At 35.2% G+C, this 68742-nt stretch overlaps 1 protein-coding gene across 1 annotated transcript; it reads left to right on the forward strand.

Annotated features, from left to right (window-relative positions):
* Positions 1–30038: 30038 nt before the first annotated feature.
* On the forward strand, positions 30039–58771 carry LOC127838089 (U4/U6 small nuclear ribonucleoprotein Prp4-like). Its single transcript, XM_052365664.1, has 16 exons — positions 30039–30182; positions 32326–32502; positions 33901–33977; positions 35993–36065; positions 39858–39982; positions 40983–41062; positions 41844–41934; positions 43024–43118; positions 45118–45176; positions 47728–47851; positions 50431–50523; positions 51507–51629; positions 53869–53976; positions 54846–54964; positions 55908–55957; positions 56684–58771. The coding sequence occupies exons 1-16, from the start codon at positions 30179–30181 to the stop codon at positions 56840–56842; spliced, it is 1557 nt and encodes a 518-aa protein (XP_052221624.1). The 5' UTR covers positions 30039–30178; the 3' UTR covers positions 56843–58771.
* The last annotated feature ends 9971 nt before the right edge of the window (positions 58772–68742 follow it).

Here is a 68742-nt window from a genome sequence, read left to right on the forward strand (position 1 = left end):
CTTATTCAAGAACACACACTCCGTAATCCATTTATTATTTTCATAAGCATCTAAATGATGTGTGAGTCCAAGCTGCCTCGATCATATCCTTTTTTGACTCTTTTTTATTCAAGTTTGTCAAATTGCCCATGTTGTGTGTTTAGTTCAACATTATATTGAACTGCAAGGGTAGCTACATTTTAAAGTTATCTCAATACATACCATATATATACACATGCACACACTTGGCGAGCGGCGGCCCATTGTTTGAGTTCAGAATGTATTTTAATACAGAACCGTGTGTTGGAATATGAAAACTGATGATAGATGTAACTCGTATCGCAATCATGAGGCATAGGGGTGAATATCGTGGTCGTGCCTGTATCATAATATGTTTCCACATTTTTTACGATGCTGCGAAGCAGGTCGTCTAAGTTATCATACCATAGAAAATTTATTCACAATGGCGACCTATGTAAAAGACCGAGCCAGTCCGATTGAGATAGCTCGATTTTTCTTATCGGCACATCTCGCTGATTATCATTGATAAAGGTAAGGAAGCTCAGCTATAAATAGGACAGCATATTCTGGGGAAAAGATTTAATAATAGTTTGGAAACATTAATTTTAAATCAGTTATATTCAATCCATTAAATGTTCATAGATCAATGAAACAGCTACGCATTTTCTGTATTGTATTTGACATTTGTCGTGATTCTGTAAATAAATTGCGAATTAAAACGTGTATAATTAACGTTCAATGCGATCATGAGTGTAAAGAAAACGAATTATTTCGAACCTGACATTTGTAAACGTTAAAGCGAGTATGGTATATAAACAGCATAATAGCCGTAGGACATATATGAAACTCGCGCTTATGCGTGCTCTCTCATTTTGCATATTTAATAAACTTTTCAAACGGAAATTAAAGAGCCACATCCCCGGGCCACATCAGTGCACACACTATGTTTGATAATTCAATCGTTTGTTGGATATTGTTTTCTGTTTTAAACACATATTAGGTCATATTGCGGAGATTTAGTTAACCTTACCATGTGTTCATGGGCGAACTCACGTATTCAAGTCGTATTCGACTATGTGCTCAAAACCTTCTTTCGGGAAACATCATGAAATTATTTCCGTACTTAACGAACAAAATGCCCTTAGCTTATTGAATTAGAGAAACAACAATAATCAAAAGAGAAATATTATATGTTCATGCACATGGGCATGTGAAATCACGTCCGTACACATAACATCATTAACTTAGCAAAGGAAACAACGAAATATAAAGTTTGGTATGATATACATGTGAAATTAAAGAGCATGGTGTAATTAAAGAGCATGCCAAGTTTAGAATATATCTGCTACATAACGTAATGTTATAACCCACAAACATTTTACTGAAACATAACGTTTTTTAAGATAAGTGGTACAGAAAAGACACGTCGAAAATCCTTTTAAAGATATTTCTTGTTATATTTGATCGAGAATGTAACCCGCCTCCCAGTTTCGCTGAATGGGTCAAGTATTCACGGGTACTACTTCCCCGTACCTCCCCCCCCAAAAAAAAAAAATTAGATCCCATTTTTTTCGTACCCAATTTGTATTTCGTGCCCAAATTTTTTTTCGTACCCATTTTTTTTTCGTACCTATTTTTCGTAACCAAATTTTTGTTTCGTACCCATTTTTTGGCATAATTTTTGTACCCAAAATTTTCGTACCCATTTTTTTTCGTAGCCAAAATTTTCGTACCCACATACACAATTATGGTGATGTAGATTAACTTATATTGATGCTTTTATATCCATCCTCTTCAAAAGCATCGTCACACCAGTACTGTCAGTACTTTGATTTTGTTTTAGACAGAACATGTCCTCTGTGTTTTTCAGGCAAAGTGAAGTTTACGTTATATGTGTAAATGCTATACAACAAAAATGAGATTATTGTTAATATACAATAATTAATATTATTTTGTATCCAATGAATTCATCCAATTGACATTCTTCGTATGTACTAGGTGACCATCCACTATATTCCGGTATTGGATCCAAAGAGTTTGTATTTTTATTTATTTAATAAATTGGTCTATATGGTGGAATATGTATAATGAAATTAATCAAAACTGGAACTTATCATGCAATTGTTGAAAACACATTAAAAATTGCTGATTGACCTTCCATTATAATACCGTCGAATGTCTTTATTTTTTTTTAAATCAAAATAAGCTTCAAATTCCCATAGTTAACGCGACAGCGTTTACATAACGATTTCTGTTGCTGACCGCGAACTGACCTCGAAACCTTGCGGGTTGGAATGCAATGCAGTAAAGCAAGGTAATTCCATTGCTGGAACGACAGCTTGTTTAAAGCTTTATACATCTACATGATTAGCGGTCAATTTCTAAAACAATTTAAAATAGTTTCGTCAAAGCGTATATCGGGTTAATGAACAACAATACTTAAAGATCTAAAATATACGAGTGCACATAATGCAATATCGTAGTAATTACTAAATATGAGAACACAGCCTTTTACTACAAACGCTCTGGTGCTTACAATCTTCTAAATACAAAGGGACACACACACACACACGCGCGCGCACGCACGCACGCACGCACGCGCACACACACACACAAACACACACACACACACACACACACACACACACACACACACACACACACACACACACACACACACACACACACACCACACACACACACTGTATTGATGTCGAGAGTTATGTATAAAACTGCTCTATCTCTTAAGCCTTATCATTAGACATAAAATTGTTTCATGCTGAAAATGCAGTTAACATCGTTGCTTAACAAACTGTATTATCCCTTTTCATAACCTATACTTCCTAAAAACAGAAAGCCGATTGACTAATATATTCATGAAAATGGGAAAACTGTTTGTATATTGCAGGTTTTCTACTTTGGAAAGTTACAGGCCTACCGGCGGGAAATTTTATATTCAAACTGATTGGTCGCTTACAAAGGTCAGCTAAGGTGTAATTCTGGGTTAGACAGCTATGCCGAAAAAGCTTATTAGACGTTTAAACTGTACAATACGTGATATATTTGGACTCGCATACAGTTTGAAGTTATATTGCGCGCTCGACCAAATATATCGCCGTATTGTACAGTGAAACGTCTACTAACCTATAAATATGTTACCACAGTTTACGACTTGTTTTGTTGTTTCTGTTTTTAATAAAACATGCCGTTGTTTTTGTTTTTTAGGCAAAATATGGTTAATGTTTTCTGTCTAAATGTTATAAAAACCGGGTGTGTAGAAATACCAAAATCCCCCGAAATCCCCAATAATATTTATTAATTATCAAAATACTGCGGATATTAAGATAGAATATTGCAAAATACAATCAATTCACTGATGAAAAATTGTTTTTATCCATGTTTGGTAGTGAAAAACTAAAATATATACATAATTATTGGGATTCCGAGTATGAATCCATAGTGCATGTTTTCACAAGCACGATCAGGAACAGAAATCCCCGCTGTAAAGCTCTTCAAGTGTCAAAAAATCATCTGGGTGGCTTTTTGATATTAGAAAGAAGAGGTACAGACAAAAACTTAACAACAATATCTCACTTCTTTTGAAAAATATTGACTTGTAGCGGGGATTTCGGTAATTCTACATTCGCCCACCGAGTATCGAAATCCCCCATATTTACATCTGAAAGTGTCAAAAATATCATTTGTATTCTTGGTTTTTGGCTTTGCTTGAATGTTTACGTGCAAAAAATAATATTAATGTTAATTATTAAGCACACTTGACAGCATAAGTTGCCGCTTAGGGGGGATTTCGTTAATTCTGCATTTGCCCGCCGAGTACCGAAATCCCCCATATTCACGCCTTACAGGGTCACTATGTCATCGGTATGATTGTTTCTTGCCATCGCATAACTGTTAATGTACAAATAATGATATTAATATTAATTTTTAAGCACTCTTGACACCGTACGCTGCCTCTTAGCGGGGATTTCGGTAATTCTACACAAGAGCATAGACACGCGCCGGTACCGAAATCCCCGCTGTACAAACCTGCAAGAGTCAAAAGAATCATTATATTGCTTACTTATTGTAGAAATCAGTCAGAAAGACAAAAAAAACTATCAACAATATCCCCTTTGGTGACCTAGGTTGAAAAATTATCACTTAGGCCAGGGATTTCGGTAATTCTACATTCGCCCGCCGAGTACCGAAATCCCCCATATTCACACCTTATATGGTCAATATGTCATTGGTATGATTGTTTCTTGGCATCGCATAACTGTTGATGTACAAATAATGATATTAATATTAATTTTTAAGCACTCTTGACACCATACGCTGCCTCTTAGCGGGGATTTCGGTAATTCTACACAAGAGCATAGACGCGCGCCGGTACCGAAATCCCCACTGTACAAACCTGCAAGAGTAAAAAAAAATCATTATAGTACTTACTTATTGTAAAAATCAGTCAGACAGACAAAAAACTATCATCAGTATCCCCTGGTGACTTCTGTTGAAAAATTATCACTTATGCCAGGGATTTCGGTAATTCTACATTCGCCCGCCGAGTACCGAAATCCCCCATATTTGCGCCTTATAGGGTCAATATGTCATCGGTATGATTGTTTCTTGGCATCGCATAACTGTTAATGTACAATTTAACAAATAATGATATTAGTATTGTTTTTAAGCACTCTTGACACCATACGCTGCCTCTTAGCGGGGATTTCGATAATTCTACACAAGAGCATAGACGAGCGCCGGTACCGAAATCCCCACTGTACAAGAGTAAAAAAACATTATAGTGCTTACTTATTGTAAAAATCAGTCAGACAGACAAAAAACTATCAACAATATCCCTGGTGACTTCTGTTGAAAAATTATCACTTATGCCAGGGATTTCGGTAATTCTAGATGTTGTTTTGAAATAAAACTGCACAGCTTTAGACAAGCTTGTCTGTCAATGAATGTGTTATCCTCAATTCCTAATCAGAATATAGTAGAATGTAATAATATTTATAAAAAATCCAGGACATACACCGGCATTTTTGCCGGAATGTGAATATAAAAAATATAATACATAATAAGTGGTACATATCACAAAAACATACAGTACAAATATTGAAAATATATATATACAACTATGTTACATATACATATGCAAAGAAGGTAGTATAGTTAGAATAAAAGATAGAAAGATAGAAGAAAAAAATAAGAAAAAAATATATATACAACTATGTTACATATACATGTGCAAAGAAGGTAGTATAGATAGAATAAAAGATAGAAAGATAGAATTAAAAAACGAAATAAATGTATACACAACTATGTTACATATGCAATGAAGGTAGTAAAATTAGAATAAAAGATAGAAAGACAGAATTTAAAACGAAAGAAAAATATATACAACTGTGTTACATATACATGTGCAAAGAAGGTTGTAAAGTTAGAATAAAAAAGAACAATGTAATGAAAAAATAGAAAAAATGTATATACAACAGTTGTACATACACATATGCTAAGAAGGTGTTACATAATTCAAGATCATGCTTGTAATAACAAAGGTGAACAATGATAAAAAAAAAACAGGTATGATTACCATTAAAATTTATAAAGTAATATAAAAGATGGGGCATTTAACTTGTGTTTCATATAATTCATGATAGAAATATCAACGGAATACACAGGTAAACTATCAGCGGGGTTTTAATTAAATCACAACTTATAGAAGCTGTTAATCCTGCTATCTAATTAGCGGGGTGTTATTTAATTGCCTCCGATTGAAGGTGAAAATCTGAATACCGCAGCGGGGAATCTGATTACCCGCTGCGCACATGCGTCAATATGATATAAATGCTTTTGCTACATGTGTCATACCTGGTTTTGTCAAGTGGATAAACATTGAGAACATTAAAAAATAATACTTATACAAAATTATGAATAAATTAATCGCACATACATACAAATATATGAATGTGTTATCAATGAATCAATGTAACATTTCTTATTTCTATGTACAACTGCAAATGTGTAATTTAATATTTTTTTATTGTTTTCTTTTTGTACTTTTTGGTAATTACGAGATGAAAATATATTCAAATATTGAGCAAATATACAATTATATAAAAGCATTGTGTTTGTATGTTTATACTAGACGAGACTGGCACACAATATTCATGTTATTTATCCCCGAATCCGACCTCAATCCGAACTACAATATACGATCTGATGAAATTCGATGCGTGCGTGAATAACGATACGTGTCCTATAATTTTAACGAGTTAGTTTTAATGCATTTTGTTGTAATTTTTGTGTCGTATATAATTATTTACAAATACTAACAAACGCGATCTATTCTTTGATCGTGTATTATCGTATAGTGAGCAATTGCGGAGTATTTTTTTTCACGTGATGTGATGTAACTAGTGTACAGAAGTCTACAAAGTGTTATGAAACACTGCACTGCTTGTACAACCAAAAATAGGTTCTCGGCGTGCACAATACATGCAGTGTTTCCAAAGCACACTCGGCTGGCTGGCTGGCTGCTGGCTGGCTGGCTGGCGCTGCTGACTGACTGACTGACTGACTGACTGACTGACTGACTGACTGACTGACTGACTGACTGACTGACTGACTGACTGACTGACTGACTGACTGACTGACTGACTGACTGACTGACCTGACTGACTGACTGACTGACCTGACTGACTGACTGACTGACTGACTGACTGACTGACTGACTGACTGACTGACTGACTGACTGACTGACTGACTGACTGACTGACTGACTGACTGACTGACTGACTGACTGACTGACTGACTGACTGACTGACTGACTGACTGACTGACTGACTGACTGACTGACTGACTGACTGACTGACTGACTGACTGACTGACTGACTGACTGACTGACTGACTGACTGACTGACTGACTGACTGACTGACTGACTGACTGACTGACTGACTGACTGACTGACTGACTGACTGACTGACTGACTGACTGACTGACTGACTGACTGACTGACTGACTGACTGACTGACTGACTGACTGAACAAAGTAATGGCGTAACATACGAATCAAAAAGATTCAACATTATTTTTACGAGAACATGCATAAAGTAAAATACCCAACAGCGGTCGAGCGCAGATTCATGCACTTGGCCGCTAGATGAATAATGTTATGCAGTTATTCAGGGCAAATTTATAATTTCAAAACATTTTTAGTTGATGATTTTTTTCACGTTCAATAAATACATAAGTTCTTTTATCAGCCTGCTACTGTTTCTTATCATAATAGTATATATTACAATAACTCATCAGCGGCCGATCGTATTACACAAAACTGCTCTTTTATAAATATGTCAAGCACGTCCACTTAACAAAAAAATGCGATATTTCTTTATTAAAAGTAGCATTTTGCAAAAGTAAAGCGCTTTATATATAACAAATAATATATTTTTGGTTGGGTAAAAAACAATAACAATTTATAACATGTATAATTGTACATAATTTATAAAAAGAAAAAGAATTAAACATTGTTTTATAATTGTGTTAAATGTGCGTGCCATTGAACGTTGAGTGAAGCGAGAGATCCGAATTAAATTAAACATAATTAAAAACTGATACTATTCTGTCAGCTTGTTCCATCGCGCCAATACATTCATTGTTTCATAAATTGTGTATAAAACAAAACGATTGAAATTATGTCAGAAACCCTATTTTCACATTAAATGACCTTTATAATATCACCAGCAGAGCCGAATAAATACACTATACAAATACAATAATAAAATAGGGGAAGTCTACAGTGTGTATTAGCAACCTGTTGGGGCGATCCATATTTTATTAGTTCATATTGCTCAACTACCGAAAAAAATAGTGGGAGTCTACGTTGTGTATTAGCAACCTGCTGTGATGATCTCTATCCTATCAGTCAATACACGGGCAACTAAAAATGTACGCGAAAAATAGGATTACTACCTAAATGACTGATTGCTATATTGTTGTGTCCATTAATAATTAGCAACCTGATACAGAATTATTTTTATTCATGAATAGCAATAGCCATCACCGAAACTACATAAAAAACGAGCCGATATTTCTTTATTTCCGTTTCGCATCTCCCGCTTCCGTCAGTTTCGAAATGATGTTATTAAGGTGTTACTAAACAGTAAAATACCCAACAGCGGTCGGACGCAGATTAATGCACTTGGCCGCAAGATGAATAATGTTATACAATTATTCTGGGCAAATGTATAACTTCAAAACAGTCTTAGTTGGTGATGTTATTCACCTTCAATAAATACATCAGTTCTCTTATCAAACTGATACATATTTCTGCTAGCCTGTTTTTCAATGGTATATATTACAATACACCATCAGCGGCCGAGCGCAGAATACTGAATTTTGTCGCCCAAAAAATTGGATTGCATGAAGTATAAGGTCAAAATCCTATTGTATTAAAAAAAAAAGCCAAGCACGTCCACTTAACAAAAAAAACCTATTTCTTTATTTAATGTAGCATTTTGCAACAGTAAAGCGCTTTATATGTAACAAAGTTTTATTATTTCTATCTGGTTGATTAAAAAACAAACGAACAATGTATAACATAATATTTGTACATAATTTATATTAAAAACTAAATGAATCATTGTTTTATACTTTTGATAAGTGCGCGTGCCATTGAACGTTGAGTTAAGCGAGAGATGCGAATTAAATTACACATTATTAAAATATGATACTATTATGTCAGCTTGATTTATAAATCATGTTCCAGCGCGCCAATATATTCATTGTTTCATAAACTGTGCATAAAAAACGCTTATAATTATGTCAGAAACCCAGCTTTTCACATCAAGTGAGCTTTATCATAACGCCAGCAGACCCGAATGAATACACTGTATTTATTCCAAACAGGTAAATAACAAATACAATAATAAAACATAATCAAAGTGTGAATGTGGATATTAAGAAATAAAACCTAAATTTACCAAATGTTTGCCTTAGACACTTATCATTTTATTTTTAAGAGGGGCATTATGGAATATTAAATACAGATTATTTATTATTATTTAATTATTATTAATTATTATTATTTATTATACAGATTATTCGGAACTGCTGATTACCCGGAACTGGTTTACAAACTGTAGTAATTATAGCTAGCATTAGTGGCAATAATTTGGTTATGTCCGCGTGCCAGTGAACGTTGCGAGAGGTTCGATATACATTACACATAATTAAATTCTGATACGAATCTGTCAGCTTGATTGTGCTAACATCATTATTTCTAATAGTGTCAAATAATATAAAATGCGCGTGCCATTACACGTTGAGTGAATACTGCATAAGCGAGAGGTGTGAATTAAAACTCATATTATTACACTATTATTAGTATAAATGTCAGTTTGAAGTGTGCTGACATCTTTATCACTATTGTATCAACTATAGTAATTAAGCACAGCTCGATCTTACTGGCAAAATATTATTCTACAATGGCTAAAGTAATATCGTTAGGTGATAGCTATATCCAACGTCTACGTTTCTTTGTGAAGATACAATGTCAAAACCAAAACAGAGTGTGGGAATAATAATACATTGGCAATGAAATACATCGCATTGGCTGTTAGCACGTGTACGAAGTAACTGACTTGAAATCGAATGATTTCACGCAAATATTTTTCGCGCAATGTCAGTCAAACTCTTTTAATGATGAGCGTTTTAAATGTTCTTGATTATTAAAAGTTTACTGTATGTCACCACATCTAAGACCACTATCGCCATAACTTTATTTATATGTCTTTTTCTGACAAAATTGGGCTTAATGCATGTGCGTAAAGTGTCTTCCCAGATTGAACTGTGCAGTCCGCACAGGCTAATCAGGGACGACACTTTCCGCTTTTATGGTATTTTTGGTTTCAAGGAAGGGATCCTTACCAATAAGTTTGCGCGGAAAGTGTCGTCCCTGATTAGCCTGTGCGGACTGCACAGTTCAATCTGGGACGACACTTTATGCAAATGCATCATATAATCGCTCATGAATATAATTATATATATGACAAGGCTCATATATTCGCCGAGAAAAACAAAAAAGGGGTGGATTACATTGACATTGTAATAATAAACACCATTTTAAAACTAACATAACTAGGAATTTTCGTTGATACATGTATAAAGTTTTCGTCTTTTCCATATCAATGTGAAAATCATACCGGCCCTACTGAACAACGAACGAACGCGTGTGTAATAGAACTGAAAAAGATTCGATTTCCAGCAGATTACCACACCGATATGGTGCACATGAATGAAGTTGGCAATACTAAACTCTTTATGCACATCAGAGGCTTTTTATTTGGACTTTAAATATTTCACTGTATTGTCATTTTTGTTTGTTTTGTATTTTGGTATTAAGTATAATTATTGCTTGTTTTGATTTTGAAATAAACGCTTTCTGGCAAATAATCATCGTCTTAATTGTAATACAAATAAGGCACATTTGACATACAATATGTCCAATAACATATAATACAATAGTTCTTTTTTTCAAGTAATATCAGCCTCGCTATTTTGCGATTTCAATTGACGTTTTCGAAAAAAGTGACGAAAGCTAACCCTGAAGCGAATTAATAAACACCCAATTCTGTCATTTCCTGAGGTATTGTATTCTCACAGTTCACTTGTTGCTTACCGGTGCATTGATGCAATTGATAACGAGCACCTCGCCGGGACTACACTGGGGTGCTAATACACACGTGTACCGTGTGCAATACCTGATCCAAGCAACAACGTGTCAGAACAGGGATTTCGGTAATTCAACCTGTTTTAAATGCGCTCGCTCGGATATCGATCACCGTTACTCCGATAAACGATCATAATTTATCATGCTTATGTACAAAGTAATAACAGTTCAATGTTTCCGATTTTTGAACAAGAAGTAAATTGCTGCATCGAATCCATTTAAGTATGAGTAAGAAACGGGATCTAGGAAATCTAGGTTATTCTACATTTTAGAATTACCGAAATCCCCGCTAAGAGGCAGCGTATGGTGTCAAGAGTGCTTAAAAAATAATATTAATATCATTATTTGTACATCAACAGTTATGCGATGCCAAGAAACAATCATACCGATGACATATTGACCCTGTAAGGCGTGAATATGGGGGATTTCGGTACTCGGCAGGCGAATGTAGAATTACCGAAATCCCCGCTAAGAGGCAACTTATGCTGTCAAGTGTGCTTAATAATTAACATTAATATTATTTTTTACACGTAAGCATTCAAGCAAATCCAAAAACCAAGAATACAAATGATATTGTTTACACTTTCAGATGTAAATATGGGGGATTTCGGTACAATAAATTGTATTGTGCTCTATTGTTACTCATCTGCTTTGAGCCAACTAAAATGTCTTTATTCATTTACGTACAATGATGTATGTTTCTAAGCAAAAAATCTATTTAAGTATCTGGCTGGAATAGTTGCTACCAAGATATTTTTTTTAAGCAGAAGACAAGTCTCAAAGACAAGACAAGACATATTTATTCAGACTTGCACAGTGTACATCGTCTAAACACTATAAATTTCACAATCAAGTATGTCACAGAAATAAACATAGTAAAAATATAAACATAAGCAGCATCGTATACGGTTACGAAAATTCAAGGTAAAACATTCGTTTAAATATGAGGGATAACTTTTGATGTTAGGTAACAACATTAGAAATATTATTTCTTAAAATCATAGCATCTTTTACAAATTTTGCTAATTTAATTAGTTCAAATTTATTCGTTGTATTCAACAATTGGTGGAATTTATAAACAGAAGGCCTTACATAGTAACATTTCTTAAGGCAATTTCTTCTAATATCAATGTACAAAGGGCATTTACATACAAAATGAAACTCATCTTCGACATCTAATTCGTTACAACTAAGGCAATAACGTTCGTTTCGAGGTATATTTTGACCAGAATATCTTCCAATTTGAATTCTAAGTGGCAGACTCGAAGTTTCGAAGCTTTGTGACGTAGTGTCTTAGTGATTTAGGTAGTAAATCTAAATAATTTTCGTAAACAAAAATACACGGTACATATCTAAGACAGAGCTATATTCAACAGATCTAAACCACTCTTGTTTATAGTTATCAATAACAACATTTTTAAAATGTGGTATAAATATTTTAACATCAACAGAGCTTGGATTATTAAACACGTATGACAAACCGTAGATGTCTAACATTTTTTTTATATTAGATACCCAATTAGAACGACCATTTTGGCAATCATTTAGAGCTTGACTATAAATTGATTTTAAAATTATGTTATCTGTTTCAATAAGTTTAAACCAGTATTTAACCATCCTAACATATCTATGAATAAATAGTGGGTATCTTCCTAATTCGCCGTACACTACAGCATTACATACATTTTGCTTAACATTTAAAACTCGTTTGCAGAACTTTAAGTGTACCCTTTCCAATTCAATTGTCTTTGTTTTACCCCATATCTCACAAGCGTAATTCAGTATGGATCCAACAAAAGCATCAAATAGCTGACATTGTGTTTTAGGTTTTAAGTCAAATTCTTTACATTTATTGAATAATATATTCATAGCTTTAAGTGCTTTTCCACATAAATGTTCTTGATTTAGCTGAAAATTTCCAGTATAATTAAAAACAGTTCCCAAATAATTAAAATCATTTACTACTTCTATTTTCTGACCTTCAAACGTCCATGTTTCAGATGGTAATAAATTACCCCGCTTGCGAAACACCATAATTTTAGTTTTGTTAGTGTTAACCTTTAATCCCCAGCATTTACAGTAATTTGATAAAAGATCCAAGTTTTTCTGTACTTCCCCGGGCGATTTACCGATAATGGCCATATCATCTGCGAAAAGCAACAATATCAATACAATGTCATCAATACTTAGACCGGAAGAGGGATCATTCTGTAAAAATAATTCTAAGTCTTCTACAAAAAGGGAAAACAACAAAGGGGACATAACTTCACCTTGCCGTAATCCTACAGCATAGTTAAAATATTCAGAGTATGAAGCACAATGCTTAACACATGACTTAACATTTTCATACATATTTTTTATTATTCTAAGTAATTTACCTTCTATGCCGGCTTTGTATATTTTAAGCCACAATGCATTACGATAAACAGTATCAAAGCATTTCACTATATCAACAAATATAACATAAAGTCTTTTATTTTCATTAACATATTTTTGAACTAATGACATTAGGATGTATATAGCGTCAATTGTTGAGCGCCCTTTTCGGAATCCGAATTGGGCGTCCGCAATTATATTAAAGTTACTACAAAAATTTTCTAATCTAGTGTTAACAACTGATGTAAATAGCTTAGATAAACAACTTAGAAGAGTAATCCCTCTATAATTGTTCACATCAGATTTATCGCCTTTCTTATGTAAAGGGATTATAATACCTTCCGTCCATTTCATTGGAAAACAACCCGAGTTCAACACAGCATTAAACAAATCACATATATGCAATGCTAAAATGTCAATACATTCAATTAAATATTCGTTCAAAATATAGTCCCTTCCATATGCTTTGTTGCGCTTCAATCGTTTTACAGACAATTTAATCTCTTCAACGGTAAATGGCTGATCTAGTTCGGGGAAACGCGAATTGGGCAAATTAAAATTATGAGTACTGCAAAATTGTTCAGCCTCTTCATTTACACAATCAAACAAACCATGACTTATATCAGAGAAAAAGTTTTGAAAGTCTTCCAAAGAAATATTTTCGTTTTTTGTTCGATTATTTGATTTAAAATATTTCCAAAATTCCTTAGGTCTACGATGTTTTAGGCTTTCTATCTCATTGGCCTTATTCCTTAAGTAGTTTTTTTCTTTCTATTGATAATTCGTTTGTATTCGTTTTTATATTGCAACAATTGGAGTCTATTTTCTTCGGACTTATTACAATTAAATTGTTTTAATAGAGAAACATAGCGACCGTGTGCTGTTTTACATTCAGCATGAAACCAATTGGCATGTCTAACAGCGCTACACTGTTCAAATTTGGGTGCATTTGTTATTAAATATTCTTTCGAAAATAAAGGATCAGCAACATTACGTATAACATCAGTAAATTCATTTAAAGCACTATTTAGAGTCACAGCTTGAACAATCTAAATCTTCTACAATTCTGTTAAACATAGGTAGGTTGCTTATAATACCCAATCTAAATTGGTTACGCAATGAATCATCCCATTTAAACTTCGTTTCAGTATATGACAATCGATCAACTGTTTTGTTGTTACAATATAATGAAAACGATAACGGTGCATGATCACTGAATTCATTAAAAACGTGCACCAAAAACTCTTTTATAAGTGCAAAGTTTCGTTCATGACAAATCAAATAATCGATTGTGGATAAACCATTGTGAGAGAAGTAAGTGAACTGACTCGTATCTCCTATTCTTCCATTGACAACACGATAATTAGTGGATTTACATAGATCAAGCAATTTGATTCCGTGATTGTTATGAGATCTATCAACGGAGGCCCTAACAGAGTACATATCTGGATCATAATCAACATCATCTATAAAACTATTTACAACATCATGAATAACAAAATCCGATTTGGACCCAATCCTACTATTAAAGTCACCACAAAGTAAAACGCGTCCTTTATTTTCATAAATAGAAATATCATTTTCGAGTAAATCAAAAAAGTCTACACTTATGATATTGTATGCAGGTGAATCTTCGCACCACATAACATCCGCAAAGATAAATATCTTCATTCAACCCAAAAAAATATCGATCTAATTTTACCCATATAATTGAGTCATGATGATTTTGTATTATGTCAATGCCATCTTTTAAATGTTCTTTAAGATACAAAACTACCCCACCACTACATCTACGAGCATTCTTGTTCTGGAATTTCCTATAAAAATTGTGAGAAATATATCCGTTTAAAGAAATGTTACGTGAAACATTGGTCCAAGTTTCGAACAAAAAGCAAATATCATATTTTAACAAAACATCAACAAATAAAGTATTGTCAATCTTGGATTGTGATAGACCATTCACATTCCACGACAGGATTGCAAGTTCTCCCCCATCGTACCCCTATTCCTTGACCGGACGACCGTCAACGTAGAGGGTGTCGTAGGCGATCCAGGATCGTTTGCCTTGCCCCTTCGCCTCTTTCATTTTTGGTACCAGTCGTCTTCGTTTGGCTACCACTTCCGGTGGGAACTGCTCAAAAACGTTAAAGTTAGTATCAAATCCTTATTTGTTTTACAAATTCTCTTAAGTTCGCCCTTGCACAATGGATCCGTTTAACTCATGAAAATGTAAATTGTAGCACAATCCTCAAAATGTTATATCGCATCTTTACACAAAAAAAAACAACAATTCGCGAAATCTAAAAAAAAAACACAGAAAAACCTACCAAACACGTTGTGACAAATCTCAAATCTAATAACGAAAGTGTTTAATAACCTGTTTTATATCATCAATAGTTATTACGCATTTTTGAACTGTTGATTTGAAATTACCCGTTCAATCCATGTTTAGCAAATCAAACCAGATTAGACTCGCAAGGATCACAAAATCCCGCGAGTGTATGAGCCCATGAAATGCCAAATACAATTGGCGATCCACCCGCATAGCCATTGGTCGAGTAGGAAAAAGAGGACCAACAAAAGGATCCTGCTCTAGTGGAGCTAGGGAAGCTGAAGCAGATGGCCGATCAGCGAAACGATTGAAAACAAAACGTACATTCAACGAATTATAGGGATTTTATTTCTATCTTTTTTTGACAGCTCTAGTCTCGGCCTTGTCGATTTTCTTTTCATCGTCGCTTTCAGCCCCGGGGAAAGAATCAGCCAACCTGACAAATTTATTACTGTAAGTTTTTTTAAATAACTTTTGTTGCCTTTTCACTAATCATAGCCAAGGCTATCGCTGTGAAATATCCATTTAAGAAAAGAGCAAAGGTAAGTTTTTAATAAGAACTGATGTTTACACGACCAATCCCGCGATGGCCAACCTTCTTAACCGCTACCACCACGTGGTTGCTCCGTGTGTCCATTAACTGTATCAGCCCTGTCCCCGCCGGCAACGCGATCACGTCGCTCATCCTGACTGTAAATAATTCACAAATTGCAAATACCAAGCCGGCACAATCATATTTCAAATTTCACAATTAAATGTGACATGGCATAAATAAATAAATAGATTTCAACTACGTCAACGCTCTAAACTGCTTGCCTGTCGAATGACCAAACCTACAAATCTGTGTGCAAGGAAATCTCGATTTCCACACCATTGAACATGTAAAACCTTCAAAACATGTATAACCATTTTATACTTTCACACAACGATAATAAATACATTTGAGTCGCGTTCTGAGAAAACTGGGCATAATGCATGTGCGTAAAGTGTCGTCCCAGATTAGCCTGCGCAGTCCGCACAGGCTAATCAGGGACGACTATTTCCACTTTAATGGTATTTTTTTGTTTAAAGGAAGTCCCTTTTTACCGAAAATCTCGTTTAAGCGGAAAATGTCGTCCCTGATTAGCCTGTACGGACTCATTTAATCCACATTTCGGACATCGCCTTTATTGAACGAATGCGGCTGTGCCTGTCTCGCAGATGTTTTTCCAAGAGAATCTGATAATCCGTTTTTAATGAACATAAACATAACGCATTTTTTCGTGCTTTTATTTGTCTTTCGTTAATTTAAACTGCATTATGAAAATTTAATAATGACATGGTTGAAATGTAGGGGACATCATCAGAGCTATTTAAGTTTATTTAAGACTCCAGTTTTCTTGTTGAATATTGTTGTCGTAAATTTAGATTTTATTAAGAAATAAGTTGAGTCCTAATTGAGATATTTTTATAAGCTTGAGAGCGATAAATACAAAATATTAATAAAATACTTACGTTTTAGACTTAATTACATAAATACTTTTTATAAAAAAAAGTATGTTTTTACTTTAAATCTTAGAAAGAGTTTCACTAATAAATATTTCAGGACCAGTTTTAGTTACGATAAAAAGCTTTATTTCTTCTATAGATTTTTATTTGATCTTTACAATAACACTCATAAAGGTAAATATCAATAACGAAATATAACATGTTACGACAAACACAGATATGTACCACTAAATAAAATAAGTCTTGAATCTTACAATAATTCTTACCGAGTGTCTCCGGAACTGTATAAGTACGGCATTTATAAAGAAACGATACAGGTTTAAACAAAGGCATATATATACTTTTTAATAAAATTGTCTTCTTCGGCCTTCAATCGGTCAAAGTTTTTCATTTATGTACCTGGTTCTATTTGCGTTGAAATTAAAAAGTTAACTTCAGACTTAAGATATTGATATAAACTTTATAATATCCTTGAATAATAACATTCCATTACGAAACAAAAAATAGGCAAATGCATAAGTGCTTTATTCTTATACCTTAAGATATCAGCACAAACTGCAAGGAAAACTGTATTTTATGCACTAAAGATTTTCGCAAATGTTTTTTTAATAACTTGAGATATTTGCAAAAATAAAGCTCTTAGCGGTGCGTTAACATTCTGTCCAACCCGTGCGTAAAACCCGGGAAACCCCGTTGATTCTGCACCCTGTATACGTATGAAGTCCGTAGGTGGCATTGATTCGTTTGCGGAAGTGGAAGATGAAATACATTGATCAGCCTCGTGACGTTTAGACGTTTTAAAAATCCACTGACCTTTAAACGACGTCGTTTTGACCGGTGGTTGTTTTTAGTGCGTTGAGGGCAACGTTCAGAGAATCAAATCACAAACTGAAACAATTTTCAACGTTTTATTGCTCGTCAAACCTCAGACATTCACGCTCTAGCATCACGCTTGTTACTGGACTTGATTCGGACTTCAAAATGGTAAACATTATACATATGATCCTTGTTCTGAGAAAACTGGGCTTAATGCATCTGCGTAAAGTGTCGTCCCAGATTAGCCTGTGCAGTTCGCATAGGCTAATCAGGGACGACACTTTCCGCCTAAACTTGATTTTTCGTAAGGAAGGACTTCATTGAAACTAAAAAAAAACATAAAAGCGGAAAGTGTCGTCCCTGATAGGCCTGTGCGGACTACACAGGCTAATCTGGGACGACACTTTTCGCACATGCATTAAGCCCAGTTTTCTCTTTAAACATTTATTTACTTTATAGTTGTGGTAATATCGTGTGATTATGTACAAGAAAATAATAGTTATAATACGAGATAGCATTTTTATGAGCTCAGCGACCTAATGCCGAAATACAATCAGAAATGATGTTTTGTTTGCACCAAGCACGCTCATATCATATGCTTACATAAGTTGTTAATTGTAGAATCACACAAATGCTCGATTTTTTTCCCGAAATTCAATTCTTAAAGTTTCGTATTGTGGTGTAGTTATCGTCAGTTATAATTAAACTGTTTTCTTCTTTTTTTAATAGTATGATCGGCATTTCTAAACAATGTAACATTATCATTAAATGTAAACATCATTAAACGACAGTCATACATTGTAGCAAATTGTTCTCCTGGAATACTTTTTCTTTTATTGTTATATCAAACGATATTTGTGATTCAGACATGTCATATTTGCTTTGAAACCAATAGTTATGCCACCACTGATGTGGTAAGCGTGTGGTTGTGATATTAATTAGTGAAAACATCATTTTGAATGATGGTCGAAATAATTCAGGCCAACCGTGATCTTGTATTAGTGTTGGCAGTAACTAATAAATTTTACCGCGGTAGGAAAGGCATCTTTTATTATTAGTAGTAGTAGGCTAAAAAGTCTAATAAGTTTCTACTTGTAGTAGCTAATAAAACAGGATCGGGTGACAAATTCTGGGTCAAATTTTAAGAAATAACAAGATACAACACTCGCGTGAATGTATACCATTTTCAAATCCGAAAAGTGGTCTTGACTAGTGAGCGATGAAGTGTCTAGGTGTATAAATACCGAAATTCACGTTACAGAACGTGAATTTAGTTTAGAAGATACACTAACTTATATGCTGTTACGCACGTTAAATTATAATGATTGATAAACGCACCATTTTTAATATTATTTATATCACCAACATTTGCTATTTCAGTACTACATGTATTTCAGTATCAGAAAATGCATATAACTTACCCAATTATAAAAAGCTATTTCGTATCACAAATATATTAAAGCAATGTTTTTGTTGTAAATACCATCGGTAAAAATCAATGCATAAGTGTTATTTAGTAATGACACAACTATTATAAGTAGTTACATGTGGGATTTTGGTACGCGCTTAGATGTTTGAGAGCGTGATTAACCGAAATAACCGTTATAGATAGGCAATGCCATTTAAAAAGTAAACTGATTTCGCATTTGAATAATAAATAAATGACACAACACCCATTTACCAGTGTTACAAGGGATGAAACAAATGTCGCGTAATCTATGGACTTGGACGCCATTTTGATGTTAGCTTGCCTGGATTTGCTAATCGCTTGGCGTCGTGATTACGTTAGCGGAACGATCGATTTTCAGACGAGATGTTAACTGTTTCATATTTACGTTGCAACCAAATTCTTTGTCGGCATTCAATCATCTAAGATATTTATTGAAACCCAAGTGTGTGTCGCCATTCAATGCGATCATGATCTCTTTGAAACCATAATGTTGTGACTTTATTGTCGTCGTACATTCATTTCAGATTTGTATAAAAAACAAACTCTGGATCTACCTGCTCGTGATGTGTGTGATTCTCGTGTTGACCTCCGCTCAATTGGGGTTCAACGGAGGGATGGGCATGTGGTTAGGTATACACACGCATTATTTTTTAGCTTCATCCAGACGGGTTCTACTGCAGAGTGTTTGTTTAGTGAAGATGACGTAGGTAAATGTAAAAAAAATCAGCGATACAATACTGATAAATAACAATGAACAGAAGGAAACTGTTCAAGCATATCGAGCTTAGCAAACTCATCATATTTTCTTTTGGGCTCAAAGCCATACTTTCACGATGTATTACTCTGGATTTCAAAATGCACTTAAACGATATGAACTCCGTTCTTCAAAATATAGTAGTATGTTTTACTCCTACCCCAAACTTCAATACGATCTTTTACGCTGATTTGTTTGCGGTCTCCAAAACTCCCTTAAACACTGTCTTACTCCTGGCTACAAAACCTAATGAAACAATGTTTTTCTCCAGAGTTCAAACATTTTTACCGAAATTTCATGTATTTTTGTGTATGTAACCTTCAAATAAATCTTCTTTTGCACGCAAAATGTCAGCTGACATTTTTAATCAAAAGAAGGTATTATTGTTCTAGATATATTGGTTTTGGTATCATTGTTCTAAATAAATTGTGTTTTTGTATAACCATTGGTCGGTGATCTTAATTTAGTACGCACTCATTGTATTTTAAATACATGTCAACCTCTATAGACAGATGCAAAGTTAAACAGAAAATGAAATACACAAAAGCACTCAAAACTATTTTCAGGGTTGCCAATTATTTTGCTGCTTTTCCTTATACCCTTGCTGGCATCAGGCAGAGGGGGGCGGACTACCTATGTGTATGGAAATTTTTCCGCACCGTAAGTGGAACGTTGTGTGATAACCCGATCATAAAATGAGCGTCCACAGTCAAGAAAGATCGCATGTTAACTATTTTCAATAACTATGTGATCTATACAACGTACTTCTATAAAATATAAACTGTGCAATTTTTTGGAGTAATGTGACCGGTTTTTAAAATTCAGCCAAGAGTTAAAATAAATGTCAACTAAAAAATGGCGCAACAGATGCCGACACGTATCCCCACGCCGCATAGATGTTATATTAAAAGGCAATTTTGGGTGGGCAAGGCCTAAGTTGGTGGGGCCCCGAGGTTGGTAATGTGGACATGGGTGGTCGAGATAGACCGTGTTGTCATAAGAGATGTTGAGTCATTATTTGAATTCAATTGGTTAACAAGGGCTGTTTGTAAAACATGCATGCCCCCATATGGGCTGTCCGTTGTAGTGGCAGCCATTGTGTGAATACGATTTTTGTCACTGTGACCTTGACCTTTGACCTAGTGACCTGAAAATCAATAGGGGTCATCTGCGAGTCACGATCAATGTACCTATGAAGTGTCATGATCCTAAGCAAAAGCGTTCTTGAGTTATCATCCGAAAATCATTTTACTATTTCGGGTCACCGTGACCTTGACCTTTGACCTTGTGACCTCAAAATCAATAGGGGTCATCTGCGAGTCATGATCAATCTACCTATGAAGTTTCATGATCCTAGGCGTATGCGTTCTTGAGTTATCATCCGAAAACCATTTTACTATATCGGGTCACCGTGACCTTGACCTTTGACCTTGTGACCTCAAAATCAATAGGGGTCATCTGCCAATCATGATCAATCTACCCATGAAGTTTCATGATCCTAGGCGTATGCGTTCTTGAGTTATCATCCGGAAACCATTTTACTATTTTGGGTCACCGTGACCTTGACCTTTGACCTAGTGACCTCAAAATCAATAGGGGTCATCTGCAAGTCATGATCAATCTACCCACGAAGTTTCATGATCCTAGGCATATGCGTTCTTGAGTAATCATCCGGAAACCATTTTACTATTTCGGGTCACTGTGACCTTGACCTTTGACCTAGTGACCTCAAAATCAATAGGGGTCATCTGCAAGTCATGATCAATGTACCTATATGAAGTTTCATGATCCTAGCCCCAAGCGTTCTTGAGTTATCATCCGGAAACCACCTGGTGGACGGACCGACCGACAGACCGACCGACCGACCGACATGTGCAAAGCAATATACCCCCTCTTCTTCGAAGGGGGGCATAAAAATAGAAGTAGTAGTAGTAGAAGTGGTAGTAGTAGTAGTAGAAGTAGTAGTAGTAGTAGTAGTAGTAGTAGTAGTAGTAGTAGTAGTAGTAGTAGTAGTAGTAGTAGTAGTAGTAGTAGTAGTAGTAGTAGTAGAAGTAGTAGTTGTAGTAGTAGTAGTAGTAGTAGTAGTAGTATGCATTACAAAAATGCTGTTAGCCTTACATTTGGTAAAATTTAATTAGATTACAAGGGAGGCAAATCTGTAACAATAAATTTAAACTTATTGCATTTGTTTCCCCTGTAGTGTATTACCTCCCCTGTCCTGCTTATATTTATATTAATAAACAAAATTAAACATTAACACAATATTTAATATACAAAATATACAAAAAATCTCATATTCTGATAATATTTTTACTGATCCACTGTATTTTACTCAAAGGATGATGTTTCATTGGACTGATAATTATAGATTTAGGATTACAGACCAGTTGCTTCAGTAATATTGTTCAGAGTGTGCCCTGTTGGCCGCGTATGCATTGTTGAATTATCATTCAAAAACCATTTTACTATTTCGAGTCACCGTGACCTTGACCTTTGACCTAGTGACCTCAAAATCAATAGGGGTCATCTGCGAGTCATGATCAATGTACCTATGAAGTTTCATGATCCTAGGCCCAAGCGTTCTTGAGTTATCATCCGGAAACCACCTGGTGGACGGACGTACCGACACCTGGTGGACGTACCGACCTACCGACATGAGCAAAGCAATATACCCACTCTTCTTCGAAGGGGGGCATAATAAACGAAGAAGTAAAAACTAAATTTTGGGCCCCATCCCAACCCCCATTCTCCACTATCTCCTCCTACACTATTAGCACTAGAACCTTGAAACTTACACATGGTAGCTATGAGCATATGTGCGACGGTGCACTATTTGGAATTTTGACCCCTGTGTCAAAAGTTATTATCATGTGTTTCGCATGTTGTTAGTAAAATGAATTTTTTTACCCAGTTTACCCATTTACAATGTATTTACCCATTGCTTTTGACCCAGGGGCCAGATCAAAATTCCAAATAGCTCACCGTCGCACTTATGCTCATAGCTACCATGTGTGTAAGTTTCCTGGTTCTAGTGCTTATATTGTAGGAGGAGATAGTGGCCAGGACAGACGGACAGACAGCGAAAATCAATACAATATCCGCACGCTTTAAATCCGTGGGGATAACTATATGTTTTTATGTGGTGTTTGTTCAACGATTTAATTTATTATATCATTTTCTTTCAGGTCTGGCGGAAAGTAAACAAAATACTTTGAACCGGACAAAGAAACATAATTGTTTGTTTTCATTTAAATACAAATAAAAACACATGTTCATGTTGTTTCTTTATGTCATAACTGGAAAAGTTTGATGACCTTATATTGCATTTGTATTATTCGCGGAAACCTGTAGATTATGACCTTTGTTTTGTTTAAAATGTGTAATGAAAGTACTGAATATTAATATGCATCACTAGGTTGAATATGCATAAAAGCAAAATCATAAAATATACAAATGATTATGTTTATTATGGAATCCGCGCAGGTTAATCTAGGACGATACTTAACTCAAATGAAATAAGCTCGGTTTTCCCAGAACGAGCCTCATTTGGTTTCGTATTGTCAAATCTCATTTTTAGTGAAACCTAAGTATTTACATCTATAAAAACACCATGATTAAGGACGCTACTGTTTATTACCATAAGGACGTAGAGCTATTTGCTAGCGAACTTCATACATACTCGAAAGTTGTTCACCCGGTTGTGTGTGGGCAGGAGGTCTGAATCTTGGGCACAACTGCGCGTCTATGCTCTTGTGTAGAATTACCGAAATCCCCGCTAAGAGGCAGCGTATGGTGTCAAGAGTGCTTAAAAATAATTTTTGCACGTAAACATTCAAGCAAAGCCAAAAACCAAGAATACAAATGATATTTTTGATACTTTCAGATGTAAATATGGGGGATTTCGATACTCGGTGGGCGAATGTAGAATTACCGAAATCCCCGCTACAAGTCAATATTTTTTAAAAGAAGTGGGATATTGTTGTTAAGTTTTTGTCTGCACCTCTTCTTTCTAATATCAAAAAGCCACCCAGATGATTTTTTGACACTTGAAGAGCTTTACAGCGGGGATTTCTGTTCCTGATCGTGCTTGTGAAAACATGCACTATGGATTCATGCTCGGAATCCCAATAATTATGTATATATTTTAGTTTTTCACTACCAAACATGGATAAAAACAATTTTTCATCAGTGAATTGATTGTATTTTGCAATATTATATCTTAAAATCCGCAGTATTTTGATAAATAATAAATATTATTGGGGATTTCGGGGGATTTCGGTAATTACGGGGATTTCGGTATTTCTACACACCGATAAAAACCGAAATGTGCCAAGTATCAATATGTATACACATATTTAAGGTACGTGATACAAATATCCCACTTATCGACGTGGTGGTGGTGGTGGTAGTGGTCGCTGCGTTACATAAATCAGAGGAGCAACAATGGATGGCAACGTTTCTAGTGTTGATGTTTCGACGACCAAAAGCAACCTGCAGCGATTCTTGTCCCATACAAACCTGTTTAAAGGCGATAACTTTAACATTTTGTTTAATTGAACTGGAAGTATTTTACGTAAAGTAAAATAGTAGGTATTGATACTATAAGGAATATTAATTTTAATAAATCCGGTAATACTGTTTACACAAGTTGTAAGTAAAAATGAACAACTCGTTATTCCCAGTTTTAGTTCTACTTGAGAACGTGTACCACATTTATAGAGTGAATGACCGGTTGCGTAGAAACATACCGTCAACCCATCAGCTATTTGTGCACAAATAAAGGATGAAATAATATTACTAGTCAAACATTTTCTTTGTTAGTGTTTTTTTTTAAACAAAGACTAATATGCTTGAGTTATAACCAAAAAGCCTTCTAAAGTGTAAATGCATAAGGCTCGAGCCTTGGAATTCAGACGATGCCTCTATAAAATAGCGATAATACGCTTCAAACCTTGTTACTGGCACACGTTGATATTTGTTCTATGGCCGCCCCCGTGAGTGTGTCTACAATATCCATGTATACGCAATGCTAAGAATTGAAAGTGCCATAGAGCTTTACTTTTTTTGTTAATTGTCCAGGAAATAATATTTTATTTCTTGATACTATTTTGATTTTTATTGCACATTTTATTAAAGTGTTTAAAGCGATTCACAGTTTCTTCCAACGGTATTCTGGTTGTAAAACATCAATTACATGGCCTAACAAAAACTATTAAATTTAATTCTATAATAAGCATTTGCATAACCCTAAAAAGTATAAGAAATGAATGGAATTATGAATTTCATTCACAGACGATTACTAAATTTGCACGCGACTATGCGACATATGTACTTATTGTGCATATGTAGATATACTTATCTCACCTACTGCGCATGTTTTCAGTGTTGTACACGGTACATTTGTTTGTCCGATTGTCTGGCAATGATAGCACGTCAATGCTTTGGATAAAAAGGAATGCAAGTGAGTTTTTATTTAGCCGCCTGATCATTTGGGGGTTTAGAATTTTCTGTTTGATATTACTTTCCAGGTATAAATATCTTTCATATTTCACACCGCCAAAACTATTTCAACTGGCTAATTAACGCATTGGTTTTGTCACATTTGTTCTGTGTAATCATTCGTAGCATACAATCAACACAATTTTCTAAGTATTTAAATAATAAGTAAAAGCAAAACTTATTTCTGAAGTCCTGACAATAAAGTTTATAATAATTATTGGATGAGACCAGCATTAACGTCAACGTACACTATCGACTTAAGTGTAATAGGCATGCACTTTGCATTTGTAAAAGGGTGTACACTTACGACACTTGCTACAGTATTTCGGACATGCAGTAGTGCCAAATACTGGATCCTTGCACATGTTCGGGTCGGTCGCTGCTTGGTCGCGGCACGCTGTGACGTCAATGTCAGTGCAGGTTGAGTTCACGCGGCTGCTGCTAGCAATCACAGTCATAAGGCCTTTAATTATAAATTACAAACTACATGGTGCATAATAATTTTAATATTTAAATAGTTAAACTTAAAGAATACATATGATTTAGGGAACTAACTTAACAGCAAATACTTTATGCATCATATCATTTTCCCCTTGTATAATATCTTCATCCATCATACATTTGATATTCCACGACTTACCTCGAACGGGTTAACATGTTTATAGATAACAACGTTCAGTGCAATCGAATAATCCGTATACGATTTTCAAACAAAGGCTATGTTTAAATAGTTGTTAGTTAAGAGTAATGTCAAACAGAAGTGTTTGTGATATTATATGTAACTGGTCGTTTCTTAAATTTCTTAAATAGAGTGATCATACATTATTCCCATTACATAAAATAACGAAAAGAGGCATATAAATTATTTGTAAATAAATTATGTAAAAGTACTTTTGACATCGTTTTGACCAAATGTTGTTGTATCTATGACATCTGCAGGCAGGACTTTAGTATTTATGCGCTGATAGTATCGTATTCATAGTATTGTAAACTCTGATACGTGGGTGTTGAACACGATTATGTAAGTTAGAGCTATAACTACAATATCCATATTGTGTGCATGATTTCAGCAGAAAAAAGGTGTTTGAAAACATTAATAACACATAACAAAAGACCATGCATGATGTTCATTCGATGCCATTACGTCGAATCACACATAATAATTAAGCTATGAAACTGACACGTGAAATGACAAATATGTGTTTATCAGGACACATAGTTCATTTGTTTAAAGCTAAGTCGGTACGTTCAAAACGTGCCATTACAGTGCTCTTTCGATTTCATTTACTGCGGCCATCAATATAACAGTGCAGAGGCTACACAAAAACAAATCTTTACTCCTGTACCGCCACTATATATGTACAAAGATTCCGAAAACAGAAGCATTGTTTACTCGTACCATTTCCCGTACCGCCACTGCATGTACAGAGATCCTAAAAACAGTAGAATTGTTTACTACTACCATTTCCTGTACCGCCACTGCATGTACAAAGATCCTGAAAACAGTAGAATTGTTTACTAGTACCATGTTTTTGTACCAGATGCACTACAACTATGTTTCTCCGATACCGAAGAAGAGTTATGGTTTATTCTCATAAGAATCGTGGATGGCTCCGCTCAAGTGAACAATAACAAAGTGAAGCAGAAGATATGTATTAAAGTGAGTCGAGAGACAATTTGTATTATACATGTATTACAATGTTGTTTATAATAAACACAACACATTTAAGTAATTTCAAAGTCATGAACATAAATATAAGCCCGTCTTAAAAACTAAACCCAATCGGATGCCATTTATTTTGCATTTGATCGACTTCCATGTATAGGAACAAACATATCTGAACAATTTCGAGAAAAATCTGTGAAAAGTGAAAGAGTAAGATTGCTGAAACGGAAAATGTTGCATTTTGTGCAATCAAATGGCAGTAACTCTGGAGCGCTTTGTGCGATTCGGCTGGTTAACGAACTTATCTTCCTATTTACAACAACAAATATTTGCTTAAAAATTTGTGACAATTCGATGAAATTTGTATGATTAGGAGAACGGAAACGACGAACTTTTGAATAAACTCTCCCTGAATGCTTTGAACGAACTGGCTGGAAGTCAAACTTGGAATTCGTTTTATGTCAACGAATGTTTCCAGAGATGTTGCTGCAGATTCGATGAAATCTATTTGAGCAAAAGAGCTGGACAACGTAATTTTTATTTTTTGTATAAACAAAGTGCAATTCAAGTGTCTAGTGCTTATTTGCTAGTTGTGGAACTTAGCCTCCATTTTATATCAACACAATTTTGCTATAAATTTTGAGAAGATTCAATATTTGTTTGCTTAAAGTTTTGCGGAGATTCGATTGCATTAAGATTCAATGAAAACTCTACGACAAAGAGAGCGGACATGGCAAAGTTCGCTTTTGTCATAAACAAAGGGCAATTACAATGAATCGCTTAGAGCGAATGAGCTGGTTATCGCAGTTAACTTGTGTTATATTTCCACAAAATTTTCAGAAAGTTTGGTAATTTTTTTTTAAAACTGTATGACTAATAGGGCCAAACGGCGAAATTCTCATGTTTGTAATTATCAAGAGCCGTAACGCTTAACATTGCCGTTAATCACGGGTTCTAAGTTCTACAGGGTGAGTATAATGTATATGTTTTTTAATATGTTTCGCATTATTTTTAAAATTTGACAATATAGTGCGATTCGGCGAATATTTATTTATCAACAAATGTAAATTAACATATGATAACAACATATTTGGAAACGTGGCGACCTTTATAAGCTTTGGCGTGGTTAAGTTTTGAAAAGTAAATCGATGCATTTTGCCTGTGTGACGAGCAAATTTCCACCCGATGAAACTGCTAACGACTTCATACCATCGCTTTGAAAGTGAACAAGTTGTTGCATGCAGAAAAACTTTGGTTTCTTGATGATCTAATAGATAATTTTGCATTCTTCAATAAGAGATTGAACCAATGCCAAGGCGGTGATGCTAATGACAGGAGGTGGCGCCTATGCACTTTTCAGCTATTTTAATGTTCGTTGCCGACCATGCACTTTGAGTGTGGTATTCCAGGTTGAGTGTTCGATCTTTGTTTCTTAATTCGATCATAATGAAATATAATTAAAAAGCAGTCTACTTTATTATTAAGAAACATTCGTTGAAAAGAGATTTGGAAAAATACTGTCTTTTAATACACTATAAAACTGTAAAGTAACTTGAGTATTATAAAAAGGTTTACGATTAAAGACCGAACTATACTCTGTTTTGGAGATGTTAGTGGAAACAATGGACATATTTTTTGCCTAATTTAGATTAGTTGACGTATGCCTTTTAGTAAATTAAGCATATGGATTAGGGTACAAAACTAATCGTTTCGAGCAAAAGTACCGTAACAACTTTAAATTATTTTGTTAAATATCTAACTGTAAAAACACATTTGTTGTAGTAGAAATATTTTGAGAATGTTGAAAAATTATTTATTGGATTAATTGAATATTACACATTTTGGGTTTATATCATACAATTTGTTTTATTCAGGTTGCTGACTTCTCAATTGAGTTGATGACTTATATATTTACAGATTTACATCTTGTTTTCAATGGAATGTGTATTTGTTCTGTTTAGATTTGGGTTTATATATCTACGTTTAAGAATAAAATGAAATTTTAAAAAAGAACAGTATATATCATATGTAAGTCATGTGATGATTCGTATATTGTGCATTGGCACCACCTCCGGCCTTTAGCGCAACCTGCTTGGCATTGGTTTCATCTCTTATGGAAAGATACAAAATTATCTGTTGGATCTGCAAGAAGCCAATGTGTTTTGTATGCAGCAACTAGTATATGTTAACTAGTCAACTCTTATTTTATACAAAAGCAAGTTTACAATATAATAATACAATAAATAATATATATTTAAGTGTTCAATTAATATTAAATTAGTCTTGAAGTACTTACTTTAAATCAGGCAACATGAGTGATATAGTGAACAAAAAAATACACAATAAAACTCTACTGTATGCTCGACTCCATTACATTCGGTTTGATCCACTGCACCACAATGCTGAATGGAAATTAGGTGTGTATTTCGAAGTTTAGGAGGTCCATCTGCAGGTGAGTCTGCATTATGTGTGATTCCGGAGTGTGTCCCAGCACTCCTACATGGTAAATTCAAACCTTCCAGCTATTGTGTTGTTAGTGAAAAATTGCCACTTTGGTGTGTGTGTGTTTTTTTGTTGTTTTTTTTTGGGGAGGGGGGGGGTTGGGGGGGGGGGGGGGCGGAAAACCCGGAGGAAAACCCACCTGCCAGGTATGGTGACAATCAACCAAACGCACATGCTTCCGAGAACGGGCATTGAATCCTGGTCACCGCTGTGAGAAGCGCGTGTACCAACCAGTGCGATAAACGGACAGCCAGTGAACAGAAATTTCTGTGCTGTTGCTATATCGCCTTCACGGACGCATTTTTTTATTTGCTCTTTTCTTCGATCATGGCCAATTATTGCTTAAATCAGCCTATCTAACAGAGGAGTCTGAAGATATTCGGTGTATCACAGCGGAATGTGTGTAAATTGTTTCCGGGATTTACATTAATCCCGCGAATATCACAACAACAAATATTTGTTGTAAAATGGATGCGCCCAAGCTTACGCTACTTTGATAACAATTTAACTTCCTACCTTTCTTCATGACTGTTTTATGTTGTTGAAAAACAGAATAAAAAATGGGTAATAATGTTTTATCCATTTGTTCGCTTTATACCATTATTTTGCCTTTATTTATTTATAAATAATTTAAAATGTTATACGTTTTCGTGATGTACGTTTGGGTTAAGTGTCTAAATTATGATTTATAGCAATTATTTTTAACCACTTAACAATTAAATGTATCGTACATTTTAATCTATACATTTAAACCCAAGTAAATTTGACTATATCATTTGATGACATACTCTGGTGACATTCTGAATATTTTCATTCTAAGTATTCAAGGGAGCAGAAAGGAAAAAATAAAATAACTATGGTAGGTTCTTGTTGAGTCGTTGTTATAAAGATCGCCTGAAATTACATGATATAATGTTCTCACGTGATGCAGTCATTATGGAAAAAAATTGTCACAGTCACCATTGTTTTGCTGATAAAAAATGCGTCAAAACATCTCAATACATTAGACACCAATTAATTGAATATCAGATAATCAAATAATCCGGTTAATTGAAAAATTTAAAACATCAAACCATTTGCATCTCTTCCCATTGTAAAAACCCTGCATATTCTGATAGGAAATATGGCTTATTCCAGTTAATTGAATAGCCAATTATAGATTGCATGCTATATTCAGCGAAGAATCTCATAAATCTCCAAGTATACTGCAGTGCTTTCCACATGCCATTTAATGGTCCCTCACCAGGGGCTTGAATTTCGAAATCAGAGTCCCCAGGGTGCCTGAAATTTTTAGATCAGTGTCTTTTGGCTGTTATTGCAATTAGCCATTCTTAAGACCAAAGCGATATCGACTTTGCCAAAAATTTTGAAAGCCAATTTACGATCCTCTGTCAACTACATCTAACACTTCACCCAACTAAAGCCCACTTAAGGGCGGTGCGTAGCTGTATTGGAAATTCAATATTGGCCAATGAGAGCGCACGCTTTGTATAAGGGACAGCACTTGTAGGGAGGCACAACCTGCAGTTAAATCATGCAGACGACTCATAGCAAACATGTAATCGCCACAGAAATCTTGTCTTAGAATACTGATGATGGCTATGATCCTGATGATGGAAGTTGTTCATTTCATGAATTACTCTCAAAACATTTACTTGACTCGCACAGCGTTTAAACAAATTATTGTTGAATTCATTTCACAACTTTTCATGTTTTTTTGAAGTCTCAAATGAGCATGATTAAATTTGTAATCCAAAACCCACTTCCGAATGTTTATGATAACTCTCAGCGTTCTAGATAAGCTGCGTATCAGCGTAATATACGCATAAGAAATGTCAAGATATGCTCGATTCATCATTTCCATGCGTACATTTAAACAAGCCAATCTGGACTTACGCAAATGATGTAAAATCTCTTTGTATAGCATAAACAAAAAATATAAACAGCTGATTGTCTTTCGCCAAAATATGAGACGTGTTATCGTAATAATTAGAGCTAATTTGTGCGCTGGATTGAATAAATAGTTAGCCAGTCGGTATGTATACTCTGTTTCATCAAGACGCATAGTAAATTTAGTTGTTTTTTTTTTTAACAGACAGTCAAGCGCTTATGTGTTTATTAAATTATATAAAGAGGTTATATATATATAAAATTGGGAAAATAATTTCATTAGCCTTTTTTTTTCACATGAAAAGTCCACTGATTAGGGAAATAATAAATTTGACATAACTCTTTATAATTATTCAAATTAAATCATATAATATTTTGTTAGATGTAATTGAATTAAAATTGAGATAAAATATGCATTAGACACTTCTTTCTAAAAATAAAAAATAAAAAAAATTTTTTTTTTTATTTTTTTTTGGAAATTGGGAATTTTTTGCCACATTTTGGGAAAAAAGTATACTTTTTGGGATTGGGAACATAGCCGAATTTCGGCTATAAAATCGGGCCAAAAAAACCCCTGGTATATAAACATTTGTTTTGGATATGCTTGTGTATCAGGTTGTGGCGTCTGATTTTGATCCAAACTGTTTGCTATTCTGATGGTGGTCTTTGAAAAAAAAGTGAAGAAAATGATGATTTTAGAAATTCAGCAGACGACATTTTAGCAGACGAAAAATTTCCCAGCATGCAAAGGGTTAAAAGACATTGGGCTGGCTGTTGAACTCCTTATTTCAACGCCTAGTCCTCTTGTTTAACGCAGATTCAGACGAGGAGAGTGAAGCCCAGTTTATCGCCAAGCGACAGAAGGTGTTGCAGTATGGCAGTCTGGAAGAGAAGGAAAAGCAGCGCCTGGCGGGCGGTGGCGGCGGGGAGGGCTCCCTCGCTGCTGACGCTATCAAGGCCGGCATTGCTGCAGGGAACATTAACATCACTAGTGGTAAGGGACTTTCTGCTCGTTGATACTACCAGGATAGAGAGGAGAGTGTTCTCTAGTGGTATGGGACATTTTATTCTTTGATGCAACAACTGTGGTAGGCATTGCTACGGGCAACATTAACATCTCTAATGGTATGGGACATTCATCTCCTTGGTACAATCAAGGCAGAGAGGAGGATGTTGAAGGTGAGCTATTGTTACTTATAGTCTGGCATCTGTCTTTGTGTGGTGTGTGTCTACTTTATTAGCATGTTACCACTCAGGAGGCCAATTTTTCATCCCATCTTAATCACACTTGATGGAATGCTTACCTGGACAATATTTAGGTTGTGTTTAAATCTGGGTCAGGTGAGTAAAAAAACTGGGTTGCTAAGTAAAATGTTATCAAAAGCTTCTTACCGCTCAAGAGGCCACATTTGTGACTCAATCTTGATGAAACTAGTTCAGAACATTATCTTGACCATATCTTGGCCGAGTTTGTATCTAGGTCACGTGTGTCACAAAAAAATGAGTATGAACAAAGTTCATGTGCTTCCAAAAACAAAAACAAGGGACCTGGCTTATTCTTTTAACATGTTGTTACCACTCTAGAGGCCACATTTATGACACAATCTTGATGAAACTTGGTCTAAAACAAGGTCAAAACTTATTTTAAAAAATTGTGCCACTCAAGTGACAACATTTATGGTTCACATTTAATTTTTTTTAAATGTGGAATTTTTATTTTAACAATATCCAAGCAAAGTTTTATTCTGGGTCAGGTTTGCCATAAACGGGGTCGCCTGGTCAAATCTTAATAATCTTGTGACTTGTACTCATTTTTGACTCAGTCTTGTTAAAAAAAATTCTGGATGTTTATTGGGGCTATATGAAGGACATCTTTGAATCTGGGTCAAGTGTAGTCAGAAACTAGATCACATGGTCAAGTCTTAAAAAAGTGGTGTTTTTGAACTCAGGTGAGCTCTGAAGGGCCATCACAGCCCTCTTGTTGATATATTCTGTTTTTATGCACCTGAGGGGTGGCATATAGCAGTTGAACTGTCTTTCCGTCCGTCCGTCCGAAAACTTTAACAGTGATCATAACTTTTGCAATATTGAAGATAGCAACTTGATATTTGGCATGCATGTGTGTCTCATGAATCTGCACATTTTGAGTGGTGAAAGGTCAAGGTCATCCTTCAAGGTCATCCTTCAAGGTCAAAAGTAAAAAAAATACAATCCAAGGGAAGTAATAAGCTTTAAAAGGGAGATAATTTCTAAACCTGCCAAATGATATTTTGAAATTTTATTTCAAAGCGGCGCAATAGGGTTTCTGACAAACACATCTCTTGTTGTTTTGTATGCGTTAGCTCATAACAGTTTAACTGTCTTATTTTATGCTGATTTAAATGTATTACAGGTGCCACCATGGATCTAGAGAAAGAGTATGAACAGAACCAAGCCGACTTGCTAGCAGAATTTGAAAAACGGAAAAAGGTTTCACATTTTGTGCTACAGTTTGCTTAATAAGCAAACGCCTGTTGCTATTAATACTAATATATTAATACATTGTTTGAGTGTTTGTTAGACTATTATGTCTGGTGAGTACGCCTCAATATTACCCTTTTTTGAAGAATCTTGCAGTTGCTGAAGTGATATCATGTTAATTTTAGACACACAAGCGTTTATTTGATTGTCCAAATATTAAGTCTTGAAATGTGTCAGAAAATATAGCATCTGCAATATTATCATAGATGTGCCACAAGTTAATATTGTTATCTCTAAAGACGATTTCCTTTACTTGTGGGTGGTTTTAATTTATTACATGAAATAAACATTTAGGTAGTTGGCCTGACAAACAATTTGATTGATAAAATTAATACTGGTGATACATTTACAGCTCATGAGTGTTACAGAAATAGTCAATAGCCATCTTTTTGAAAAAATAAATTGCAAATTAATTTCTTTTCTGAATCTGTTAAAAAAGAAAAGTGTTCAAAGATAATGTGACACATTTTTAGCTTGACTATTATATATGAAATATATATAGTGGAGCTATCCTACTCACCCCAGCGTCAGCGTTAGCGTTCCTGTTAGCGTTAGCGTGCAAATGTTAAAGTTTGCGTACCACCCCAAATATTGTCATTGTCCCTTGACATATTGCTTTAATACTCTGCATACTTCTTTACCAACATGACCCCAACCTATAAACAAGAGCAGACAACTGTATTAAGCATTTTGTAAGAATTATGGCCCTTTTATCACTTAGAATATGCATATTACTGATAAATCTATGTTAAAGTTTGCGTACCACCTCAAATATTTTCAATGTCCCTTGACATTTTGCTTTAATATTTTGCAAACTTCTTTACCAACATGACCCCAATAAACGAGATAAACGAGAGCAGACAACTGTATCAAGCATTTTGTAAGAATTATGGCCCTTTTCCATTTAGAATATGCATATTATTGATAAATCTATGTTAAAGTTTGCGTACCACCTCAAATATTGTCATTGTCCCTTGACATATTGCTTTCATATTTTGCAAACTTCTTTACCAACATGACCCCAATCTATAAACAAGAGCAGACAACTGTATCAAGCATTTTGTAAGAATAATGGCCCTTTTTTGTCTTAGTAACTGAATATTTTGTTAAAATTTGTATTTAGATCCACTTGACTTCTAAAGTATCAAAGCTATTGCTTTCAAACTTCAAATATTTTTTTACTATCATGAGGGTACTGTACCTGCCAAGTTCAGTTTGACATTGACCTTTGAATGACCTTGACTCTCAAGGTCAAGAGTAAATTTTAGTTAAATTGCCATTACTTCTTTATTGATGATCAGATTTTATTAATATGTTGACAAAACAACACTTACCTTAATACCACAATGGATTCCACCCAAACAATACCACACGCCCCAGAATTCCTGCCCCCCCCCCCCCTCCCCCCCCCCAATTTTTTTCCTTTTTTTATTTTTGAAAGATCATCTAATAAATGACCACACCCCACATTAAACCCCCTTCTCAACCCCCCCCCCCCCCCCCACACACACACACACACAACCCAAAAAGAATATTTCTTTCTTTGAAACATGGTTAAAAAAAACAACAACAAATATTTATTTACTTTTTTTTGAAGGACTGTCCAAACTTCCCACTCAAGCTATTGCTATCAAACTTGAAATAAAATCTTATTAGTTTGTTTTATGTCTTTACAAATGTACAATAGATTGTGGAAAATATACCTGAACTATTACCTTGACCTTATTGAATAATTTGAACACTTACCCCATAATGGCTTACGTTATACTGTCAAGCACTCAAATAGTCGAGCGCGCTGTCCTCTGACAGCTCTTGTTATATTATTTTTTTATGTAATAGGGTGTTTGAAAAACGTAAATAATTTGAAACCATAGATTCAATATGGCTCAGTATTTTTACACTGATCACCCCTATGAAAGAAGTCAAATGTAACCAATAACAGTTTCTCAATTTGTTACTTCCAGGCCAAGAAAATTCAAGTGTCAACAGACGACTCTGAAGTGAAGGCTCATCTGAGAAAACTCGGGGAGCCAATTTGTAAGGGAGACAATCCATTAGCATTGATCTTATATAATCATTAAATCGTTTTTACAAAAATAATCCTTATTTAACCCTTTGCATGCTGGGTAATTTGTCGTCTGCTAAAATGTCGTCTGCTGAATGTCTAAAATTAGCATTTTCTTCAAAAAAACTCAAAGAATACTATCAGAATAGCAAACAGTTTGGATCCTGATGAGACGCCACGTTCTGTGGCGTCTCATCTGGATCCAATCTGTTTGCAAAGGCCTTTAAATTCGGTTCCAGCGCTTAAAGGGTTAATATCCGTTGACATTGGATGTTTTTTGCTTTTTTCTGAAATTCAGTCCAAAAATTCTTAAATATTGTTTGGCTTTCACATGTTTTGAAACAGAGCTGTAAATTGTAGAAAGAAAGAGTTTTGAAGTGGCAATATTCCTTCAAGTGTTCTGTTGATTAAAAGGGTTGTCTGCTTTGTGTAAGTTCTATCTATATAGTCAATTGACGCTTTAACTCCGAATTTCACAGGTACATGTCTTAAACTTCCAATTTCGCAGGTATGTGTCTTATTCCCAAAATGGAGGAAAAAAGCTGTCTAGCCTACCTGAATGTTTCTCTGTTTTTTCATTAGGCAATATCATAAGTGTTTTTTTATTTAAGTGACAGAATACTGGGCATATATCTTAGATTGCAGGGCTTAATGATTCTGATCAGTTTTGTGTTGGGGAAAGAAAAGATCCAAGAATGAGTCGAACACAATTTATGTAAACCATCGGGAGATACTGCAATTTTATTCACACCGTAACAATTTGTTTGTACTAAGTTATATATTTCATAATATGTGTATGGAAATGTGCTTTGATTTCATATTGTTGATTAAACTTATGTGATAAAAATGTCTTTAAAAATCATAACTTCGTACATATTTGTCAAAACTGTGCTGTAAAAAGGAATGAGAACTGTCCAGAAATATGTAAATACAGAAGAAAATTGGAATAAATTAGATAAATAAATTTGTATTTTTCAAATTAAAAAAGAAATTTAACTAAAGTGATTATAATAATGTTTTTATCCCCACGTTTTTCGGAGAAAAAGTGGGGATATTGTGGTGATGTGCGTCTGTCCGTCCGTCCTGGCCACCTGCTCCTCCTACACTATTAGCACTAGAACCTTGAAACTTACATACATGGTAGCTATTAGCATATGTGCGACGGTGACAGTGACAGTATTTTGATCTGACCCCTGGGTCAAAAGTGATGGGGGTTGGGGTGGATCCGGGTCATAGATTTTCACTTATTTTTATGCCACCGGTATGGTGCATTGGCCATAACTTTTGCAATATTGATGATAGCAACTTGATATTTGGCATGCATGTGTATCTCATGGAGCTGCACATTTTGAGTGGTTAAAGGTTAAGGTCAAGGTCATCCTTCAAGGTCAAAGGTAAAAAAAAAAGCTTTAATGGGAGGTAAGTAAATAACCTGCCAAACGATATAAAAAAATTAAATAAATCAAAGTGGCGCATAGAGTTACACAGTAGTGGCGCAGAGATGTATTTCGTATTCAATTGTTTGTGTTAACTCATCTGTGAAATGGTTTAGCTCATCCATCTAATGTTTATACAAGTGATTATAAAATATTGGTGCAAAGGGACACCTGTATATGAGAGAAGAGATAGAATGCAGTCAAGCATAAAAAGCATAAGAAACTCATGGAATAGAGCCTCAAGAATCTATAAAAGGGCTGAAACTTTCAATTTTTGCAATTACAATTTTAGACTCATTACTGAAAATCTGTCAAAATGTTCAAGTGGGAAAAATGTGAGAAACAATTTAAAGCAAGATGGACTTTGAACAGGCACATCAAAGACAGACATGAAATTCAACATATTCATTGTTGTGTACAAGATTTCGATAGAAAATTTCTGAGACGCTACTATTTAGTCAACCATTTAACCTCAAAACATTACTTTTCCAAAACAGAAGCAAGAAGACTGGCTATAAGAGAGCATGTTCAGCCATCTCATAAGTCATTCCAATTAGGATGACATGTACATAATTGACTACAGTGAAGTTGATTCATTATTAGATTTGTTAGGAGAGCAGGATGAGGAGGAGAAATTAGGGTATAGATTTTCACTCATTTTTTAGGTTATTTTACATGAACTTCTTCCTTTCTACATTGAATTACTTCAAATTTATACTGAACATCTCTTATGACAATACGGTCAATCTCAACTATGCATGGCCCCATTACCAACCCTGGGGCGCCCCTGTGTCAAACATGCGGCGTGGGGATACGCGTCGGCCTCTTCCGCGCCATTTCTAGTATTTAAATGTATTGGAGAATTTCAATTGATATTTTGCTGTATACAATAACCACTGGTGCCCGTAGAGAAATTCAGAATTGTCTTAATTATAAATTCCATTCATAACCAAGAATTTTTTAAAATAATTATTTTGTATTTAAGGGCCATTTTAAAAATGAAAACGAGTCCACTAGGTGTGTTATAACAAAAAACTGGAAAAAAAATTAGTTGCATTCTGGAAAAAATTAGCTTATTGCATATATGCGTAGAGTGTCATCCCAGATTAGCCTGTGCAGTCTGTGCATATATGCGTAGAGTGTCATCCCAGATTAGCCTGTGCAGTCTGTGCATATATGCGTAGAGTGTCATCCCAGATTAGCCTGTGCAGTCTGTGCATATATGCGTAGAGTGTCATCCCAGATTAGCCTGTGCAGTCTGTGCATATATGCGTAGAGTGTCATCCCAGATTAGCCTGTGCAGTCTGTGCATATATGCGTAGAGTGTCATCCCAGATTAGCCTGTGCAGTCTGTGCATATATGCGTAGAGTGTCATCCCAGATTAGCCTGTGCAGTCTGTGCATATATGCGTAGAGTGTCATCCCAGATTAGCCTGTGCAGTCTGTGCATATATGCGTAGAGTGTCATCCCAGATTAGCCTGTGCAGTCTGTGCATATATGCGTAGAGTGTCATCCCAGATTAGCCTGTGCAGTCTGTGCATATATGCGTAGAGTGTCATCCCAGATTAGCCTGTGCAGTCTGTGCATATATGCGTAGAGTGTCATCCCAGATTAGCCTGTGCAGTCTGTGCATATATGCGTAGAGTGTCATCCCAGATTAGCCTGTGCAGTCTGTGCATATATGCGTAGAGTGTCATCCCAGATTAGCCTGTGCAGTCTGTGCATATATGCGTAGAGTGTCATCCCAGATTAGTCTGTGCATATATGCGTAGAGTGTCATCCCAGATTAGCCTGTGCAGTCTGTGCACAGGCTTATCAGGGACAACTGTTCGCTTTTATGAAAATGTTTGTGTTTAGGAAGTCTCTTCCAAACAAAAATCCACTTTAGATGGAAAGTGTTGTCCCTGATAAGTTTTTTCTGACTGCGCTGGCCAATCAAGGAAGACAGTTTGCACTCATGCATTAAGCCCAGTTTTCCCAGAACGAGGCTCAATAATACAGTGTTTGATAATTGAGTTGCATTCTGAGAAAACTGGGCATAATGTATGTGCGTAAAGTGTGGTCCCAGATTAGCCTGTGCAATCCGCACATGCTAATCAGGGACGACACTTTCCACCTAAATTGGATTTTTGCTAAGAAAAGGCTTCATTTAAAAGAAAAATGTCTTAAAAACGGAAAGTGTCTTCCCTGATAAGCCTGTGCCGATTTAATTATGCCCAGTTTTCTCAGAACACAACTCAAATGTATACTGATACCAACTCCAAGGTCCATTTGGAGAGGGCCCGGCTGTACACTGTTTGATAATTGTATACTGTACCAACTCCAAGGTCTGTTTGGGGAGGGCCCAGCTGACCGCAGAGAGAGGCTGAGACAGGAGCTTGCACAGAGAGGAGAGGACGCCATGAAGCAACAGAAAGTCCAACAGGAAACTCTTCGCAAGAAGAAAGATGAGGTAAAAAAATGGCATTGTGTTACGCAGTGATCAAATTGTCACAATTTCTTTGTCTCGGGTGACGAAATAAGAGTTTTGTGTTTTGCTTTATTTATTATTATATGAAAGTAGAAAGGCAACTCTTAATTGATATATGCAATATTAAAGACTGCTATTTATTAATTAAAAGATAAAAGAAAAAAATATGAGGGAAACAAACAATGTCTTGTTGCAAATTGATCAAAATAATCTAAAACCTTACAGCCCTTATACAGAAGTTAATTTTGAATTGGCCAAGTTCAGATGATTAGTTTCAAATTTGGCAGATTGTAACATTTCCATGTGTATTTCCATGATAATATAGAATTCTTGCTTTCTTGGTTGACATTTTGTTCATGAGGCATGTGCTATTTTTGCTCTTTTAAGGTTTTTCCCTTTAGTAATTAATGTCTGTTAAAAGCAATTGATGGTTTGTATTTAGTTGCGTAAAAAAAAGCCCATGAAATTGTTTGTTTATAGCACTCTGTCACTAATTAAATCTAAGAACTTAAGGTGTGTCTACATGTAAGGCTATGAATGGTGTAAGTTTCAATAAAGAACAGGGTAAGTTTTCATTCACATAAATAGTAAGGTATAAATACTGTAATTACAAATAAGAAGTATGAATACTATTCCTTTAATAGTTTCAGTTTGTGTTTGCTGCTAATGAAAAATATGATTAGCTCGGGGTACAATTAAAAACAACGGTTATGTGAAAAAGCAAAGCGAAATTACTACACTTACTTACAGCATTATGTTTGACTCATCCTGTACAGGGAGGTAACTCCAAATAGAAAGGATGTAAACCCCATATACGTAGGGAGGTTAACCCATAAAGAAAGGGAGTTAACTCCATACAGAAAGGAATAGAACTTTATATAGAAAGGGAGGTAACCCCATATAGAAAGGGAGTTAACTCCATACAGAAAGAAATAGAACTTGATATAGAAAGAGAGGTAACCCCATATGCAACCCATTGCAGGAGAATGTCACTTGGTACCACGAAGGTGCAGTGTCACTGAAAGAAGCCAGAGTGTGGATTGCAGAGTATTCAATACCAAAGTCAGTGAGAATTTCTTTTGTTTGAACCCTTTGCATGCTGGGAAATTTGTTGTCTGCTAACATGTTGTCTGCTGAATTTCTAAAATGATCATTTTCTTTGATTTTTTTTTCAAAGAATACTATCAGAATAGCAAACAGTTTGGATCCTGATGAGACGCCATGTTCTGTCGTTCTTATCTGGATCCAAACTGTTTGCAAAGGCCTTCACAATTCGGTTCCAGCACTGAAAGAGTTCAGCTTTACTGCGTTTAAATTGAGTGCTATTTAGACAAAGTCTTTACTTTTGTTGTCCTTAGAATTGCTTCCCTGTGTTCCTCAATACATTTCATGTGTGGGAAGACATACCAGATTTGGTGTAGAACAACATTATTATTTCATCAGTGTCCTATGGCCTTTTAAGCCCTAAGCAATCAATGAGTTGGCTATGATCAAATGTAGCTAACGTGATTTGCAAACTTAAGTGTGATTTAAGTTAAGTTATCAAAAATGATAACAAACGTAACCTTGAATACAATAATAGTTTAGCGTTAGTCAATATGAAAACCTTTATATACCAAAGCAGGCATTTCATGACCTATTTCATTTTATTTTCCATTTAAAATAAAATAAAAGTGATTTGGTAATTAGTTATCATGTAGTTTTTATATATGCAAAACACGGTGATGACTTGAAGTAAATAAAGTAAGAGTACAGCAGGTGGTGCCATGAGTCAATAGTTAATTTTCCATTATGCTCAGCTGTTACTTAGTGCATATAGAGTAATTTATGTAAACATTTTTAGGGCTAAAGCAAGAGTGCTCAAACAGAAGGCAGACTCGCATTTTGCAGCCCAGAAATCCGTGTTGAATCAAGATATTCACAAGAGATTAAGGGTAAGGACTAAATATATACACAATTATTTTAAAGGGAATCTTAACTTAAAATGTACATGATCTTAAAAAATTGTAACTAAAATAAAACATTGTAACTAAAATAAAACAGTGTAACCAAAATAAAACAGTGTTACCAAAATTAAACAGTGTAAACAAAATAAAACGGTGTAACCAAAATAAGGAAAACGCATTTCAACTTATAAACTGCTCATCATAGCTGTGTACAATCATTTAACAGGTAAATTTAAGTTTGTCTGGGTTGCGCAATTTTAGTCGCACTGTGCTTGTCTTACCTTTCCAGACTTTCTTATGAGGCCATAAAGTGTTTGTTTTTTACTTTTTATTTGAGAGGTGAGGCTTTGGGTTGGGAAACATAGCATGATAAACCATGAACTTGAGAAAAAAAAAAATTATAAACTTTTGTTAAATCTTACATTTTTCTGATTGTTTATCACCAAAATACAATGTATGTATTTAGCACCAAAATACAATATACCATTGCAATTTTATTATATTAAGTGCTAAAATTACTTTAGAATCTTCTTCGAATCAAATTAATATTATTGTTTTGTTTATATTATTTATATTTTTCATTTAAAAAAAAATCATCATTACATTATATTTTAGTTTTTAATTGTCAGCAAAAAATTACTGATTTTTTTTAGTAGGAAATTCACTTATTCCCTTTAATTCTACTAATTTTTGTATGAAGCTTCAGTACTTAAAAGAGGTGTGTCTACTTCTAGGGCGTTCTGCCTCAGGGTAAGGGGGGATTATGGGAAATTTATGAAATTGTAATTTACATGTATATACAATGCATAAATAATTGTAGAAGCTATTTCTCTATAACTACAAATCTTATTTTTATTGGAATGGTATTTCGCAATCAAATTATGCCAATGCATTGCTGAGCTAGGTAATAAAATAAAAACTAATGGAAAAACACATAGTCTGCATCCTGGCATATGCATTTTTTTAATACCTGTCTTGCTATACTGAACATTCAAATTTACCTGCCTAAGTCTTAAAAACACCATACTAGCATACAAGTTCATAATTACCTGTATGCAACTGTGTTTGTTATTCTAGGCTGTCAGTAACGAATGCAGTCAAATCGGAGACAACAGGCCACTGTCGTTCTGTCAGTTCTCTCCAAATAGCAAAATACTGGCCACAGCATCATGGTATGTGAACGTGCACTGAATTAATTTTATGAAAAACAAACTTGTGTATGATCTTATATTTAGTTTGTTTTTATTTAAATTATAAATGAACATGAACACAAAGAAAAGCTTTTAGCAAAGATTTTTTAACGATTAAATTCCTGCCCATTAAACTTTCAAACTAATCATTTTATGTAAGAGACAACAACAAACAAGGGCTGTTTGTTAAACATGCATGCCCCCCATATGGGCTGTCAGTTGTAGTGGCAGCCATTGTGTGAATAGGTTTTTTGGCACTGTGACCTTGACCTTTGACCAAGTGACCTGAAAATCAATAGGGGTCATCGGCGAGTCCTAATCAATGTACCTATGAAGTTTCATGATCCTAGGCGTAAGCTTTCTTGAGTTATCATCCGGAAACCATTTTACTGTGTCAAGTCACCGTGACCTTTGACCTAGTGACCTGAAAGTCAATAGGGGTCATCTGAGAGTCATGATCAATGAACCTATGAAGTTTCAGGATCCTAGGCGTAAGCATTCTTGAGTTATCATCCGGAAACCATTTTTCTAAGTTGAGTCACCGTGACCTTGACCTAGTGACCTAAAAATCAATAGGGGTCATCTGCGAGTCATGATCAATGTACCTATGAAGTTTCATGATCCTAGGCATAAGTGTTCTTGAGTTATCATCCAGAAACCATTTTTCACTACGTCTAGCGCGATTTCTGCCATCCACCTTACTCCCACCATGGACAATTTTTCTTGAGCGTGGAAAATCACCACGATCGGAAGGTGTTTCCATCATGATCGATCGCGTCGACAGTGGCTAAACACCGCAGGCGTTATTGGGAAATCGATCTCACGGTGGACTACCATGATTGCGGTGAACCAACACGGCCTCGGTGGTTCGCGGTGAAACACAGGTTAATGTGAATGAACATGTATATTTCGATATTGCAGGTCGTATAATTTTTGCAAAGTTCTAGAATGTTTTGTTACATTTGTATGTACATTTGTATACATTGTAACTTGATTTTTAACAATTGTGATTATTTTCTATTGTTTACCCTCGTTCCACAATCATTTGACATGTCGTACATCGAGCACGATGTACTTTATAATTATATATCGAATATGGATATATATAATATCGAAATATACATGTTCATTCAGATTTACCTGTATTTCACAGCGAACCACCGAGGCCGCGGTGGTCCACCGGGATCATGGTGGTCCACCGTGAGATCAATTTCCCGATAACGCAGAGACTGACACCGCAATTCGCCACGCTGAAATCACCGTGTTCAACGGTGTATCGTGGTGAGATAGTAATTGTCCACTCTGGGCTGAATCACGGTGATGCGATGTGGATGGCAGAAATCGCGCTAGACGTAGTATACTATCTCGGGTCACCGTGACCTTGACCTTTGACCTAGTGACCTGAAAATCAATAGGAGTCGTCTGCGAGTCATGATCAATGTACCTTTGAAGTTTCATGGCATAAGCGTTCTTGAGTTATCATCCAAAAACAATTTTACTATTTTGGGTCTCCGTGACCTTGACTTTTGACCTAGTGACCTGAACATCAATAGAGGTCATCTGCGAGTCATGATCAGTGTACCTATGAAGTTTCATGATCCTAGGCATAAGCGTTCTTGAGTTATCATCCGGAAACCATTTTACTATTTCCGGTCACCTTGACCTTTGACCTAGTGACTTCAAAATCAATAGGGGTCATCTGCGAGTCATGATCAATGTACCTATGAAGTTTCATGATCCTAGGCATAAGCGTTCTTGAGTTATCATCCGGAAACCATCTGATGGACGGACGGACATACGGACGGACGGACAGACATGTGCAAAACAATATACCCCCTCTTCTTCAAAGGGGGGCAAAATTAATTAATGTACTTTCATAATTTCCCCATATAAAACATGCAGCTGATAATTTTTATGTTTTTTTTTTAATTCCTAAATTGGATTGTAGTGTCTTAATTCTAATATGAATGTTGCATTGCAGGTCTGGCTTGTGCAAGCTGTGGTCAATACCTGACTGTTCCCCTATAAGGACCTTGAGGGGTGAGGCTAGCTACCACATATTAATTAATATTTAATTATGAATCAATTTGAAAGTATTTATAAATATTATCCATTAATTCTTGGAGTTCATTATCCCCCACCATAGCCGTAGAGATATTGTTTTGGGGTTGTCTGTCCATCCTTCCAGAATACTTTTGTCTCTGGAGCCTTATCATGGAACTGCATTGGCCGATTTAATTGAAACTTGGTATGAGTGTATAAATAGACAAAAGGATGATGCACGTCAAATGCTATCGCAATCCATAAGCAAATAACGAAATTGTTGCCCTTTATGACTTATAAATAAGCACATTTAAATGTCCAGGGCCATATCTTAAAACTGTATGGGCAGATTTCATTGAAATTTGGATTGAGTATATATATGAATGAGAGGATGATGCATGTCGTATTGTTAAGCAAGCCATTAGGAGTTGTTCGCCCCTTTTTTTACTTGAAAATTCCCTTTTTTAGCTCACCTGAGCACAATGTGCTCATGGTGAGCTTTTGTGATCGCCTTTTGTCTGTCGTGCGGCGTCAACATTTGCCTTTTTAGAGGCCTCATTTATTGTCCGATCTAAATGAAATTTGTTCAAAAGATTGGTCTAGATGATATCTTGGATGAGTTCGTAAATGGTTACGTTTACTTGAAAAACATGGATGAGCAATTTTCCTTATATGGCTATAGTAAAACCTTGTTAACACTCTAGAGGCCACTTTTATTGTCTGATCTTCATGAAACATGGTCAGAAGATTTGTCCCAATGATATCTTGGACAAGTTTGAAATGGTTCCAGTTGGTTGAAAAACATGGCCATCAATGGGGCAGGGCATTTTCCTTATATAGCTATAGTAAAACCGTGTTAACACTAGAGGCCACATTTCTTGTCCGATCATAATGAAACTTGGTCAGAAGATTTGTCCAAATGATATCTTGGATAAGTTCGAAAATGGTTCCGGTTGCTTGAAAAACATAGTCACCAAGGGGTGGGGCATTTATCCTTATATGGCTATTTATGGCTTTTATAAAACCTTGTTAACACTCTAGAGGCCACATTTATTGTTCGATCTTCATGAAACTTTGTCAGATGATTCATCCTTATTATATCTTGGATGAGTTTGAAAATGGTTTGGGTTGGTTGAAAAACATGGCCACCAGGAGGTGGGGCATTTTTCTTTATATGGCTATAGTTAAACCTTGTTAACACTCTCGAGGCCACATTTATTGTCCGATCATCATGAAACTTGGCCAGAAGATTTGTCCCAATGATATCTTAGATGAGTTGACAAATAGTTCCCGTTGATTGAAAAACATGGGCACCAGCGGGCGGTGCATTTTTCCTTATATGGCTATAGTAAAACCTTGTTTACTCTCTAGTGGCCACATTTGATCTTCATGAAATTTGGTCACAAAAATAGGCCTAATGATATCTTGGACGAGTTAAAAAAATCTAGTTGGTTGAAAAACATGGCCACCAGGGGGCACGCAATTTTTTCTTATATGGCTATTGTAAAAATTTGTTAACATTCTTTATGTCACATTTATTGTCCAATCTTCATAAAACTTGGTCAAAATATTTGTTTTAATGATATTTTGGATGTTCATGAAAAGGTATCCAGTCTGTTAGTTTCTTTGAATCTCAGATGAGTGACTTTGGGCCTTTGAGGCCCTCTTGTATATAGGATTTAATTCTGTCTTGAGCTGTGTCTCTAATAACATGAGCCACAGCCATTAAACTTACCTCAGTTGTTCTCAATCATCGTGGGCAAGCCTTGTAAACCTGGAGGTAAGGTCAAGGTCACATATTGAGGTGAAAGATCAGAAATTTGAGGAACTATTCATTCTGTAGCTATTACTTCACTCTGCACTAGGGGATTCTGTAATCACTTTGTACAATTGTTCTCCTTTATCTGTGTGTGTGTCACAGGTAAGACTCAGGTTTCCAGGTTCAAAGTCAAGGTTACATATTGAGGTCATTTGGCAGGGAATATCAACTCAACAAATTTGCTTGTTTTAATGTTGCCCATATCAGTGTTTACTTGCTTGTTTGTGTTGATTTTATTTTTTTGCTGTTTTTGCTATAATTTCTGTTTTTGTTGTTTTCAACAGCATTTCAGTTATGTCACAGCGGTCAGTTAACCTTTTCAAGCTTTTCCTGTGTAAGCTGATTAACCAGTTTAAGTTCTAATTTATGCCAGCCAGGCTTGGAATCAAACCTGCAATCTTCCCATTTTGAGTAACTACCAGCAAATTAGCTTAAAGGCCAAATGTGAGAACATCATAATTATGTGAGCTGCGTTCATAGAAAATTGGGCTTAATGCATATGCATAAAGTATCATTCCAGATCTGACTGTGCACACTACAGGCTAATCATGGACATTGCTTTCCGCTCTGTTGGAATTTTCCGTTGAAGTCACTTTTAAATGAGAACACAATCTAGGTCGTAAGTGTCTTCCCTATAAGCCTGTGTGGACTGCACAGGCTGATCTAAGACAACACTTTATGCACATGCATTAAACCCAGTTTTCCCAAAACAAGGCACATTGATTACAGGTCACAACTGCAGTGTTGGAGCGATAGTGTTTCACCCCCAGGCCACAGTGAGTCTTGATGAAACAGCCTGCTCTATGGCCTCCTGTAGTCAGGATGGGGCAGTCAAACTATGGAACCTGGTCAGGTGGGTCTTATCCAGTGCTCCAGCCAGCTTTTCAAAATAGAGGGGAGCTTCCCCAAAAAGAGCACATTTCACGTGTAATTTTGGAAAATAGGGCATTTGGTTATAAATATACTTAAGTATATACTTTGGTTATACTATATACTTATTAATTGTAAACACTAGTGCATTGGATGACTTTACCAATTGTATGCTGTTCCTCATTTTGTGTAATGAAATTACAATAAATATATTACTATCTACATTGGCGCTAAGGAAAACAACTAAGTAGCCTATTTCCAAACCGACTTGGGCTAGCATCCGACTACACGCATTGGAGATATGTAGATATCATATTTCTTTCCGGTGAGTGTGTGTTTGTGGGAGGGGGGGGGAATTTTGAAAAAAAAATTATCACGTATCATCATTGAACTGCATGTTAATCTTTCAGGTTCCAGTTTCAGCATCAGTGGCCTTTTAAAAGAAAATGAAATGAAGAAAACATGAAATAAATTCAAGGGTTTTACTGGTCAAAAAAACGTTGTGACTGTTACTACTTAAATTCGTTGCTTTAAATAACTTTGAGCCAATGTTTGCCCACAATAATAATATTAATTAAAACAAAAATCTATATTGACAAATTTAAAGTCTTAACAATGATCAATGTCATCCAGTCTGGAGATTAAAATGAAACATTGTTATTGTTAATAATAGGATATATTTATTTCACAACACGTTATTTCAAGTGATGTCAACAACGTTGACAGTTTTTTTAGGTCGCGTAAATATATGGCAATATCAACATTACATTTTACTTGCAGAGTGATAAATCCTCCTTCCAAACAAGTGCTTTATTTGTTGAAATAACAACTGTCTGCCCCTATTCATGTTAAAATTCATCATGATTGAGGACAGACAGTGTTTTAAAGTTCAGAAATAAAATCCAAACACAAATATGTTTCCATTCCGTAATTTCGGACTTAAAAAAACCCGCATATTCGCATTAAAAAAAGATGATTAATTTTCAAATGTTAATAGGTATTTTGAATTAAAAATCACTATTTTTGCAAACAAAATATTAGAGCCAAAGAATTCAGAAGTTTAAAAAAATCAATAGTGCTGAGTATGATTTCATTCAGTGTGATTGTGCCTAACCAAAAGCGTGACCTCAGAGATAATCTTTCACAGCATGTTACTATCGTCTGTAACAAAAGGCAAATTAGTGATCTGATAACAAAACATGCCCTTGGGGCTTGTTTGTTCACAATGTGTTGACTTATTACACCGCAGGCAGTCATGTAAGGGTGTTATCTGTGTATTCATGTCGATGTTTCTGGCGATTTATACGGCCTGAAAGCAGGAATTTAGAGATCAAAAGGGCATTTGACAGAAAAATAGAGGGGCGCTTTTTAAGTGGGCAAATTTTAGAGGGGCAAAGCACCCCTCTATTTAATGCTAGCTGGAGCACTGTTATTAATACACTTAACCCCCCCCATACCCCCACCCCTATGCCCCCACCCCCCCTACCACCCCATACTTTTACCCCCACCCCCACGTGCCATCCCTTAAAAAGTTGTCAGGTTGGTCGCATTAATACACCAAACCTTTCAACCACCATCACCCCACCTAACACCCCATACCCCCACCCCATACCCACACATCCCACCCCATACCCACACATCCCACCCCATACCCACACATCCCACGCCATACCCCCACCTCACACCCCATACAACCACCCACCACCCCCCACCCAATACCCAAACTCCATACCCCCACCCACCCATTTCCCACCCAATAACTCCACCCCATACCCCCACCACCACTCCGCCCCATACTCCCTACTCCCAACCCATATATCCACATCCCACCCCATACCCCTAAGTTCCACTCCATACCTCACCTCAAACTCCATTCCCCAACCTAACCCCCCACATACACCCTTTCACCCCACCCGTTACCCCCACTTCCCACCCCCACCCATTACCCCCACCTTCCACCCCAAACCATACCCCCACCCCAAACACCCACCCACTTTTCACCCCAAACCCCCTAGCCCTACCACCATCCCCCTACCCCCACCCCATACCCGAACACCCAACCCCCAATAACCCCACCCTTTACTCCCATTTCCCAACCCCCACCTCCAACCCCATACCCCCACTCACCCCACACCCCTAAAAAAGTGGATCCCATCAATACACCAAACTCTTTAACCACCATCTCCACCATCACCCCCACGCCCCCAAAAAAGTTTTAAAAAGAACATTAAAAGATAAACAGTAAAACAATATTGGAAAATTCAATTTATTTAGGTAATATACAAGTAAAAGTGATGTTAAAACTTGCATGCATTTGGTTTCTGACTATTGTGTTTCCATGGAATTCCAACATTTCCTGTCATTGCAAAATTTCTTACAACCTAAAGTACAGTATTCTTCCAATAGGTTACCTAAACATGCAACTATTATTGTATTACAGTTATTAGATTTAGTAACTAAACCATGAAGGTTATATTGTAACAAATGTATGAACTGTGAATAGTCAATACTGAAGCTGTACACTATCGTATTACTATATACTGCTGTTGTATGCTTTAACAGTGACGAACCAGTTGCAGACATTGAAGGACATGCACCGTATCGTGTCTCTAGACTGGCGTATCATCCTTCAGGCCGATTCCTGGCCACTTGCTGGTAGGTATTGTGTCATTTGTGTACCAGTCTAATGGTTATAGGTCAACATTCCATAGTATTTATTGCAGGACCAGTCCATGGCCATTTGCAGGTTGGCATTGTGAAATTTGTGTACCAGTCTTATGATTATAGTCCTCCAGTCCATATTATTGTAGACACAGGTCCTGGCAACTTGCTTCTAGGTATTGTGTGATGTGTGTACCAGTCTTATGGTTATAGGCCTACAGTCCATATTATTGTAGACACAGGTCCTGGCAACTTGCTTCTAGGTATTGTGTGATGTTGGTACAAGTCTTATGGTTATAGGCCTACAGTCCATATTAATGTAGACACAGGTCCTGGCAACTTGCTTCTAGGTATTGTGTGTAGTTGGTACAAGTCTTATGGTTATAGGCCTACAGTCCATATTAATGTAGACACAGGTCCTGGCAACTTGCTTCTAGGTATTGTGTGATGTTGGTACAAGTCTTATGGTTATAGGCCTACAGTCCATATTAATGTAGACACAGGTCCTGGCAACTTGCTTCTGGTATTGTGTGATGTTGGTACAAGTCTTATGGTTATAGGCCTTCAGTCCATATTAATGTAGACACAGGTCCTGGCAACTTGCTTCTGGTATTGTGTGATGTTGGTACAAGTCTTATGGTTATAGGCCTACAGTCCATATTAATGTAGACACAGGTCCTGGCAACTTGCTTCTAGGTATTGTGTGATGTTGGTACAAGTCTTATGGTTATAGGCCTACAGTCCATATTATTGTAGACACAGGTCCTGGCAACTTGCTTCTAGGTATTGTGTGATGTTGGTACAAGTCTTATGGTTATAGGCCTACAGTCCATAGTAATTTATGCCAAAAGGCCTAAAAAAATCTTAGAGGTCTAAAATAAATATTTTAAAAGGTCTGTTAGAAATATTTCAAAAGGCAAGTAATTAATACTATAAAATTAAAATCGTCCAACTGTGTACTGTTGTTTCTGTGCCAGTTTTGACAACTCGTGGAGACTGTGGGACCTGGAGGTCCAGGAGGAGATACTGCACCAGGAGGGACACAGCAAGCCAGTCTATGACATCAGCTTCCAATGTGACGGGGCACTGGCCGCCACTGGGTATGCTTGAGCTTACCCTTATTCTCACCCATTTTGTGCAGGGCTCCTTTTGAGCATCAAGTTTTTATTCTACAAGGAGTTCTTGGTCCATGATAGAACCGGTACTTGGTGTCCTTGGGGAGATCTAAAGAATTCTTCCACAGTAGGGATTGAACCCATGACCTAAGGATGGCTAGGCTGACTTCTTATCCACTAGTCTACGGCATTCCAACATCATGTTCACTCTGTTGATATATCAGTGATGTGTAACCCTGCATGCTAATGAAATGGGAAAATTTTGGGTCCCTAAAAAAACACATTAAGGAAATTAAAAGGAAATATTTAACTTCACATTTATATAAATAGAACAACAGATCCAATTATAGCATAGTGGGTTTCAGACATAGAATAATGCCATCGTCTACTCGAATTTGGGGGGTGAAGTTGGTGGTCAAGTAATTTAAGTTTTTTAGGGGCAAAACAAGTAATTTTTCCAGGTTGGAAACAGTACTCCAATGCAAAAACTCCTGCCTCAACAATAGGAAAGCGTCAACAAGTTGTCTTACAAACTAAATATGGCACACACACAAAATTACTGCACTTTTGTTTGTACAATCAATAACATAACATCAGGATCACAGTAAAATTATTGTCAAATTCTTCTGCTTAAATTGTGATTGCGTCGTTAATTATTCCCCGTCAAAGGTCAAAGGTGGAGGGATAAAGAATTGGTGCAGTCTGTCAGTCATCTGTCAGTTTGTCCGTCAGTCCGTCTGTCACAAAACTTTTTAGAGCTATATCTCTGAAACTGTTTAAGATATCAACATGACACTACATTGGTGTGTAGATGTCAATGAGGAGAAGTGCCATGCACAAGAACCATAACTCTACACATTTTAAATTAGAGTTATAGCCCTTTGTTGTGTTTTAATTTGATGTAACTTTTCTGTGATTATTATCAGACAATATTTTTAAAATAAAAAAAAATGCAGGGCAAGCAGATTAAATTGCAGGGTAAGTTGATTGTCAGGCCCACAGGGCTCTTGGAAAAAAATGTTTATGACTGGTGTATTTCTTTTAAAAAAACAGTTAAGAGTAGTGGAAAGTTGGTAGATGCCATAATCATTATTTTTCTGCTGGACCATGACCACTGCTTTAGATTTTTTAACAACTAGGACACCTATAGATGGATTCATTATAAAAAGATGTAACATTTGGGATTTGGGGTGTGGGATTTATGTACTTTAACCCTTCTGTTTAACATTCACAAGGGCCTGGATGGTTATGGTAGGGTGTGGGATTTACAGACTTATACCCTTTGTTTTACATTTACAAGGGACATAGATGGCTATAATAGGGTGTGGGATTAATGGACTTAAACCCATTGTTTTGCATTCGCAAGGGCCTGGATGGCTATGGTAGGGTGTGGGATTTACAGACTTTTACCCCTAATTTTTCATTTACAGGGCCTGGATGGCTATGGTAGGGTGTGGGATTTACAGACTTTTACCCCTAATTTTTCATTTACAGGGCCTGGATGGCTATGGTAGGGTGTGGGATTTACAGACTTTAATCCTTTGTATCACAATTACAGTGGCCTGGATGGTTATGGTAGGGTGTGGGATTTATGAACTTGAACTCGTTGTTTTACATTTAGGTCACAATATACCAAAAGATTTCCTTAACAAATTCAATGTAAAATCAACAACTTCAATGAAAAATAAAGTCAAACTTTTGCACGTAGACACCCCCATACCCATACCATAAGAACACGCCAAGCCGAATGGATTTAAACAATAAAAAGGATAGGTCATGCAGTATGTAAGAAAGAACTGGACGCGAATCAACAGTCACTGTTTTAAGGCCACCTTTTTACCGGCTGATCTCCAGTTGATGAGGGTTTCACGCCATCTGTCAAAATCTCATGTAGTCTCCAACTTATAAGCAAAACACTGAATTTGTAGTATACAACAATGTTTTTCCTTCCACATGCACACAAAAATATTCAAAAATAAACTCATGACAAGTGCCCATACAGAGAATTGTGTTTTCAAATAAATGACGTTCCATTTTTTAGAGGGTATAGCATTGAACACCAAAATGATTTAGTATATTGTAATCTAAATTTACAGGGCCTGGATGGTTATGGTAGGGTGTGGGATTTATATACTTTTACCCTTAATTTTTCATTTACAGGGTCTGGATGGCTATGGTAGGGTGTGGGCTTTATGGACTTTAACCCTTTGTATTACATTTGCAGGGGCCTGGATGGCTATGGTAGGTTGTGGGATTTACGGACTGGAAGGTGTGTCATGTTCCTGGAAGGTCACCTTAAGTCCGTCCTGGCAGTGGACTTCAATCCGGATGGGTAATCTACTTACACTTTCTATGTATGTGATGCCCAGATTCTATTGACATTGTACAAATGTATTAACAATAATTGCTGCTAATTGATATAAATTCAAGTGGCATCTATTTCAAAATATGGTTAATCCTATTGACAAAACTATGGAGGAGGGACCTATGTTCCTGTATAATGATATTACCTATTATTGTCAACTTCAAAGTTATGTATTTACAAAATTAAACCCATGTAAACTTAATAATACATTTTCAACCACTTAATAATAACTTCAAATAATTGAATTATTTACATAAAGTACATTTAGTAATACAAAGCCATAAAGTAATAAATACATGTTGTTATAAAATTATATAAAAAAAATAATTAAAAAAAGCCAGAACATTGACTTAAAATGTGTAAATAACCCACTTAGTTTTGTTTAAACACTATTGTCTTTTTGATTTATTAAGATTTTATGGTTAATGCATACAGGCCAGCTGTAGTTTATACCATCTGAGCTTAGAATAACATTTAAGCTAAACACTTGGCGATCACTCTTTGCTCTTTAGTTTACAATTGCTTTGTTATTGTGATAATGTGATTCTTCAAACTGTCAAATGTTTGATTTTTCAATCCAATAAAGCTGAGCCTCACTCTGTGTAAAGGGGGTTTAATACATGTGCTATAAGTGTCATCCCAGATTAGCCTGTGCAGTCCGCACAGGCTTATCAGGCACAACTGGGCCTTGACTGAATTTTCAGTTATAAGAGACTTTCTGTAAAAGAAAAATGCAAAAAAATTAATAAAGTGTTTTCCCTGATTAGACTGTGGACGACACTTTACGCACATGCATTAAACCCCGTTTTCTTAGAGCGGGAACCAATGTTTTGCAGGTACCATCTGGCCACAGGTAGTGAGGATAATCAGGCCAAGATCTGGGACCTGCGACAGCGGCAGTGCACCTACACAATACCTGCCCATAACAGTCTCATTAGTAAAGTGAAATTCCAGCGTAAGTGTGCACATTACCTGGGTGCAGAATCAACAGGGTTTTTAGGGGTTTACACACGGGCTGGACAGAATGTAAACACACTGTTCAGAACTTTATTTTTGCAAACATCTCATGTTATTGAAATGCATTTGCAAAAATCTTCAGTGCATGGAGACAGTATTTCTTGCAGTTTGTGCCGATATTTTAAGGTATAAGAATCAATCCGTCTATGTGTCGGAAATGGGTGACAAAATTTCACGTTGTGTGAAGCATAACCATGCAGTACACATGGCATTTTTGAAGAACCCAGGCTTATTAAATATAGTAATTCGATGTATTTCAAATTGCAATAAGCAGCATAAAAATCTGTCTTTTATGCACTAGTTGAAATTATTAAGAAAAATTGTTTTAAAAAGTTATTTGAAGAAAAAAACACCACTTACTGGTGTGTTAACATCCATTAACGTTTAATTGGGAATCCCACAAAGTCCTGTGATCCTGCACCCTGATAAATACAGTCATTTATTATTGTGGAACATGCATGCTTTTTTCTTGAAACCAGATTATTTGTTATTCTGTCCCCACACAAGTGAGACGCATTGACCATTGCATTTGTTTGTCTGTTTGAGCATTAGTATGTCTGTATAGGAATTTTGTGACTCACATTTTTTTTTATTGCTGAGAATTTCACTTTGTACTCCACTTTTAAAAAAACTTTAAGATGACGGTGATTGTAATGAAAGGGATAATGACTGAACACATTTGGAAAAACTATGGCCATTTTTGTTTTTGATTTATTGTATTTTGTTAATTGAACTGAATGATTGATCTATAATGACAATTATCAAACCTTGCATTTTTTGGCGGACTGTATGGCTTAATCCTGTATACTTGACAATTTAATTGTAGCTAAAAGTCTTTTTGGTGTTGCTTTCTGTAAATTCTGTAAATTTCTTTTTTTCAGCAACACATGGGCGGTACTTGGTGACAGCGTCATATGATTCCTCCACAAAGGTACCATTTTTACTCAAACTCATTGCAAGTCCATTACTGTGAAGTATTCAGTTTCTGAACTGACTTGTGATAAAGAGCGAGTCTAAAATATAACAGCATTCACACTAAATTTTGAACAAGTTATTTAATTATGTTCAAAGAAATTTTTTAACATTTTATGCCAGTGATATCTTATATAATATTAAAGAACTAGTTGCAGCTATACATCTTTGCTTAAAGATCCAGTTCTCAAATACTTAAAAAATTTAATGTCATTTAAATTATAAATATCTATGTTTGTCTGATAATGATTTAAGTTTTTCTTAGCCTAAGTCTACCATCAAAAAAACAAGTCCATGTAAACCAGGACCCTTACTGTATTCTCAAACCAATTATTAAACTTAAGGCTACAAGTAAAAAAATATTCTTGAAACGGTTATCTTAAAAAAAGTTTTTTTGTTGAGTCTAACTTTACATTTGACACCTCAAAGTACATCATTTTTTACAGAGAACATTTGCTTTTGACATAAGCTCCAGTGATAGCTTACAACTATTCTTAACCTGAACTACAATTTCTTTGTTGTAATTCTGAATTTATATTATATTATTTATTTAAAAATTGTTTGAAAAGATGCAAATGATTCATTAAAAAAAATTAGACATGTAAGCTAATGAAATTTTCCCAACCATTGAAACAAAGATAAACCTCCTCTCAAGCATTCACTGTTGCCTTCTCTTACATCGCAGATCTGGGCTCATCCGGTGGGTACACCCATCAAGACGCTGGCGGGCCATGAGGGCAAGGTCACTGGGGTCGACGTATCACCCAATCTCCAGTACATTGCCTCCGTCTCCTTTGACAGAACATTCAAACTCTGGGCCTCAGAAATGAAGGGTGGACTCTGAGTGCACAAAGGTCGAGAAGGACATTTGAAAAGAAAAAAAATGTCAGCCTTGTTCTGAAAAACTGGACTTAATGCATGAGCGTAAAGTGTCGTTCTAGATAAACCTGGTAACCAAAAACAACACTATCTACCTTAATGGTACTTTCTGTTAAAGGAAGTCTCTTCTGAGTGAAAACCAGTTTAGGCGCAAAGTCTTGTCCCTGATAAGCATGTGCGGACTGCACAGGCTAATGTGAGACAACACTCACCACTTTAATTGTGTTTTTCATTTAAAGGAATTATCTTCTTGGCGAAAATCAAGTTTAGACGGAAAGTGTTGTCCCTGATAAGCCCGTTTAGACTGCACATGCTTATCTTGGACGTCACTTTATGCACATGCATTAAGTCCAGTTTTCCCAGAACTCTGCTCATTCCATCACCTTGAAACAGACTGTCATCAACATTAGCAGAATGTGCTGGGCTTGCGTTTTTGTTCTAATTGTGATCACTGAGCAGTAGCTCATTTGGCAGCGCAAAACAAAGTGTTTGTTGTGTTAATGAACTAGGGTGGTTGGTTGGCCAGGTAAACACTGTTTCTTTTCATACAACTGTGTTTTGAATAGAACATTCTTGAATGGAAAGCCGAACCATGAAATGGATTATTTAAGAATTCATGTATTACTAGCGGACTGACTTCTGTAACAATTGCACTGAATTGTCAACACTCACAGAATTTAATTAGTGCATTCTGCTCTTGCCTGTGTTCTCAGAACAACATAAAGAAAAAATGGTGCTTCAAATCCTTCTTTTGTTGTTTCATAATTAAAAAGTATTTTTGAAATTTTTGAATTCTGGTAAAGGAACGATTTCCTTATGTTTGTGCAGTTGTTGTTAATCAGGAGTTGATAAGGACTTGTTAAACCAATTTGTTTTGATTAAAATAAAATTGTTGTTGGCAGTTTTGTGGGATTTGTAAAAGTTATACAGTTGCAGGGAGGGGTATATTGGAGTCACTCAATGTGTCAATATTTATGCAATCAGTTGGTTATTTTTGCATTCAATATTAGCCAATTCTGACTTCAACCACATGCACATTTCTCAAGCGATTAAAATGAAGTGAAAATGTGTCATCACCATGAAGTGTTGATGTGCGAGACTCTTGTTTCATCCCCAGTGATCCTCGTGTACCTGAGCTATTAAACTTTGAGCATAGCTGACAAACGTGTGCAGGTTCATAAGTCATGTTTTTCACTAAGCTCTAGTTTAACCTGATATAAAATATCAAAAATATAGTTAAACCAGGTTGATTGTTAGACACGTGCATGACAATTATCCCTTACAGTGCGGGAACCGAGTTGTGAAGGCCTTTGCAAACAGTTTGGATCCAGATGAGACGCCACAGAACGTGGCGTCTCATCTGGATCCAAACTGTTTGCTATTCTGATAGTATTCTTTGAAAAAAAATCGAAGAAAATGCTAATTTTAGAAATTCAGCAGACGACATTTTAGCAGACGACAAATTACCCAGCATGCAAAGGATTATAATAATTGATCCCATTGTTATCAAAATGATACGGCAGCTGCTTTGTCAAAACCTTCATGCCATGTTTTCCTATGTACAAAATTCCTATAACAACAACGCAAAATTGTCAATATCTGTTGATGTTTTATGTAATTACTGTCAAAATGTGTTCCTAATAAGGGGTCAGTCTGTGCCTCTTATCCAGTAAGTGTTGCCATTCCTGTAGATTCAACAATATTAATGTGTTTATCAGTATATACAGAAAATGTTCAATGAATGATAATACAATTGTTTTGTAAGAGTTTTCCTATGAACATGAAGACGGAACGTAACAAAATTTAAGATTTCATCTCTTAAAATGTACTTTGACTTTGTAACATGTATATTGAAAACCAATTATATAGATATGAAAATAAATAGTGAATTAAAGCATGTGTCTTCTTAGTCCAAATGATTAGACGTAATCTACCGATGTATATCAACCTCATATTTATAGGAGAAGTGTCTTTTGTTTGTTTCCTTTATTGCTTTGATATTTGTTTAAGAATGATTTAACTGGTGCAATGCCAGTTATAAGAAAATGGGAATTTTTCGTCTTTTAATAGATTCATACAAAGTATAAGTTGTTGTAACCAAGACACGGACACCAGTATCCTTTAGATTGCATCAAAATAAATGTAGTTTACCAATAAGTGGTGGCAATTTAATGCAAACTATTTCAAACTGACACCTAACCTTGTGTTCGCACTTGATTCATGATTAATCGAACATAAGTCAGTAAGCATAAATTAGAGTTGTTACTCATCAATCAAAAAAGTATGGAATGAGTGCTATATTGACGTCATCATTTGATGACGTTCAATTGAACGAATGATAAAGGCGACTAAAATTCGTTAAGCTCCAGGGTATAGCCGCGATTTGAGGGCCTTGAAAACTGGCCCAACACTGTGCCTGAAATTTGACATGTTTATGGACCAGAATGCCATCTACCTGTTGGCGTATGGGAAAAATCTAGTTTTTGATTAAGTCACAAAAAAGTGGTGTTTTTTATTGCGCAATCGCTATAAAATGAGTTCTCGCCGGAAGCGTTAATAGCAACCCAAACACAATTCACCCCCAGGAGACAATTTACGCGCTAGACACTCCAAATTTGATTTAAAATAATACATTTTGCGATTTTATTTCAAAATGAATAAATTAGTTCATATTGCGTTTAACGTACGAAGCTGAACCCGTTTAGAAAATATTAACAAAACAAACAACCGATAAATTTCATTGATGTAGATACGGTAACCTGATTACATATCCCCTAGCGTACACATAAAAAATAGTTCGCAAGTAAGCAACAAACAATCAAATTTAAACGCAGATAATTTAACAAAATATAAAAATTTAAGGAAGAAATCGATATTTAAAATTACAATTTCTGCACTAAAAACATTTATGAGAGTCATAAAACACATACTTTGGAAGTATACAACCAACAATCAAAATGGCTGCCAATAAACGTTCGAAATGAACGCGAGAAAGTATTTACAAAATAACATCATCAAAAATGATGTAAAGTGAACGATAATTCGCTGTTTTGTAGATAAGGATACGATCTATTGAAAAAACAAACATTTGACATAAAAACACCCGTGGATATGGAAATCTTCAGCGTACGAAATTGCAGACATGCGGCCTCTCATCTGCCCCTTGGTCTACGCTGTTTGCCAAGCCCAATGCCGATAATGAATGGAAATGCACAAACTCAGTACAAGCATATGCATTAGTAGGTTGTTTCGTGATTATTTAAAAACGACTACATAATTCTTTTGGTTCAGCCAGTGCAACCTAACAGAAAAAAATATTAAAAGTTTCTACACCGGACAACAAAGTGCCAACTTAATACAAGGTAAGTTGTTTACATTATTAAAAATATTGAAAGCTTAAGGTTCACATTGACTTTCAACATTATTATATATTTTATGAACGATAACAAACGGCAAACGGCTGAAAAAAGCATTAATTGAAATAGTGTTTATTAGAATCTCTGCAATCACTTTTGATACCATCATCATATACACAGTACAACCATAAAAAGCTGGTACAATGCAAGTATAATTGATTAATGTCATCGTTTAAATTTTAATAAGCCTGTGGTAAATTACTACTTTTAATCTTATGGATCAATGCACCTCTAACCACAGGAACATTTAATAAAAATTCTCTACAAACTAAAAATATGTTCAGAGCATGGTGTTGTGCTTGAAATTTTACAGTTGTATCCCTTGTATATATATCACTATCACGATGTTAAGGTGAGAAATCTAACTGTTTTCGGTAAATTTACTGTTTTCGGTATCATGTCCTCGTAATATATAATGCCTCCGTTTTAAACAGGAATAAAATCCTTTTTTTGTAATAAATAAATATTTAATATTTAGTTTTATTTAAATGCCTACTGGAGTTGACATCTATTAAATCGTAGTTTAACGCAACTAACCCGATGTAAAGGTGGAGAATCTAACTGTTTTCGGTAAGTTTACTATTTTCGGTATCTAGTCATACCCGAACAACACACCATATCAAATCCAGAGGGATGCCCTGTTATGATGTCAATACAAAGCTTGGAATAGGTAAGAAGTTTGTATGCATTTTGCATTGATGGGAATTGCTTTTTATAACATCTGTTCGGAGTACGAGTGTAATTTTGCAAGTAAATGTAGCTGTGCAAATTGAGAAAATGACTTTTTACTATGAACATTAAAAATAACTATTTTGGCAACTGCCAAGTGGTTTTAAACAATATATTTCGAAGATTGCTATTGTTCCGTTGCTATTCTGTCTTTGGACTGACTGTTTGAATCAAAGATATAGGTGTACTGTCCAGAATTTCGGACAGTCTGAGCCGTTTTGTTGATGGGTTGTTAAATTGTAGTGCAATACACGAAAGTTACTTGTCAGTGTATTTTCTTACATTTACAGCAATTATTGATGGATTGGGTGGTGCTGTAAAGGTAAAACAATTCCTATCAGCCCTGGACATGAAAGAGCTCCATCCAGAGAATCTCAAACTGATGGAAAACCGGGCTGGGGAATTCATTGAAGCTGTCGCCAAAGAGTCTGCAAAAGATGCTGGCCAGGAGAAGATGGCCTCCGAGACATCTTCACTATGAAAAACTCTAACGGTCAACCGCGAGTTACTAGTATGAAGAAAGTACTCGACAAAGTTCTTCCAAAGCTTGCAGCTTTCTTTATCACTTAAAAGTGTGTGAGAGTAACACAGCTGTTTAATTATGCGTGATTTGTAATAATTGGTGCTATCAAGCACATAGGTGTTCAATGCATACAAAATTATATTTTTTCTTGAAATTTCTACAGAGTTGCAGCCCTTGGAGCCATCAAATGTCTTCTAGAGTGCTGATTTAATGTTATATATATGAAAAGCATTACAAACATTTTTTTCTAATACATTACAATTGTTTAAAAAAAACTAGTGATAATTGAATGCTTTGGCTATTTTCGTCGATTTTTGTTACAGAGTTATGGTCCTTGTTTACTTTAGAATAAGAAGATTCTGCAGCTCTATATAGTGTATTTTGTTGTAAACAATATCCTTAAAGTAAGTAGGCCTATTGAATGGATTAAGGTCTTTTATTTTGACTGTATAGAAAGTATACATATAAAATGGACTCGTTTGTGCTTCAATATTTTTTATTTTTCGTTTCTTTACATTGCCAAAGTTACCTCCCTTTCTTTTGAAAAATACACCCGCAAACATACCATATTATTTCTACAATTTGTTAAGCATAGATGCAATATTAATATTGTGAGCAAAATTTTAGGGCCCCAACACACTTTCATTGAAAAAAGTGCTTACAAAATATTCCATATAATGATTTTGTTCACATTCTTGTGTGAAAAAAGGGGTCACCATTGTTTATCTCAATTATTTTAAGTTAGCTGTGGTCAACATTGCCATACACAATATATTTTTGACAACTAATGTTTACTGATACTTTTTAAGTCAGGTATATTAGTGGGCAATTATAATGTGTTGTCTTTTTTACAGATTTAAAAGTTTGTGATTTCCATGTATAAGGTAAAATTTATATAAAAAAAATTCACATTATAAAATGTTTGATGTTTATAAAAAATAACAACACATAAATTGATTTTTTTTAAATTTATTTTGTAGATATATCATTATGGTATACAGAAAAAGTTTTCCTGATAAAATAAATTGACTTTCAATGATTTTGCTCTTATTTTTGTTTTCAAACCCCATAACTTCATTTTGTAGAAATCCGAGGAGGGGGTATGTTTACTAAAATATAAATTATTTCTTAATCTGTGGTTAGATTTTTTTGATAATGCACAAAAGATACTCTTATGGCAACACAATCAGAAAATACCAAGATGAGATAGATCCTAATACATGTGCATTACACTCCCTCTACCTTAAGCCGACAGATTGGTTTCATAAAATATTTTGTTCAAGTGTCACCAACATGCTTCCCGATCAATCATATCATGGTGATATTGTTAAATCGTATTATGCAATGTGTATTACCGGTACGTGAAAGTCGCGTTTGCATTCCCGTCTTGGTGATGTTGATAACTGGTATTTTACAATGTGTATTACCGTTACGTCAAAGTCGCGTCTGCATTCCCGTCATGGTGATGTTGTTAACTGGTAATATACAATGTGTTTAACCGGTACGTCAAAGTCGCGTTTGCATTCCCGTCGACTACAAGATAGCGACAAGGCCACTAAATCACTTTTGTATTACATATGAGCCTTGTTTTGAGAAAACTGGGCTTAATGCATGTGCGTAAAGTGTCATCCCAGATTAGCCTGTGCAGTCCGCACAGGCTAATCAGGGACGACACTTTCCGCTTTTAAGTTATTTTTAGTTTCAAGGAAGTCCCTCCTTACCGAAAATCAAGTTTAGGCGGAAAGTGTCGTCCCTGCACAGGCTAATCTTGGATGACACTTTAAGCGCATGCATTAAGCCCAGTTTTCTCAGAACAAGGCTCAATAATATTCTAAGGATTTATAGAACTATCGGATTTCAATATACGACAGTTTAAACCACTCGTCAATATATGTGGTGAAGACAAAGATGGGATTTAAAACTGTCTAAAATTGCACCTAGGGCTTTTTATGGGTTTAATTATGACAACAAACGTACAGCACGAATGTTTGCTATTTACTTTAAAAATTTCAGCGATATTAACACATTGTAATGTTAAGATACCGCTATTTATTTTTTTCCTTCAAACCGAGCATATTTGTATTTTGTAATGATTTGACTGAGGCGCTAAGAAAAACCGACCATGAAATGCATCACTTTGGTTTTACTAATTGAGCCGCGTTCTAAGAAAACTGGGCTTAATGCATGTGCCTAAAGTGTCATTCCAGATTAGCATATGCAGTCCGCACATGCTAATCAGGGACGACACTTTCCGCTTTTATGGTATTTTTAGCTTCAAGGAAGTCCCTCCTTACTGAAAATCAAGTTTAGGCGGAAAGTGTCGCCCTGATTAGCCTGTGCGGACTGCACAGGCTAATCTGGGACGACACTTTACGCACATGCATTATGCCCAGTTTTCTCAGGACGCGGCTCAATTGAATGCTAATTATCGGAATAAACAATCTTATAGATTATCAGGTTGGAACCAAATTCGTTAATAATACAGTTAGCACTAACACATGATTGTAACTGATTCGATTATACATTTGTATAACCCATCAACTTTAAATTAAGTTACTAATGGCATCAATCATATACCAACCAATGAAGGTTTATCAATCAAAATTATGAGAATAATCTATAATTTCCCTCTGTTTAAAACTTGATGTAATCACTCAAACAATTGCGGCACCGATAAAAAACAAACGAAGCGTGCACACAGCTCTTGAGCTAAGAATGCGTTCAACTGTAGAACTACACAAACATAGATGCATGCATGGTCATCTATATTGTCATTGATTTGGGACGCTGACTTGACACATTGGAGCATTCAACAATCCGGAGTGGCTGATACTCTAAAATAATGTTGAATAAACCATTTAACTAACTGACTATAATTTTTGATTTCGTTTTTGCTTCAGAGTGTCCCGGCAAAGAGGAGCATGATTTTGCATAAACCGACATACTAGACAAAGTAAAACAGTAGTTGATAACAAACAACGTGGTTATTCTGTAACTTTAAATTTTACATATGCGAAATATTCGTCCAAGGTCAGCGTACACCGATTCGCAAATGTTTAAAAAAAAATAATTTGAATGCTAAAACATTTACTTAATAATGCTCGTTTTATTTAATTCCTTATTTTGATATATAGCTGATAAATATGCACTGGTATTCATATCAGAAAAGCTTTACCACAGCAAATAAACATGAACCTATGAAATATAAAGATACGCACAGAAAACTATTGGACCAAGGATCATACACTAGAAATAGATTAATAGGGATACATGCGCAAGAGAAATATTTATTATTAAGTCATATTGCATTGGTTACATAGTAAAATGTGATCTTAGGCAATTAATAAACTTTTAAAGTACACTATTCTTTTAAACAAAAGAAAATACGAACCATGTTTGTTTGTAAGTAATCCTATTCGATTATCATAGAAAATATCAAATACAATTATAAGAATAATATTGATTATAAAACATTGTGTTAAGCATTTCGTTAATTTCATTCATTCTCTGTACAAGTATATCGGTATTAATTAAACTGATTATAATTACATTTTTATTATTTAAAACAAGACAATCTACAAAGTATAAATTGAATTAAATTTAAGTTGGCGTGGTTGAATATAATAATAATAATAATCATATACCCTACGCATTTTGGTGGTTTTAGTGGAGTCATTGCACACGTAAATATATTTTTTCTATTTTACTAAAAAGGTTATACATTTACCATCCAAATAACAATAATTTGTCATTATTAGCATTCTACCATTACATCCAGTTTCATATACCCATTCTTAAGATTTATAGTTTGCATTTGCCAATATTTTATGTTAAGATTTAGTAGTTTCGTAGTCGTTGAACCAGGATCGCCTTTCTCTATCGAACTGACAACTTTCATTTTATATGTATCAGTCTTTATTAGCTACATATAAAAGAACATTTATCATAACAATTAGTATAAAAATTAATACATTACCGCTCTTTTAGAAGCCATGTATTTCTGATGAATGCCTTATAAAAAGTGATCAGAAAGATTATTTGTTACGTCTTATGTTGTACATGACATTCACAATATTTGTTAGATATATTTTAGTGTTGCATTTAGATATGGCTTGAAACGATGCCATTATATAACCAATCAATGTCATATTTGGTAGGAAATGGTATGACATTACAGCCAACTTAAGATGTATCAACTCCTATGATGGTAATGCATTAAACATGTGTTTGCAAATACTGTGCACCTAAAACAAGTCGTATATTTCCGAGACAAATGAGCGGTAATATAATAACAGTGAAAAAATCGTGAACATATAACTTGTACATAGTACAAACAAAATAAGTGAATATATAGACTGTATATTGACTGGTAACATAGTCTTCATACCTAATAATCTTCAACGAATTTAAAAGGCTCATACTCGACAGGTAGTGTATGGTCACATATGTTGTAGTGTATGGACACATATGTTGTAGTGTATGTACACAGAAACAAATATAAATGACACTTATTAATAGCTTTTGTATCATAGACAATCTTGTTAATATATATCTTTGTTGTAAAATTTAATTTACGAAGTAAATTTGTACAAAAACCAACGAAACAAAATAAGAAAGAGGGCTCTGCGAGCCATAAGCCACTCGTATGGTGTTAGTAATCTGTATATTCTATTGATATGGTAGTAATGTGGAAACAAGTAACCAAGTTTCTAATTCGGTTTAAATAAGACAAATGTTCTGTCAACGTTTAACGAACATTTTACAATAATTTAAACTTACAGAATAAACCAATGTATTTTCATACTTTTGACATATTGACCTAGTTCTTACCCCACATAACCCCGTTTTGAACTCGACCAAGATATCATTGGGACAAATGTTCTGACCAGGGTCCATTAAGATTAAAATTGGGAGTAAATGTGATCTATATAAAATTTTACTAATGTCTTCAGATTGAGCCCACTGGACCATGTTTCGTTAGAAAAATATTTTTGACAATTGTTCTGAACAAACTTCAAGAAGATAAGGCAAACAATTTGAAAGCTGGCGTGTTTACAAGCTTTGTCTACAATTTGACTTAGGGAACGGACAGATGTATGCCACTAACTGAACCGGTTTCGGACTTTGCCTAGATATTAATTTGACAGATTGTGTGGCCAAGAGTCATAATGATTGAGCACGAGATATGATCTTTTAAGCGTTTACAAATGGCGATCAAATAAGGCTACAATGAGAACATTATGTTGAAGTGAGATAAGAACAGCCTTGAATGTCTAGACAATGTTACCTTACATAATAGGATGCACACTTGTATTTTTACAAGACAAATTATTCTACAGAAATCAACAGAAAAACATACATGAATTAAATAACAAATAACATTTAATAATATATAACATCGGCTATCTTTGTCATTTATAAAAATGTGTAATATTAACACACTATATAAATGTGTGATATTCCCATATTTTATACTTGGTGTGAGTTATACACAATATATTATACTACAAAGTATTTAAAAAGAAACACACGTTTAAACATACAAAATCTATAATATTCACAATTCATAAGCCGGCCCCCCTCTGTTAGGGTCATACATATGCAAGCATAACATTGAATGTGTTTTTTATATATATTATAATGAAAAACACGGAAAAATATAAATTAATGAACAGCGTTGTACAACGATAACATACATATAACACCATAAATCAAACAAACATAAATCTAACAAATTGGTAATAGAAAAACATATCTTTCGAAATAAATAATTTCAATGATATCTCTTTCTAAAAATATTTGCCTTCAAATAATTTTCTTTAATCGTTCTAAAATAATTGTATTTATAAACCTGAAAATTGATTGTCAGCTAATCATATTGATCATGTTATATTTAAAGAATGTAAAGAAGCTACGAACATATGGAAAAAGTGCATAAATAACTTTATGACTTAAATTTACATTTTATCACAATATTTTATCCCCTCTGTGTTAAAACCTGAATGGAACTAAAACTTTAAAATAAGCTTTACAAAAAATAAAACATATTTTGTTATTCGAGAAATAAGCGTAACCAAGAAAGAAATATAAAAAGAACGCGCAAATTTCGCAAAATTATGCCACTCTTGTAAGAAAGTGACCTTCCATACCAAGTCATTTTATTTAGAATTTTGTAATATTCACACTTAATAAACAGAAACGTTCGTAATTACAAAACATGGTCATTCATACGTTTGCGTTAAGATACATATCTCCGAGTATTTTATGTACATGTATTCATAATATTTTCCTTACGTTTAGCTTTGTAACAAACTCATTCAATGAACAAATCAAATCTAACAAATTTTCTAACTTTGTCGGAGGCAATAATAGTAACATAGGTCAATCAAATATAATCCTTTTGCGTAAACACTGAATCGAACGTTTATTTAGACATAATTATGCAATATAATATGACACAAAATAAACAATTCCTAAAAAATAAACACTAAGTTATCTTTTTCAAATGCATATATACGTCAAAAAGCGAAGTACACGATGATGCAAAACATCAAATATGTCTCAACCTTTACAAAATCTGCGTAGTATACATTGTGTATTTGAATATTAAGACTATTTGATTCCATCAAAGAAAGTCGTCATTATTTCTGCAAACGATAACACCGACCTCTAATATTTACATCAGGTTTATTTGTAGTTTTTGAAACAAGTATGTATTAGTTTACGGATACACATATTGACCATATTGCCTGCTATATGTGATGTCCAAACAAGTATATATGACGACAAATCCAAATTGTAAATGAACATATTTGCCACAGATTATGCTTAAATTTATAACGTTTAATTTATATCGAATACAAAAATATGCGATGATAATTGGAACAGCTAAATCATAATTCCATAATTACTCCGAATCAACATGCAAACGTATACAAAATACAAAATGTAATAAACCATAAAAAAACGAAACATCATACAGAAAACTAACGACCTTCACACACAAACATGCTATATACATTATATTTAGAAGTTTCACGTACACTAGTCATACTGGGAACTAATTCATAACTTTTATAACACTTTTATACTTAAACAATTTTAAACCGAGAATGAAGCGTCTACTCAATGCGAACATTAATATAAAAGTTATGTTAATAAACATATAACACACCTTGCAAACGGCATAACTCAACT

Source organism: Dreissena polymorpha, chromosome 7, assembly GCF_020536995.1.
Source record: "Dreissena polymorpha isolate Duluth1 chromosome 7, UMN_Dpol_1.0, whole genome shotgun sequence".
Lineage (NCBI taxonomy): Eukaryota > Metazoa > Mollusca > Bivalvia > Myida > Dreissenidae > Dreissena > Dreissena polymorpha.

Coding starts and splice junctions, on each gene's coding strand:
- LOC127838089 (XM_052365664.1), top strand. Junction 41,935..43,023: donor ATATTCACAAGAGATTAAGG/GTAAGGACTAAA, acceptor TTGTTATTCTAG/GCTGTCAGTAACGAATGCAG. Junction 53,977..54,845: donor GTGGACTTCAATCCGGATGG/GTAATCTACTTA, acceptor AATGTTTTGCAG/GTACCATCTGGCCACAGGTA.